Raw genomic sequence first — 72,089 nt, forward strand, 5'->3', positions numbered from 1 at the left:
TCCATTTATTGTATGGTTAGGGAAAATATCTAGATACACATATACTAAGAGAAGGGGGAAGATGCAATAAAAAAATGATTATACTACATTCATTTCTTATTAAAAGGTTAGCTTTTTATGTCAATTTGTGGGCAAATTTTATTTGTCAAGAATTATATCTAGTAAGTAACCCCAATATTTTTGGTAATAGCGTTAGTTTTTTTGTTTTTGAATAAACTAATTTGTGAGATGAGATATATTTGATAGCAAGATTTCTAAAATGTTCCCATGTAATTGGTGACATGACCTTCCAATTCTTTGTAATAAAGAATTTAATAAGGGCACACATCATAATAAAGACATGTTTTAATATTTTTGGAAGTTGATTGATATTAATGTGCAATATAGCTGTCTCCCATGTAAGGATTGATTTTTCATATCCCATCTTCTCTAACCTTACTCTCAAGGAACACCATAAGTTGTGTATCTTAATACAGCTCCACATGACATGTAAAATATCAGCTGTTTGATCTGGACAATAGGGACATATAGGTGAAAAGTTAGGATTGAATTTATTTAATTTACATAAGGTATAATATAGATTGTAATTTACCATGATTTGTGTATATAACAGTTTCTTGAAAGGAATGAATTTGATTGTATTTTCAATGCCTAGTTTCTTATTTTCTTCAGTCAGTGATTGATTTTTCGTTTGCCAATAGTTTGAAAATAATAAAGAATTCTGATGTTTTGCACTCATTACAATTTATAAGTCCTAGAAATTGTTTTCCCTTTAATCGTAAGATTTTCAAGTATTGATTTAACTAAATTTATGTTCTGTAAGTCAACGTGTATTTATGAGAATTTAGCATTTATAAGATGGTGAAGTTGGTTAAGGATAATACTATATTTCATAGGAAGTTTGAGTTCAAGTCACATTTGCCTCGTGTTAGAGTCTTTCTATTGGTATATATCCCATATTGTGTAGTCTTTTATCAAGGGGTAGTTTGTTAGATTTACGGGTTTATTATTTATTAGTAGATTAGGATTTAGGTGTAACGGTTGTATAAGGGCAAAAGTGTCAGCTAATTGCAATGATTTAAATAGTTTCTGTGTTGTGAGAATCATGTTTTTAATTAGTGGGTGTAGATTCTTCATGTATATGCTAGCCTGGTTTAAATTCAAGAATGGTAGGAATTTGATATTATAGCCAAGGGATTTCAGCTGTTCATACCAGATTTTGGTCCACTGGGGTGTCCAAGTATTTATATATGAGTCATAGTTTATTATTTGTATTAGTCTGTAGACAGTAATTATACTATAGTAAAGCTTAACATCAGGCAACCCCAATCCCCCCTTATCTTTGGCAAGTACAAGTTTTCCATATTTAATTCTGGTAGATTTGGGATACCATAAGAATCTTGATATAGCTTTTTCCATGGCAAGGAAGAAGTTTGGGGAATATTTGAAAAAGTAGCATTTAATTAAAAGAGTATTCTTGGTATAAAATTCATCTTGACAACACTAGCTTTTGACAGTAGAAACATATTGATGTTCTTCCATCTATCAATATCGTTTTGAATACTAGTCCAAGTACTTAGTAGGTTAGTGTTTATAATATCTTTGAAGTCCGAAGTAAATAGTATTCCTAGATATTTTATCTGATAGTTTATTTTGATCTCACTCATGGGAAAGTACAATTCTTTATGACCTATAGGATTGAGGGGAAATATGTGTGACTTGTTTAAATTTAAGTTATAGTTTGAAACTACCGAGAACTCATCAATAGCTTTAAGTATCTTTGGGAGGTCAGTAGTGGGGAGCTGGAAGTATATATTTAAAGTCATCGGCAAAGGGCGAGTATATAAGATTTGTATTGTGGATTCTGGGAATATGATGAAAGATTTTTTGTGAAATAAACAGAAGGAGGGGTTCTAAATAAAGATTAAATAGGTATGGCAAAAGAGGACATCCTTGTCTTGTACCACTGGATAAGAGTATAGGGTTAGTTATAAGTTTTGTTTACCTGTATAGTGGTAGAAGCTTTCTGATACAGAACCTGGATCATTTTTATGAATTCTTGAGGAAAACCATATAAAGGCAGTATATTAAAGAGAAAGTGTAAGTTTACTCTATCAAAAGCTTTGGTTGCATCTACTGTAAGGGCATATCTGGGGCATTTATCACTATTAAGTAGTCTTACAATGGTATCTAAGAGGAGGGTGTTGTCACTTGTTTGTCTGTTTGTCATAAAGCCCATTTGTTGTTGGGAAATAATATAGGGGAGTATATTTTTAAGTCTATTTGCTATAACATGGGCTAATATCTTAAGATCAGAGTTTATGAGGGCTATTGGTCTATAATTTGCTGGATCTGTTGGGTCAGAATGCAGTTTAGGAATCAACACTGTTTTGGAGTTATTTAAGTATTTGTCTGTTATACCATATTGTATTATATAGTTGAAAATTTTTAATAACACTTTGGAGATAGGTTCCATGACTAACTTATAAAAATCAGATGTGTATCCATCAGGCCCAGGGGATTTACCTAGTTTTAGTTTGTTTATTGCAGCTTTTATCTCTTTTAACTGTAACGGTGATTTTAAGAGTTTCCTTTGATCTTCTGTAATTTGTGGAAAGTGTATATTATGTATAAAATCCTCAAATCTGTCTCTAGATGGTGATAAGGGTATATTGTATAATTTCTTATAAATATCTTCAAAAGCGTCCACTATATCTTGGTCTTTATATTTCACCTGTCCTTCATATTTTATTTCTTTGATCCTAGGAGGTCCACTTTTTATGTTAATTAGTCTAGCTAGGAATTTTGATGGTGTTTGAGCCCATTCTGAATATTGATATATTGACCTTAATTCTAAGAAGGAGATATTTTCTAAATAGTGTTTGTGTAATTGTTTTTGCCAATCAGTTATTTTTTCCTCAAGTTCTTTAGAATATTTTTCCTGAAGTTCTAGTTCAGCAGTGTTTATTTGATACTCTAGTTCATTCTTAAGATTATTTTTTTTTGAGTCATGCAGATTTTTGAATAATAATACCCCTGATGGCCGCCTTGGTAGCCACCCATTGTATGGCATATGGAATTTGAGTGGATATAAGATCATTTTGGAGTTGGGCTAGGACATTCTGAATTTCTTATGTTGTTTCTTGGTTTTGTATAATTTTAGGATTTAATGTCCAGGTATTGAGATGGGAAATATTTTGTTTATGGGCTTGAAAGTTTATTAAAAGTCTAATTTTGGAATGTTCTGAAAGAGTTCTAGGTGATACAGCATAATTTAATTTGTTAGAAAAGAAAGCAAGGGAAATTAGAAAAGCATCTATCCTGGACCAAGTTTCATGAGTGGCTGAAAGGAAAGTGAATCTTGATATTGTTTTACCATACTGAAATTTAACATAAGGGTCAACTAGTTCAAATATATTTTGTAATTCTTCAGGTGCTGTAGTGGTAGATTGTGACTGTCTGTTTTTATTATATGATCTATTCTTATCAAAATTTAGTAAAGCATTCCAGTCCCCACCTACAATAAACAGATGATTTAGGTATTTGGCTAATATATTAAAGATTTCATAAATGAAGAGCTGTTGATTTGAGCAGGGGCTATATATATTAAGAAAGAGTAATGGTTTGTTCAAAGTATGATATTCAGTAGTAAATAATACCCATCTTCCCTTTGAGTCAGCTTCATAGGATGTAATCTCTCCTTAGAAGGATTTATTTACTATAATGGCCACTCCTCTGGACAAAGAACTATAATTTGCAGCAACTATTGTTTTAACCCATTTTCTTTTCCTTTCCCTAACCCAGAGTTGATCATCTAAGTGAGTTTCTTGCAAGAAAGTTATATCAGCCTTAGTTTGGTATGTGAGGTGCATGATTACATTTCTTTTCTTTTTATCTATCATCCCTTTAACATTCCAAGAGTCTATGGTTATCATTTTTTATTAATATTGTTGAAGTTTCTCATTAGTTGATACTCAAAAATACAGTTATAAACTTTGTCTGTTAGTGTATTTATCTTAAGAATAAATGTTGTGACTACTATACTCCTAAACTCTAAACAGGTGCCAAAGCACCCATCCCTCTGTATTACTAAATGTGCATGAGTTAAGAAACTAAAAGAAACTATTATTTTTAGCAACAAGGAGTAAATATTTATCAGGGGGATGTCAATAATACCCATTCTATTCCAAATGCGAACAGTCATCAGCTAACAGACTGTGACCATCCCACTTCATTTGTTATTTATGTACTGCATATTCATTTTCAAACTTCTTAAAATATTATGTTAATTGTACCCTTAGATATTATATAGATAAAAAGAGAAAAGTAGCTTTTATAAAAAGTTTTGTAGTAACAGCAACATATTATAGTTCATAACATTTCAAGAGTTATTAAAGAGTTTACAAAACAGTATTTTCAAAAAACAAGTACAATATATAAACATTTACAGAAGGCAGCACTTTAAAATTCAACAACATTTGCATTATTCTTGCTAACAGCAACTAACTGTGGTTCTTTAAAATGTATTGGAAACTTCGTTTAACACTGCACTGGCAAAAGCCATACAAGCACATCATTGTGAACTCATATATTATTAATTAACCAGTGCCATCTACTGGACAAACAGGGAAAAAAAGAGAAAAATGTTTTTGTACCTTGCTCATAGACACATTTAAAAGTAACTCAATGGTTATGCAGGTAGAATAATGATTATACATTTTAAACATTTAGAGAAGGCGGCAAATTAAAATTCAACATTTGTCTTATTCTTGCTAACAGTAACTAACTGTGGTTCTTTAAAATGTATTGGAAACTTCATTTAACACTGCAGTGGCAAAAGCCATATTTGTGAACTCATATATTAATAATTAAAGCAGTGTCATCTACTTGACAAACAGAGAGAAAAAAGAGAAATGTTTTTGTACCTTGCTCATAGGCACATTTAAAAGTAACTCAATGGTTATGCCAGTAGAATAATGATTATACATTTTAAACATTTAAAGAAGGCAGCACTTTAAAATTCAACATTTGCATTATTTTTTCTAACAACAACTAACTGTGGTTCTTTAAAATGTATTGGAAACTTCATTTAACACTGCACTGGCAAAAGCCATACAAGCACATCATTGTGAACTCATATATTAATAATTAACCAGTGTCATCTACTTGACAGAGAGAAAATAAAGCTAAATGTTTTTGTACCTTGCTCATAGACACACTTAAAAGCAACTCAATGATTATGCCAATAGAATAATGATTATACATTTTAACTGAAACTACTAATGCATATTATTTACACTATTTAAACTATTATATCAAAGGTTATATCCCATTATTTAAATGTAGCTTAACACTCCTTTTTTGTAAGCTGTAAATGCACTTTAAAGTCATTTCTCTATGCAGTCAGTGTTGGGTAGCTTTCCAGCTTTTAAATGTAATAGGCAGTTATTAAAAGACAGCACCTTAAGTATTACAGTGTAGCAAAAATGTTTTCTTTACAGGCAGGTAAGCAGAGTTATTTAGAACACATTCCAGATCCATTTGCTTGAAATTTCCCATAAGAGTGGTATATTCTGATGTCCTGTAGTTCTTTGGAGCTGTAGCACCTGTTTAGCCTTCCAAATGTTGTTTTTGGATCAAAAGATATGAAAAGAGTTGTCTCGGACAGGATTTACTTTGAAGAGATGCAGAAAGGTGGATTTTGCCTGGTCAGGTGTTTCCAGGGATATTTTTTCTTCTTTGTAATAAAATGTTAAAGTTGCAGGATATTTAATTTGGAAACAAATCTTATTTTCAATGAGGTAAGTGCAGTATTTACTGAGTTTCTGTCGATTTTGTTTAATTTCTAAAGGAAGATCTTGAGTAATCGTAATTTTATGTGCTCTCCATGTAACATTCTTTTTAACTTTATTAGCTGACCATAGCTGGCCTTAGGCATAGCCAACTAGGCAGCCGTCTAGGGCGTCACTCTAGTAGGGGCGCTTTTCCAGTATTTATTTGGTGTAGGCAGACCTGGATGGGGGCACCAGGTGGTGTTGTGGGGTGCACCTTGGAGGAGTTTTGCCTAGGGCACCAGTTGACCTAAGGCCGCTACTGAAGCTGACAGTATCTGTTGAACATGTGTTGAATTAAGAAGTCTGATGTAGATTTGTCTTGGAAGATCACTTATTTGTCTGTGCTTAATAGTTCTGTGGGCTCTTTCAATCACTATCTCATCCAGGAGATCTTTATTAATCAGAAGAGAGCTTAGTATTTCTTTTATTATTGGAATAAATTGTGGATTATCAAAGCTCTCTGGAATACCTCTTATGATAAAATTATTTCTCCAGCTTCTAGCGTCCAAGTCTAGCATTTTTTGCTGTAATTCTTTAATTATAGTGTCATTGGTTTGTGCTTTTTGTTGCAGTTCATTTATTTTTAGCTCATTGTCCATAACTTTAGCTTCATTTTGTTCTAGCCTAAGCACAATTTGGTCAAGAGTAGATTGAGAGAAACCCTGCACTTCTGTTAGTAAAGCTTGTAAAGCAGTTTTCAGATCCTCCAGTGTTAAAGGTTGTTCCTGTTTTAATTGTTGACACATTTTACCAGCTTCTTGTTGTTGCTTATTAATTTTTTGCCTTTCAGAAGTGTTTTTTTTTCTCAGGAGTAGTAATTGCAGACAGTATGGTTTTTGTGATTACAGTTTCCATTCAATCTGGCTGATTCTCCACTAATCTTGTATAGTTAGCTTCCTAGTAGTAGTGCAGAATTTTAAATGATAAGTCTTGTTATGAAAGTAGTTTTTCTTCTTACTTTCCTCTTATTAGGCCTGTTGGTCTTGAAGAAACCACACCATGTGGTTCAGGGCTCTGTTTTCAACAAGTAATTATTTTTCCTTCAGAATGAGAGAATTTTTGAAAAATAAAGATGAAACAAGTAAGTACTTATATTTCTACTTTAATCCATTGATGTTTGGTATACTTTTCCCAAGCAATGCGCTGGTTTGAAGTCAGATTATAGTATAGGAATGCAGGAGCTGCACTGTCAGTGTGCTTACAGGCTGTCCACCATTTTGGAATCCAACCTCATCTTTTTCTAAAGTATCACTACTGCATCTATGTAACCCATACTTCACCTTATTCAGAACTACTACTCTGACTCTATCACCCATACCACACCTTATTCTAAACTACTACTGCATTTATATCACCCATACTGCAACTTATTCTGAACTACTAGTGCGTGTATATAGCCCATACCGCACCATAATCTAAACTACTACTGCATCTAAATAACCCATACCGCACATTATTCAAAACTACTACCGCATCTATATCATTGATACACACCTTATTCTAAACTACTACAACTGTGTCTATGTAACCCACACGGCAACTTATTCTAAACTACTACTGCACCTATATAACCCATACCACACCTTATTCTAAACTAGATATGCATCTATATAACCCCTACCAAACTGGATTCTAAACTGCTATTGAATCTATATAACCCATACTGCAGCTTATTCTAAACTATTCTGCTCTATATTTCCAATACCGCACCTTATTCTAAACTTGTACTACATCTATATAATCCATACTGCACCTTATTCTAAACTACTACTGCATCTATAGTACCCATACCGTACCTTATTCTAAACTGCTACTGCATCTATATCACTCATACTACACCTTACTCTAAACTACTACTTCTGCGCCTATATAACAAATAATGCACCTTATTCTAAACTACCACTGCATCTACATAACCCATACTGGACCATATTCTAAACTACTAATGCATCTATATAACACATACCACACCTTATTTTAACTATTACTGCATCTATATCACCCATAGCACACCTTAATCTAAACTACTACTGCATCTATATCACCCATACAGCACCTTATTCTAAACTACAACTGCATCTATATAACCCATACCACACCTTATTCTAAAATACTACTGCATCTATATAACCCATACTGTGCCTTATTCTAAACTACTACTGCAGCTATACCACCCACATTGCACCCTATTCTAAACTACTACTGCATCTGTATAACCCATACTACACCTTATTCAAAATACTACTACTGCATCTATATCATCCGTATCGCACCTTAATCTAAACTACTTCTGCATCTATATAGACCATACCACAATCTATTCTAAAGTACCACAACTGCATGTATATCATCTATAGCTCATATTTTACTAAAGTATTACTACTGCATCTATATAACCCATACTACACCTTATTCAAAATACTACTACTGCATCTATATAACCCATACCACACCTTATTCTAAACTACTGCATCTATATAACCCATACCATACCTTATTCTAAACTACTACTGCATCTATATAACCCATACTGCACCTAATTCTAAACTAATACTGCATCGAATAAATCCACACTGCACCATATTCTAAACTACTACTGCATCTATATAACCCATACCACACCTTATTCTAAACTACTACTGCATCTACGTAACCCGTACCGCACCTTATTTTACACTACCACGACATCTACATAACCCATACAGGACCATATTCTAAACTACTACTACATCTATGTAACCCATACCGCATCTTATTCTAACTACTACTGCATCTATATCACCCATAGCACACCTTATTCTAAACTACTACTGCATCTATATCACCCATAAAAGTCTTTCATCTTTTCCCGGTTAGGGGTCGCCACAGCAGAATTCCGGTCTGCTCATGATTGGCAGTGGATTTTTACGGTGCCAGCCCAACGTCCAACCTTCAAAGAAGGCATGCTCATTCATGCTCGCACCTACCAGCATGTCTTTAGCGTCACTCGCACGCAGGGAGGACATGCAGACTCCACACAGAAGGCACTCCAGCTGAGAATCAAATGGGAGAACTCTTGCTGTGAGGTGACAACGCTAACGGCTGCACCACCGCAGCCTTTCATCTATATCACCCATACCGCACCTTATTCTAAACTAGTACTGCATCTGTATAACCCATACCACAACTTATTCTAAACTAATACTTCATCTATATAACCCATACCACACCTTATTCTAAACTTCAATTGCATCTATATAACCCATACCGCACCTTATTCTAAAATACTACTGCACCTATATAACCCATACTGCACCTTATTCTAAACTACTACGGCATCTATATAATCCATAATGTACCTTATTCTAAACTACTGCTGCAGCTATATCACCCACACCACACCCTATTCTAAACTACAACGGCATCTATATAACCCATACCACATCTTATTCTAAACTACTACGACTGCACCTACATAACCCATACCGGACCTTATTCTAAACTATTGCTGCATCTATACAACCAATACCGCACCGTATTCTAAACTACTACTGCATCTATATCAGCCATACCACACCATATTCCAAACAATTACTACTGCATCTATATAACACATACCGCACGTTATTCTAAACTAACCACTGTATCTATACAACCCATTCCAGACCATTTTTAAACTACTACTGCATCTATATAACCCATACCGCACCTTATTATAAACTACTACAGCATCTATATCATCCATATCACACTGTATTCTAAACTACTACTGCAGCTATATCACCCATAACGCACCTTATTCTAAACTACTTCTACATCTATATCACATATACTGCACCTTATTGTAAGCAACTACTGCATCTATATCACCCATACCGCACCATATCCTAAACTACTACTGCATCTATATAACCTATACCACAACTTATTCTAAACTACTACTGCATCTATATAACCCATACTGCACCTTATTCTAAACAAATACTGCATCCGTATTACCCATACTGGAACATATTATAAACTACTACTGCATCTATGTAACCCATACCGCACCTTATTATAAACTACTACAGCATCTACATCATCCATATCACACCATATTCTAAACTACTACTGCATCTATATCACCCATAAGGCACCTTATTCTAAAATACTATTGCTTGTATATATCCCAAACCATGCCTTAATCTAAACTACTACTACTGCTGCATCTATCTCATCCATATTGCACCTTATTCTAAACTACCACTGCATCTATATAACCCATATGGCACCTTATTCTAAACTACTACTGCATCTATATCACCCAATACAACATCTTACTCTAAACTACTACTGCATCTATATAACCTGTACTGCACCTTATTCTAAACTACCACTGCATCTTCATAAACCATACCGGACCATATGCTAAACTACTACTGCATCTATATTACCCATACTGCACCTTATTCTAAACTACTACAGCATCTATATCACCCATAACACACTATATTCTAAACTACTACTGCACCTATATAACCCATACCACACCTTATTCTAAACTAGATATGCATCCATATAACCCCTACCAAACTGGATTCTAAACTGCTATTGAATCTATATAACCCTACTGCACCTTATTCTAAACTATTCTGCTCTATATTTCCAATACCGCACCTTATTCTAAACTTGTACTACATCTATATAATCCATACTGCACCTTATTCTAAACTACTACTGCATCTATATTACCCATACCATACCTTATTCTAAACTACTACTGCATCTATATCACTCATACAACACCTTATTCTAAACTACTACTTCTGCGCCTATATAACAAATAACACACCTTATTCTAAACTACTACTGCATCTACATAACCCATACTGGACCATATTCTAAACTACTAATGCATCTATATAACACATACCGCACCTTATTTTAACTATTACTGCATCTATATAACCCATACCACACCTTATTCTAAACTACTACTGCATCTATATAACCCATACTGCACCTTATTCTAAACTACTACTGCATCTATATAACCCATACCACACCTTATTCAAAATCTACTACTGCATCTATATCACCCATACCGCACCTTAATCTAAACTACTACTGCATCTATATAGACCATACCACAATTTATTCTAAAGTACCACTACTGCATCTATATCATCTATAACTCATATTTTACTAAAGTATTACTACTGCATCTATATCTCCCATACCACACCTTATTCTAAACTACTACTACTGCATCTATATAACCCATACCATACCTTATTCTAAACTACTACTGCATCTATATCACCCATAAAAGTCTTTCATCTTTTCCTAGTTAGGGGTCGCCACAGCGAAACTCCAGTCCGCTCATAATTGGCAGTGGATTTTTATGGTGCCAGCCTGACGCCCAACCTTCAAAGAAGGCACGCCCATTCACGCTCGCACCTACCAGCATGTCTTTATCATCACTCGCATGCAGGGAGGACATGCAGACTCCACACAGAAGGGGCTCCAACTGAGAATCGAATGGGAGAACTCTTGATGTGAGGCGACAACGCTAACAGCTGCACCACCGCGGCCTTTCATCTATATCACCCATACCGCACCTTATTCTAAACTAGTACTGCATCTGTACAACCCATACCACAACTTATTCTAAACTATTACTTCATCTATATAACCCATACCACACCTTATTCTAAAATACTACTGCACCTATATAACCCATACTGCACCTTATTCTAAACTACTACGGCATCTATATAACCCATAGTGCACCTTATTTTAAACTACTACTGCAGCTATATCACCCACACTGCACCCTATTCTAAACTACAACTGCATCTATACAACCCATACCACACCTTATTCTAAACTACTACTACTGCACCTATATAACCCATACCGGACCTTATTCTAAACTATTGCTGCATCTATACAACCCATATCGCACCATATTCTAAACTACTACTGCATCTATATCAGCCATACCACACCATATTCCAAACAATTACTACTGCGTCTATATAACCCATACTGCACATTATTCTAAACTAACCACTGCATCTATACAACCCATTCCAGACCACATTTTAAACTACTACTGCATCTATATAACCCATACCGCACCTTATTATAAACTACTACAACATCTATATAATCCATATCACACCATATTCTAAACTACTACTGCATCTATATCACCCATAATGCACCTTATTCTAAACTACTTCTACATCTCTATCACCTATACCGCTCCTTATTGTAAGCAACTACTGCATCTATATCACCCATACCGCACCATATCCTAAACTACTACTGCAGCTATATAACCTATACCACAACTTATGCTAAACTACTACTGCGTCTATACAACCCATACCGCACCTTATTCTAAACAAATACTGCATCCGTATTACCCATACTGTACCATATTCTAAACTACTACTGCATCTATGTAACCCATACCGCACCTTATTATAAACTACTACAGCATCTATATCATCCGTATCACACCGTATTCTAAACTACTACTGCATCTATATCACACATAAGGCACCTTATTCTAAAATACTATTGCTTGCATATATCCCAAACCATGCCTTAATCTAAACTACTACTACTGCATCTATCTCATCCATATTGCACCTTATTCTAAACTACCACTGCATCTATATAACCCATACCGCACCTTATTCTAAACTACTACTGCATCTATATCACCCATACAACATCTTACTCTAAACTACTACTGCATCTATATAACCTGTACTGCACCTTATTCTAAACTACCACTGCATCTTCATAAACCATACCGGACCATATGCTAAACTACTATAGCATCTATATTACCCATACTGCACCTTATTCTAAACTACTACTGCATCTATATCACCCATACTGCACCTTATTCTAAACTACTACAGCATCTATATAACCTGTAACTCACCTTATTCTAATCTACTATTGCATCTACATAACCCATACTGGACCTTATTCTAAACTACTACGGCATATATATCACCCATACCGCACCAGTTCTATACCACTACTTCATCTATATAATCCATATCACACCGTATTCTAAACTACTACTGCATCTCTATAACACATACTGCATCTTAATCTAAACTACTATTGTATCTATATAACCCATTCTGAACCTTATTCTAAGCTACTGCTACTACTGCATCTATATAACCCATGCAGTACTTTATTCGAAACTACTACTGCATCTATATCACCCATACCGCACCTTATTCTAAACTGCTACAGCATCTATATCACCCATATTGCACCATATTCTAAACTACTACTACATCTATATAACACATACCACACCTTATTCTAAACTATTACTGCATCTATATCACCCATACTACACCTTACTCTAAACTACTACTACTACGCCTATATAACCCAAACCGCACCTTATTTTAAACTACCACTGCATCTACATAATCCTTGCAAGACCATATTTTAAACTACTACTGTATCTATATGCCACATACCACACCTTATTCTAAACTACTACTGCAACTATATCACCCATACCGCAACTTATTCTAAATTACTACTTCATCTATATAACCCATACCGCACCTTATTCTAAACTACTACAGCATCTATATCACCCATAATGCACCATATTCTAAACTACTACTGCATCTATATCACCCATACTGCACAGTATTCTAAACTACTACTGCATCTAAATAACCAATACCGCACCTTATTCTACACTGCTACTGCTTGGTCTATATAAACCATATCACAACTTATTCTATACTACTACTGTGAGTATGTAACTCATACCTAACTGTATTCTAAACTAGTACAGCATCTATATCACCCATACTGTATGTTATTCTAAACCAATAATGCAATTATATAATCCATACTGCACCTTATTCTAATCTACTACTGCATCTATATAACCCATACCACACCTTATTCTAAACTACTACTGCATCTATACCACCCATACCACAACTTACTCTAAACTACTACTATGGCATCTATATAACCCGTACCGCACCTTATTCTAAACTACCACTGCATCTACATAACCCATACCGGACCATATTCTAAACTATTACTGCATCTATATAACCCATACTGCACCTTATTCTAAACTACTACAGCATTTATATCACCCATACCGAACATTATTCTAAACTACTACTGCATCTATATATCCATACCGCACCTTATTCTAAACTTCTACTACTGTGTCTATATAGCCCATACAGGACTTTATTCTAAATTATTACTGCAGCTATATAACCCATACCGCAACTTATTCTAAATGACTACAGCATCTATTTCACCCCATACCACACCTTATTCTAAACTACTATCGCATCTATATCACCATACCGCACCTTATTCTAAACTAGTACTGCATCTATATAACCCATACTGCACCTTATTCTAACCTACTACTGCATCTATATAAGCCATACCGCACCTTATTCTAAACTACTACTGCATCTATATTACCCATACCGGACCTTATTCTAAACTACAACTGCATCTATATAACCCATACCTCACCTTATTGTAAACTACTACAGCATCTATATCACCCATACCACACCTTATTCTAAACTACTACTGCATCTACTTCACCAATACCGCACCTTACTCTAAACTAGTACTGCATCTATATGGCCAAAACCACACATTCTTCTAAATTAGTACTACATCTATATAATGCGTACCACACCATATTCTAAACTACTACTCCAGCTATATAACACATACCGCACATTATTCTAATTATTACTGCATCTATAATACCCATACCGGACCTTATTCTAAACTACTGCTGCACCTATACAACCCATGCCGCACCTTATTCTAAACTACCACTGCATCTATATAACCCATACAACACCTTATTCTAAACGACTACTGTCTTTCCAGGCTTGTTAGTTGTTGCTGAAGCACCTACCAAGGGGAGAAAATGCTGAGAGAAGAAAGGAGCCACTTTTGAGATTTTAAGTATTTTCTTCTGATTTTTTTGTTTAGAATTACTGCTTTGCCGCCTACTTTTTGGCATTTTTCGGCTTACTAAAGTTTATATCTGTATTAGAAACAGTATTTAGAACACATCTAGAACCTGTTTACTGCATTTCCTGTGTTGCACTTAATTTAAAATATTTTTTTTCTCTTAAAATTGCATTTTACCTGACTTTGGCCTAGCACTCAAGTGTGGGGTCATTTATTGCACTGTTGTGAATATTTTGCTACTTGTGTATCTCTGCTACCTTTAAACTAAAACAAGAAAAAGAAAAAAAAAAAAATCTTGCTTTTTTCCCACTTTCTAAAATTTAAGAAAGTTCAGTTACAGATTTGCTGTTCTGAACTGTTTGTAAGTTTCTTGGAGTCCAGTGCTTGCTTGGGCTAAAGGGAAGTCTCTGTGTTCACCAGTGGCAGTGGTTAACACTGAACAGCCTGCCTATCCCTGTAGGAGTGGTTACTGCCTAGAAGCTGTAGTTTTATTGGCCATTTTGGGTCAATTCTAAACTCCTTGATCTCTCTCTCTTAAAACCCTGCTGCCTCGTGGTTTTGGCATCTTTCCAGACTTGTTAGTTGTTGCTGAAGCACCTACCAAGGGGAGAAAATGCTGAGAGAAGAAAGGAGCCACTTTTGAGATTTTATGTATTAATTCTAATGATTTTTTGTTTAGAATTACTGCTTTGCCACCTACTTTTCGGCATTTTCCGGCTTGCTAAAGTTTATATCTGTATTAGAAACAGTATTTAGAGCACATCTAGAGCCTGTTTACTGCATTTCCTGTGTTACACTTAATTTAAAATAGTTTTTTTCTCTTAAAATTGCATTTTACCTGACTTTGGCCTAGTACTCAAGTGTGGGGTCATTTATTGCACTGTTGTGAATATTTTGCTACTTCTGTATCTCTGCTAACTTTAAACTAAAACAAAAAAAGAAAAAAACAAAAAAATCTTGCTTTTTACCCACTTTCTGAAATTTAAGAAAGTTCAGTTACAGATTTGCTGTTCTGAACTGTTTGTTATTTTCTTGGAGGCCAGTGCTTGCTTGGGCTAAAGGGAAGTCTCTGTGTTCACCAGTGGCAGTGGTTAACACTGAGCAGCCTGCCTGTCTCTGTAGGAGTGGTTACTGCCTAGAAGCTGTAGTTTTATTGGCCATTTTGTGTCAATTCTAAACTCCTTGATCTCTCTCTTAAAGCCCTGCAACTCTCTTTTTGCGCAGTCTTGAGCACAGAGCAGCTGGCAGCCCAGCTAAACAGGTTTAAACTATTCCCGGCTCCACAAAGTCTGCTCTTCACTTTTTCCCTTAAAACTGCTCTAAATCTCTAATTAAGCACTCTATTTTCATTCTAAAGCCCTGCACTTGCTCATATAAGTAATCTCATGGGTAAACACAAACTAAAGCACTACATCCTCTTATACTTCTTCTAAGCACTTGCTCCCTATTGGTTCTTTCTGATCAGTCAATAAGTAGTTCCCTATATTATTCAGGCATGTCCAAAGGTCAGTTTCGAGTTTACTCTCCAGTCCAGCTGGTGAATCTGGGAATCTTGAGGCAATGTTACAACTGCCTTATGTATACAGACCACCCTCTCCTCCCAACAAGCTCAAATATATGTGAGAGATGCAACTATATAACCAAACTGGAGGCTAAGCTCTCTCAACCCAGTACTGGCACCGCCTGTCAGGAGAAGAAGGTAACCACACACACCACAAATCCATTCTCACATAGACCTATTGCATCAGCAAACCAAACAACATACTCGGAGGCTCTAAATAAAAATCTGCCTAAGCAGCAGAGACCTCCAAAGCAGACATCCAAGCAACACCTAACACGAAACAATATCCACGTAGCACATAGCTCACAAAGTCAGTGTGCCACACAGTCACAGCCCTTAAGGTTAAACAACACACCTAATACACTTTTAATAGGTGACTCTATTGTCAGACTCACTGACATCCCACTCACCAGGCTGAACAAGTAGAAGGTCACTGTAAGCTGCCTGTCAGGTGCCAGGATCCGCCACATAACACAAGCACTCAGATCACTCCAAAGCAAGTACAAATATGACTCTGTCATTGTCCATGTTGATGTGAATGACCTGAGACGTACCTCCCTGGACTACATGAAAAAAGATGTACAGGAGTTCTTTGATCATGTAGCCCAGGCGCTGGTATGACCCTGACCTTGAGTAGCATCTTACCCTCACCAAGAATGATGCCACAGTATAAAGACAAAATGATAAGTTTTAACAATTGGCTAAAGTCTTGGTGTCATTCAAAGGGGATCCAGTGTCTGTCAGCCTTGGATGACATGCTCGACAAGCCACATTGCTTCGCTAGGGATGGCTTGCACCTGTCACCCCTGGGTTTTCGAATACTGGCAAAGGCTCTTGCCTCCCCCATAGTGCCTTTTTTAAGCAAGGCTCAAAAGACAAACCCACCCCATAGACAACACAAAGAAAAAAAAATAAGGGTAATGCTGCTCAACACCAGAAGTCTAAACCTTAAGATGCATGCACTCGAGACTCTCCTCAGTATGGAGAATATCGATATCTGTGCAGTAACAGAAACCTGGTTCAAGGCTCCTGAGAGCACCCCAGCACTAACAGGTTATACTTCATACCATGTTTTCCGGCCCCAAAACTCAGACCGAACCACAAACGTAGGGGGAGTATCCATATTTATCAAAGATACCCACACCTCCAGTTTATGGCACAGCACGAAGCATCGGAGACCATCCATGTGCAACTAACAGTGGGCAAAACTGCCTTTCAGTTTGTAACCTGCTACAGACCACCCTCCCAAACACAGGAACCTCACTCGGCTTTCCTGAGAACACTGGAGAATATGAAGGTCTCTCCAAGCACTATTATATTGGGTGACTTCAACTACCCAAACATCGATTGGGAAAACTACTCAAGCCCAAACACCCTCACCCAATGGTTCCTAGAATTTATAAACTCAAATGCTATAGAACAACTGGTCACCACTCCCACAAGAGGGGAAAACATATTGGATCTGGTCATCACCAACATGAGGTCTCTATGTTCCACACCAGAAGTATACCCCTCATTGGTAAGATCAGACCATAAACATATCTCACTGGACATCCATATTCCGTCCCCACCCCTAGCCAAGGAAACCACAGTGAAGAACTTCTCAAAAGCAAACTTCACACTTCTCAAAACTGAGGTGGAATCCTTCAAAGCCCCCGGGCCAGTGAAAAATATGGCCCAAAATGCAGAATCCTTTATAAAAGCATTTTATGGACACCTACAGGAATGCATGGAACATGCTATCCCAAATAAAACCAAGACTCACTCCTCCAAAGGCAGGAGACCTATCTGGTTGACCCCATCTATAAATAAGCTATACAACAGAAGGAGAAAGCTACTACATGACAGAGCAAAATCCCAAAAACGGAAGGCATCACTGATCAGTACTAGCAAGAAACTACAATCTCTCATAAAATCATCTAAGGCCAACTTCGAAAGAAAAATTGCACAAGACACTAAAGATAATCACAAGGCCTTCTTTAGTTATGTCAGAAACCTGGGAGGCAACTCCCAGATATGCTCTGAGTTAGTGCAAAATGACAAAAAATACACTGAACCCACAGACATTGCCAACATCCTGGCAGAAAGGTTCAGTGCAAACGTCTCCCCCACTTCCTCCCCAAAAGAGCAAATGTCTATCCCAACAGAGTGTAGCTTTCCAGAGATCACAGATGCACAGGTGAGGGCTGCCCTCTCCAAAGCAAAAACACAGCATCAATGGGATCAGACGGTGTCCCAGGCTGCGTCTTACACGAGCTCCAAGAAGAGCTAAACCCTCATATAAAGTCACTGTTCAATCTCAGCCTTACTACAGGATATGTACCCAAGGAATGGCATACAGCAACAGTGGTCCCACTCCACAAAGGTGGTGCCACAACAGACCCTGGAAACTATTGCCCTATAAGCCTGACTAGCCTGGTCTGCAAAGCTATGGAGTGTATCATCATGGAAATCATAAGCAAAGACATTGGGAACCTCCAGACACTGGATCCTACCCAATTTGGCTTTGTTAAGGACAGATCTTGCCTCTTGAACCTGGTTGACTTCTTTGAAACAGTTACCAAAGCCACAGATGAAGGGAAGGTAGTCCACACAGCCTACCTGGACCTCACAAAAGCCTTCAACACAATACCCCACTCGGGCATCATAAATAAGCTCACCAGCTTAAATATCAACCCCTATGTCACAAGATGGGTTGCAAACTGGCTCAGGGATAGAACTCACATGGTCAGAATAGCAGGTGCCATGTCAGACTCTAAACCAGTTACAAGTGGTGTCCCACAAGGCTCAGTCCTGGGACCTCTCTTGTTCGGTATATATTTCTCCGAGGTACAGGCCAACACAGGTGGACTATGGCTGACCAAGTTCGCAGATGACTGCAAACTGGGTGCTGTAATTGACTCTCCGGCTGATACAAGCATCCTCCAAAAGGTTCTCACAGCGACGGATAACTGGTGCCAGAGCCATGGCCTAAAGCTAAATGCCAAAAAGTGCATAGTCATCCCCTTTGGGGAAAACAAAGTGCCCACAAATTACCACATAGGTGGTAATCCATTAAGTACGGAAGAAGTAATTAGGGACTTGGGGACCCAAGTAGATAGCAATCTCTCCTTTGACAATCACGTTGCCAAAGTGGTTAGAAAGACCTTCTATATAGCCCCAAACTGTAAAAAAACCAAAGTTCCGTGCTGGCAAACAAAAATCAAGTCTTTTATTCCAAATAGTTCGTAAAATCCAACAACATGAGCGCTTTCGTCTGCTCCAAGCAGACTTCTTCAGAATAATAAATCAAAGGTGCCTCAGGTTTTTATACAATTCCTTATAATCGCAGTCTGTGCTCGACTTCTACAAAGGAACCTCCAACCACAAATTCCTCTTCTTGAACTTTTAACAAAACTGTTTTGTTAAAAGTTCAAGAAGAGGAATTCGTGGTTGGAGGTTCCTTTGTAGAAGTCGAGCAGAGACTGCGGTTTTTGTTTGCCAGCACGGAACTTTGTTTTTTTTACAGTTTGGTTCTTTACTTTTATATAGCCCACCTTATCACAAAAGGGTGCACATCTAGATCAAGAGAGGTCATTGTGCCCCTCTACTCATCACATCAGGCCCATAATTGAGTACAGTGCCCCGTTCGGGATGTACCTTACCCGACACCTTCAGCAACTGGAAAGACCCCAAAAGTATCTCACCAAGAGGATCAAGGGGCTCGAATAGATGCCCTATGCAGTTCGGCTAAAGAAACTCCAACTCTACTCAGTTGCGTACCGCCTACTCAGAGGCGATCTGTGTCTGACGTATAAAGCCATGTCCAACCAAGAGTTAATGGACATGCTTCACCTCAGGAAATCCAAATCTCTTAGAGCTACACGCTCCAGGGACTTGAACCTCAGCACAGAAATAAATAGGACATGCTGGAGGGACAGATTCATATCCCAGTGGCTCCCCTCACTCTGGAACAAAATCCCAATCCATGTTAGGCAGAGCCCCTCACTGACCCTCTTCAAGAGAAATCTTGACAAGTGGATGGGAGATCGTAAGTTTACCCCTGGGATCTCTTCTGTGCCCCTACTTGACAGAGGTACAGTAAACTAACCTTAAAAGGGCTACCTTCTGTGACCTACTATATAGAGGCACAGTCAACTAATCTAAAAGGGTGGCGAAAGCCAAACACACACTGGCTAGGCTTATAAATGCCCTAGGGCAGATAGCCTAGTATCAACCTATGAACCTATAACCTATACCGCACCCTAATCAAAACTACTACTGCATCTATATAACCCATACTTCACCTTATTCTAAACTACTACTGCATATATATATATATATATATATATATATATATATATATATATATATATATATATATATATATATATATATATATATGTCACCCATTCTACACCTTATTCAAAACTACTATTCCATCTATATCACCCATACCACACCTTATTCTAAACTACCACTGCATCTATATAACCCATACCTTATTCTAAACTACTACAGCATCTATATCACCCATACCACACCTTATTCTAAACTAGTACTGCATCTATATAGCCATACCGCACCTTATTCTAAACTACTACTGCATCTATATAACCCATACTACACCTTATTCTAAACTACTACCACTGCATCTATATAACCCATACCACACCTTATTCTAAACTACTACTGCATCTATATAACCCATACTGCACCTTATTCTAAACTACTACTGCATCTATATAACCCATACCACACCTTATTCTAAACTACTACTGCATCTATATAACCCATACTGCACCTTATTCTAAACTACTACTGCATCTATATAACCCATACCACACCTTATTCTAAACTACTACTGCATCTATATAACCCATACTGCACCTTATTCTAAACTACTACTGCATCTATATAACCCATACCACACCTTATTCTAAACTACTACTGCATATATAACCTATACTGCACCTTATTCTAAACTACTACTGCATCTATATAACCCATACCACACCTTATTCTAAACTACTACTGCATCTATATCACCCATACCACACCTTATTCTAAACTACTACTGCATCTATATAACCCATACCTCACCTTATTCTAAACTACTACTGCATCTATATACCCATACCACACCTTATTCTAAACTACTACTGCATCTATATAACCCATACCGCACCTTATTCTAAACTACTACTGCATCTATATAACCCATACCGCACCTTATTCTAAACTACTACTGCATCTATATAACCCATACCACACCTTATTCTAAACTACTACTGCATCTATATAACCCATACTGCACCTTATTCTAAACTACTACTGCATCTATATAACCCATACCACACCTTATTCTAAACTACTACTACTGCATCTATATAACCCATACCACACCTTATTCTAAACTACTACTGCATCTATATCACCCATACCACACCTTATTCTAAACTACTACTGCATCTATATCACCCATACTGCACCTTATTCTAAACTACTACTGCATCTATATAACCCATACTGCACCTTATTCTAAACTACTACTGCATCTATATAACCCATACCACACCTTATTCTAAACTACTACTGCATCTATATAACCCATACCACACCTTATTCTAAACTACTACTGCATCTATATAACCCATACCACACCTTATTCTAAACTACTACTGCATCTATATAACCCATACTGCACCTTATTCTAAACTACTACTGCATCTATATAACCCATACCACACCTTATTCTAAACTACTACTGCATCTATATAACCCATACTGCAGCTTATTCTAAACTACTACTGCATCTATATCACCCATACCACACCTTATTCTAAACTACTACTACTGTGTCTATATAACCCATACTGCAACTTATTCTAAACTACTACTGCATCTATATAACCCATACCGCACCTTATTCTAAACTACTACAGCATCTATATCACCCATACCACACCTTATTCTAAACTAGTACTACATCTATATTACCCATACCACACCATATTCTAAACTACTTTTGAATCTATATAACCCATACCGCACCTTATTCTAAACTACTACTGCATCAATATTACCAATACTGCACCTTATTCTAAACTTGTACTGCATCTATATAACCCATAAAACACCTTATTCTAAACTACTACTGCATCTATATTACCCATACCGCACCTTATTCTAAACTACTACTGCATCTATATAACCCATACCGCACCTTATTCTAAACTACTACTGCATCTACATAACCCATACCGGACCATATTCTAAACTACTACTGCATCTATATAACCCATACCACACCTTATTCTAAACTATTACAGCATCTATATCACCCATACCACACCTTATTTTAAACTGCTACTGCATCTATATCACCCACTCCGTACCTTTTTCTAAACTAGTATGCATCTATATAACCCATACCTCACCTTATTCTAAACTATTACTGCTCTATATAACCCATACCGCACCTTATTCTAAACTACAACTGCATCTATATAACCCATGCCGCACCTTATTCTAAACTACTACAGCATCTATATCACCCATACCACACCTTATTGTAAACTAGTACTGCATCTATATAGCCATACCGCACCTTATTCTAAACTACTACTGCATCTATATAACCCATACCACACCTTATTCTAAGCTAGTAGTGCAGCTATATAGCCATACCGCACCTTATTCTAAACTACTACTGCATCTATATTACTCATACCAGACTTTATTCTAAACTGCTACTGCATCTCTATCACCCATACTACACCTTATTCTAAACTACTACCACTGCATCTATATAACCCATACCACACCTTATTCTAAACTACTACTGCATCTATATAACCCACACTGCAACTTATTCTAAACTACTAGTGCGTCTATATAACCCATGTTGTTGTTGTTGTCTTTTGGCTTTTCCCAGTTAGGGGTCACCACAGCGGAACTCCGGTCTGCTAATGATTGGCAGTAGATTTTGACGAATGCTGAGGTGCCAGCTCAATGTTCAACCCTCAATGAAGGCACACCCATTTACACATGTCTTTCGAATGCCCACCCAACCACGGCGAGGCCATGCAGACTCCACACAGAAGGCACTCCCTGCACTCCAGCCGAGAATCGAACAGGAGAACCTCTTGCAGTGAGGCAACAACGCTACCGCTGCACCACTGTGGATGCATCTATATAACCCATACCATGCGTTATTCTAATCTACTACTGCAGCTATATCATTCATATTGCACCTTATTCTAAACTACTACTGCACCTATAAAACCCATACCGCACCTTATTCTAAACCACTACAGCATCTGTATCACCCATACCACACCTTATTCTAAATTAGTACTACATCTATATTACCCATACCGCACCTTACTCTAAACTACTACTGCATCTATATTACCCATACCGTACCTTATTCTTAACTACGTCTGCATCTATATAACCCATACCACACCTTTTTCTAAACTGCAACTGCATCTATATAACCCATACTGCACCTTATTCTAAATTACTACTGCATCTATATCACCCATACCACACCTTATTCTAAACTACTACAGCATCTCTATAACCCATAATGCACCTTATTCTAAACTACTACTGCATCTATATCACCCATACCGCACCCTATTCTAACCCACTACTGCAGTTATGTAACCCATACCGCACCTTATTCTAAACTACAAATACTGCATCTATATAACCCATACAGCACCTTATTCTAAATTACTACTGCATCTATATAACCCATACTGCACCTTATTCTAAACTACTACAGCATCTACATCACCCATAACTTACCCTATTCTAAACTAGAACTGCATCTATATAACTCATACCTTACTTTATTCTAAACTTCTACTGCATCTATATAACCCATACCGCACCTTATTCTATACTACTACTGGATCTATATAGACCATACCACAATTTATTTTAAAGCACCATTACTGCATCTATATCATTTATACCTTATCTTATTCTGAAGTTTCACTAATGAATCTATATAACCCATACTTCACCTTATTCTAAACTACTACTGCATATATATCACCCATTCCACGCCTTATTCTAAACTACTACTGTGTCTAAATCACCCATTCCACACCTTATTCTAAACTACTACTGCATCTGCTTTAAGATCCCTGCCCCTCTGTTCATTGCGCATACACAGCTATTGCATGGGTTTCTTTTATGCGTGACCCCCACCCCCCACTTGGGATTAACTACAATACACATTTTCCACTTCATCCACTGAAGCTGACTATCATAACTAAATAAAACTCCAGGAAGCAAGAACCTGACACCCTACAGCTTTTCTGTTGTAATAGTTGCATGGGTTTCTTTTATGCGTGACCCCCACCCCCCACTTGGGATTAACTACAATACACATTTTCCACTTCAACCACTGAAGCTGACTATCATAACTAAATAAAACTCCAGGAAGCAAGAACCTGACACCCTACAGCTTTTCTGCTGTAATAGTTGCATGGGTTTCTTTTATGAGTGACCCCCACTCGGGATTAACTACAATACACATTTCCCACTTCATCCACTGAAGCTGGCTATCATAACTAAATAAAACTCCAAGAAGCAAGAACCTGACACCCTATAGCTTTTCTGTTGTAATAGGGTAATTGCAACTTAGTTTTTGGTAGGTTTTAAGGCTTAAAAGGTGTATGCACAACTTCAATGAAGGGTTCCAGCCAATTGACAGTAGATTGGGCCAATACCTTGTATCAGCCTTACACAAGATTGGGCCAATACCTTGTATCAGCCTTACACAAGATTGGGCCAATACCTTGTATCAGCCTTACACAAGATTGGGCCAATACCTTGTACCAGCCTTACACAAGATTGGGCCAATACCTTGTATCAGCCTTACACAAGATTGGGCCAATACCTTGTATCAGCCTTACACAAGATTGGGCCAATACCTTGTATCAGCCTTACACAAGATTGGGCCAATACCTTGTATCAGCCTTACACAAGATTGGGCCAATACCTTGTATCAGACTTAAACACACACACGCACACACTCACACATATGCACACACACACACACACACACACACACACACACACACACACACACACACACAGTCCCAAGCCTTTACAGTTTGCATTAGTAAATGTTGCTTTTGCTTTCAGCATAGTCTCTAGACTAATCACAACTCTCTCTAATTTACACTGCAGGCACATAAACAGGGCTGTTTGGCAGTTTTAAAGTATTCCAGAGCTACTTCAGTTAAGCTTTTGTTAGATACTGATATTTTAAGCTCAATACTCACCTTAAAACTTTTAATTTTTTCAGGTCTTCTCCCTGTGGGGCTGAACCCACTCCGTTCGCTACGCTCACTTCGCTCTTCTCCCTATACCCATCCCCACCCTCCCCCCATAACATCAATCTTATACCTAGCCTGACCCCTCCCATACTTCTCTTTTACCTATCCCATAACCCCCTAATTATTCCCCTATCATACCTCCTCATTATTGTACTCTACCTCCCCACCCATTTCTAAATAAGCCCATATAGTACTCCATCCTCTAAACTACTTCAATCCTGCTCATATTCTTTATCACCCTGCACTCAACCACCATCATGTCCATCACAACTATTACTTTGATCTTGCTTCTCTCACTTACACTCTCTCTCCTAACAATAATCACAACTTTCCAGGCACCCAACATACCTCCTGCACATACCTTACAACCAGCACACACAACCCACATTTATCAAGTTACTCAGACATCCACCCTAGCTTATTCACAGCTAATACCTCTGTACTATGCAAAGTGAAAATTCTACCTCTTCAAAGACACTCCCCTTATCATACCACCAGCAGCAACTGCACCATTTTTAGAAAAAAACTGAGAAGTATAACCTACACAATTTGCCAAAGCACTATTTCCCAGTGTGGTGATGTACAACCCAACCCAGGCCTAGCCCCCCTCAGCTCCAGCAAACCTAGCAAATCTCTTATGCTATCAACCATAAATCTCCAAAGCCTTAGGAACAAGATACCAGAACTCCATGCCTGGATTTCTAAGTACACCCCAGATATTATAGCAGCTACTGAAACCTGGTTGCAATCATATATAAAAGACACTGAATTTCTCCCCCCAAGATACTCATGCCTGACAGCCGATCGACCCAACAAGAGAGGAGGAGTAGCAATACTTCCCTAGCAATTACACATTAATCCCCTACTCAAAACCAAAACCCAACTTCTCCCCAGCCGAAGTACTAATCTCTATATTAAAACTTAACAACCATAAAAACATTTGCATAATTGCTCTTTATATTCCCCCAGGAAACAACATACCAATATTAGAAAACATACTTGCCTGGACTTCCCAAAATGTAGATAATGAAACCATCATTCTAGGTGATGTAAATATCGATTGTCTAGATATAGGCCACAACAACCTCTCAAAAAACATAAATCTTTACAACTTTTCCCAACTAATTGACGACATCACTAGACCTCACAAAAATTACAGCTGGGGCTCCAAAATAGACTGGATGTTAGTGTCCCACCCTTTCAATGTCATCAGTGCAGGGATACTATCTAACACCATTAGTGACCACTACCCAGCATATATCATACGCAAAACTACTCCAACCACAGGCCAACACCAATACAAATCTACCAGAAATTTTACTAAGTTCCAATCATCTATATTTAATGAAACCTTAGCTAAAGTAAACTGGAAACCCCTCAAATCCCGACCACTTAATGAAGCTGTTGAATTCTTTAACTCAACGTTTCTAGACATCCTAAATAGGCAAGCACCCACCTGCCAAAAATGAATAAAACATAACCATGCATGCTGGCTCTCAAAATCCACCAAAGAAGTAATGTCCACAAGGGATAAAATCTGGAAATCATGGCAGAAAAACAAAGACCCCCTCAACTCTACTACATTACAAGCAAATCCGTAACCAGGCAAAATGTCTAATAACCACTGATAAAAAAGACCACTACTTCCACCTACAAAGTCAACATAAAAGTAATCCCCAAAAATTCTGGTCTTCCATCAGCCAACTATTACACCCAGGCTCTCAAAGCAATCCATCCCCTGACCCACAAAAATTTCCCACTGAACTTGCTACCCTGTTCACTTCCTACTTCATTGACACTATAGTTAACCTAACCGCCACCTTTCCTACAGTTAACAGCACCACCACCAAGACAGCTGATGACCAAATCATCTCAGAAAACAAGTCTACCCTTAACCCTAACCTAAAATTCTCCCCCATACCCACCAGCACAATAAAAAAACTTTTACTTAAACTAAAACCCTGTATTCTGGCCCCTGACAATCTACCCCCACATTTCCTGCAGCTAGCAGCAAACTCTATAGCTTATCCCATCAGCATACTCATTAACAGATCAGTTAAAGAATCCCTTGTCCAAGACATCTGGAAAAAAGCATTCATTCTTCCCTTACACAAAGGTGGCACCAACACAGACACCACAAACTTTCGACCCATAGCAATTCTCTCACCCCTCTCTAAAGTACTGGAAAAATGCATCCATGCCCAACCCCTCAACCACCTGCATGAAAATCAAATTTTATCACCCACTCAGTATGGTTTCAGACCAGGATACAGCACCACTACCGCACTCCTATCCTTCCTTGATAAAGTTAATCCGGCATGGGATTCTGGTAAAATAATTGCTTCACTTTTCCTTGACCTCTCCAAAGCTTTTGATACCATTTCCCACACTATCCTACTCTCTAAACTATCCACCCTCCACATTTCTCCCCCTGCCCTACAGTAGTACAACAGCTATCTCTCTATTAGGCAGCAATCCACCAAATGGCAACAGTCTTACTCTCCCTTCCTCAATACTTCCACAGGGGTACCCCACGGCTCCATACTTAGTCCTCTCTTATTTAGCATCTTTATTAACAACTTTCACACCACTCTCCCACAATGCTCCATAATGCTACATAATCCAGTATGCTGATGACTCTACAATAATATGTACTGCAAATTCCAGCTTTGAACTCCAGCAAAGTACCCACAATGCCCTCACATCTACCGAATCTTGGATGCTTAACAATCATCTTGCCCTAAATCCAAAAAAAAAGTAAACTAGTAATTTTTACTCCTAGGAAAACCACTCCATTTGAGAAAAAACTCTTCACTATACAAGCCTAAGACAATACCACTATAGAAGTTGTCCCACACACTAAATTACTAGGCATTATCATACATTAAAACTTAACTTTGACCTACACATAAACAATAACATCAAAAAAACACACCAAAAGCTTGGTATGCTCTACAGGCACCAACACTTTCTTAGCCTCTCTACTAGACAAACCCTTGCAACTACCTTTTTATTACACCCTCTCTTTTATGGTGCCCCTCTCCTCACTAATATCTGAAATTCTACAAAATCCAAACTTGCTATGTGTTACAACAGAATAGCAAAATTTGCCACCAAGGCCACATTCTCATACTACCACTGTAAGTCACTGAAACAATTAGGGTGGCTGGAACTCCCCCACCATCTCTAATTCACCCAACTAACTACTGTGCACAAAATAATCTACAGACCCACAGACTGTCCTGCTCTCTCAACTCTACTTGCCAAATACCATTCCAGCAGGCATCTAAGGTCTGAAAATCATCTACTTCTAAAAGTAAATAAGCCCACCTTACCTGTTGGTTAAATCCTCTATGCTTTCACTGTCGCCAAACTATGGAACTCCCTTCCGCCTTCTATAAGAAACACAGGCAGCACCATCACCTTCAAACAAATGCTGAAAAATCATCTCAACTCTTCCTGGCTATGTTCCTGCACTATAACCTAACCTCTTCACTCTCCTTATATGATTACTAAACTCTTATGTCTTTTGCTACTAGTGACTGATGGTATTTTCTCCATATTTATTTTTATCTTCACTTGTTGATACTGGTACAATAATACTGATCTCTGTTTATACCACTCTGATTGAATTAATTGAATTCTGCTTTAATGTATATTTTCTGTATATATTACTGTAATCAAACTAGATTCCTGCTTTTATGTATATATTCTGTATATATTACTATATTTACTATCTGTAACACTGTTTCTGCTTCTGTACTAATTCATATTTATATTTTTTCTGTATCTCGTTGGAGCTTTTCTCCCCAGGCCTCCACTGAAAATAGGCTCTTTTAGGCCCAGTGGACTTATCCTAGTAAACAAATGCAATAAATAAATAAAATCTATATAACCCATACAACACCGTATTCTAAACTACAACTGCATCTATATAACCCATGCAACACCTTATTCTAAACTATTACTGCATCTATATAACCCATACTGCACCTTATTCTAAACTACTACTGCATCTATATAACCAATACTGCACCTTATTCTAAACTACTGCATCTATATAACCCATACCACACCTTATCCTAAACTACTACCACTGCATCTATACAACCCATACTGCAGCTTATTCTAAACTACTACTGCATCTATATCACCCATTCATCCTCTTTTGGCTTTTCCCTTTAGGGGTTGCCACAGCGGATCATCTCTTTCCATTTCTTCCTATCCTCTGCATCATGCTCTGTCACACCAACCGCCTGCATGCCCTCTCTCACCACGTCCATAAACCTTATCTTAGGCCTTCCTCTTCTCCTCTTACCTGGCAGCTCCATCCTTAGCATCTTTTTCCCAATATACCCATCATCCCTCCTCAGCACATGTCCAAACCAATGCAATCTCATCTCTCTTGCTTTGTCTCCAAACTGTCCAACATGAGCTGACCCTCTAATATACTGATTCCTAATCCTATCCAGCCTAGTCACACTGAGTGCAAATCTTAACATCTTTAATTCTGCCACATCCAGCTCGGACTCCTGCCTTTTTGTCAATGCCACTGTCTCCAACCCATATAACATAGCTGGTCTCACTACCCTCTTGTAGACCTTCCCTTTCACTCTTACTGGTACCCGTCTGTCACAAATCACTCCTGACACTCTTCTCCACCCATTCCACCCTACCTGTACTCTCTTCTTCACCTCTCTTCCACATTCACCATTACTCTGAACTGTTGATCCCAAGTACTTAAACTCATCCACCTTTACCAACTCTACTCCCTGCATCCTCACCATTCCTCTACCCTCCCTCTCATTTACACACATATATTATGTCTTAGCCCTGCTGACCTTCATTCCTCTGCTCTCTAGAGCATATCTCCACCTCTCCAGCATCTCCTCAACCTGATTCCTACTCACTACAGATCACAATGTCATCTGCAAACATCATAGTCCACGGGGCCTCCTGTCTGATCTCATCTGTCAACCTGTCCATCACCACTGCAAATAAGAAAGGACTCAGAGCTGATCCTTGATGTAATCCCACCTCCACCTTAAACGGATCTGTCACTCCCACTGCAGTCCTCACCACTGTCACACTACCCTCGTACATATCCTGTACCACTCTTACATACTTCTCTGCCACTCCTGACTTCCTCATACAATACCACAACTCTTCTCTAGGCACCCTGTCATATGCTTTCTCCAAGTCTACAAAGACACAATGCAACTCCTTCTGACCTTCTCTGTATTTCTCCAATAACACTCTCAGAGCAAACATTGCATCTGTAGTGCTCTTTCCTGGCATGAAACCATACTGCTGATCACTAATCATCACCTCCCTTCTTAACCTAGCTTCTACTACTCTTTCCCATAACTTCAAGCTGTGACTGATCAGTTTTATCCCTCTGTAGTTACTGCAGCTCTGCACATCACCCTTATTCTTAAAGATAGGTACCAAAACACTTTTTCTCCACTCCTCAGGCATCCTCTGAATTTCCAAAATTTCATTAAACAATCTAGTTAGAAATTCCACTGCCATTTCTCCTAAGCACCTCCATGCTTCCATTGGTATGTCATCTGGGCCAACAGCCTTTCCATTCTTCATCCTCTTCATAGCTGCCCTTACTTCCTCCTTGCTAATCTGTTCCACTTCCTGATTCACTATCCCCACATCATCCAACCTTCTCTCTCTCTCATTCTCTTCATTCATCAGCCTCTCAAAATTCTCTTTCCATCTACTCAACACACTCTCCTCTCTTGTGAGTACCTTTCCCTCACTATCCTTTATCACCCTTACTTGCTGCACATCTTTCCCAGCTCTGTCCCTCTGTCTAGCTAATTGGTACAGGTCCTTGTCTCCCTCTTTAGTGTCCAACCTCTCATACAACTCTCCATATGCCTTATCCTTAGCTTTCGCCACCTCTCTCTTTGCCATGCGCCTCATCTCCTTATACTCATGTCTACTTTCTTCATCTCTTTGACAATCCCACTTCTTCTTCGCCAGCCTCTTCCTCTGCATACTCTCCTGTATTTCGTCATTCCACCACCAGGTCTCCTTGTCCTCCTTCCTCTGTCCAGATGTCACACCAAGCACCTTTCTAGCAGTCACCCTTACTAGTTCTGCTGTAGTTACCCAGCTATTCGGTAACTCTCCACTGTCTCCCAGTGCCTGTCTTAACTCTTCCCTAAACTCCACTTCACAATCACCTGTTTTTAACTTCCACCATTTAATCCTTGGCACAGCTTTCACACTCCTCCTCCTCTTCCTGATCACCAACGTCATTCTACAGACCACCATTCTATGCTGCTTAACTACACTTTCCCCTGCCACCACTTTATAGTCTCCAATCTCCTTCAGACTGGAACTACTAGTTGTTGTTGTGTCTTTCGGCTTTTCCCGGTTAGGGGTCGCCACAGCAGAACACCGGTCCGCTAATGATTGGTAGTTGTTTTTTACATGCCGAGTTACCAGCCCTGACACACAACCTTCAATGAAGGCACGCCCATTCACGCATGTCTCCACGCAGAACTACTAGTACTGCGTCTATATAACCCATACCGCAACTTATTCTAAACTACTAGTGCGTCTATATAACCCATACCACACATTATTCTAATCTACTACTGCAGCTATATCATTCATACTGCACCTTATTCTAAACTACTACTGCACCTATATAACCCATACTGCACCTTATTCTAAACAACTACAAAATATATATCACCCATACAACACCTTATTCTAAACTAGTACTGCATCTATATTACCCATACCACAATACCACACCGTATTCTAAACTACTTTTGAATCTATATAACCCATACCGCACCTTATTCTAAACTACTACTGCATCAATATTACCAATACAGCACCTTATTCTAAACTTGTACTGCATCTATATAACCCATACCACACCTTACTCTAAACTACTACTGCATCTATATTACCCATACCGTACCTTATTCTCAGCTACTACTGCATCTATATAACCCATGCCGCACCTTATTCTAAACTACCACTGCATCTACATAACCAATACAGGACTATATTCTAAACTACTACTACATCTATATAACCCATACCACACCTTATTCTAAACTATTACTACATCTATATCACCCATACCATACCTTATTCTAAACTGCTACTGCATCTATATCACCCAAACCACACCTTATTCTAAACTGGTACTGCATCTATATAACCCATACCTCACCTTATTCTAAGCTACTACTACTGCACCTGTATAACCCCATACCGCAACTTATTCTAAACTATTACTGCTCTATATAACCCATACCACACCTTATTCTAAACTACTACAGCATCTCTATAACCCATAATGCACCTTATTCTAAACTACTACTGCATCTATATCACCCATACCGCACCCTATTCTAACCCACTACTGCAGTTATGTAACCCATACCACACCTTATTCTAAACTACAAATATTGCATCTATATAACCCATACCGCACCTTATTCTAAACTACTACAGCATCTACATCACCCATACCTTACCCTATTCTAAACTACTACTGCCTCTATATAACCCATACCAGACCCTATTCTAAACTATCACTGCATCTACATAACCCATACCAGACCATGTTCTAAACTACTACTGCATCTATATAACCCATACCACACCTTATTCTAAACTACTACTGCATCTATATTACTCATACCACACCTTATTCTAAACTACTACTGCATCTATATAGACCATACCACAATTTATTCTAAAGTACCACTACTGCATCTATATCATCTATACCTCATCTTATTCTGAAGTATCACTACTGCATCTATATAACCCATACTTCACCTTATTCAAAACTAATTCTTCTTCTTCTTCCTTTGGCATTTCCCGGTTAGGGGTCGCCACAGCAGAACTCTGGTCCGTTAATGATTGGCAGTAGATTTTTATGGTGCCGTGGTGCCAGCTCGATGCCCAACCTTCAACGAAGGCACGCCCATTCACGCATGTCTTTCGAATGCCACTCGACCCCGGGGAGGACATGCAGACTACTGGGTCTAAATCACCCATACTACACTGTATTCTAAACTACTCCTGCATCTATATAACCCATACCACAACTTATTTTAAACTACTATTGCAACTATATCACTGGTACCACACCATATTTTAAACTACCACTGCAGCTATATAACCAGTACTGCAACTGATTCTAAACTACTACTGTGCCTATATAACCCATACTGGACCATATTCTAAACTACTACTGCATCTATATAACCCATAATGCACCTTATTCTAAAATACTACTGCCTCTATATATCCCAAACCATGCCTTATTCTAAACAACTACTGCTGCATCTAGAGTACCCATACCACACCTTATTCTAAACTACTATTGCATTTATATTACCCATAACGCACCTTATTCTAAAACACTGCTGCCTTTATATATCCCAAACCATGCCTTATTCTAAACTACTACTGCATCTTTATCACCCATAATGCACCTTATTCTTAGCTACTATGGCAACTATATAACCCATACTGCACCTTATTCTAAACTACTACTGCATCTATATTAGCCATACCGGACTTTATTGTAAACAACTGCTGCATCCATGTAACCCGTACTGCACCTTATTCTAAACTGCTACTGCATCTATATCTCCCATACCACATCTTATTTTAAACTACTACTACATCTATACCACCCATACCGCACCTTATTTTAAACTACTACTGCATCTATATCATCCATAATGCACCTTAGTCTAAACTACCACAGAATCTTTATAACCCATATCGCACATTATTCTAAACTACTACATCTATATAACACATACTGGACCACATTCTAAACTACTACTGCATCTATATAACCCATAATGCACCTTATTCTAAAATACTGCTGCCTCCATACATCTCAAACCATGCCATATTCTAAAATACTACTACCTCTATACATCTCAAACCATGCCTTATTCTAAACCACTACTGCATCTTCATAAACCATAATGCACCTTATTCTTAACTACTACGGCATCTATGTAACCACACCACACTTTATTCTAAACTACTACTGCATCCATATCACCCATACCACACCTTACTCTAAACTACTACTACATCTATATAATTCATAACGCACCTTATTCTAAACTACCACTGCATCTACATAACCCATACCGGACCACATTCTAAACTACACCTGCATCTATATAACCCATACCGAACCTTATTCTAAACTACTACAGCATCTGCATCACCCATACAACACCTTATTCTAAACTACTACTGCATCTATATAATCCATACCACACCTTAATCTAAACTACTTCTGCATCTATATAGACCATACCACAATCTATTCCAAAGTACCACTACTGCATCTATATTAGCTATACCTCATATTTTGCTAAAGTATTACTACTGCAGCTATATCTCCCATACCACACCTTATTCTAAACTACTACTGCATCTGTATAACCCATACCGTACCTTATTCTAAACTACAATTGTAACTATATAACCCATACGCACCTTATTCTAAACTACTACAGCATCTGCATCACCCATACAACACCTTATTCTAAACTACTACTGCATCTATATAATCCATACCGCACCTTAATATAAACTACTTCTGCATCTATATAGACCATACCACAATCTATTCTAAAGTACCACTACTGCATCTATATCAGCAATACCTAATATTTTGCTACAGTATTACTACTGCATATATATCCCCCATACCACACCTTATTCTAAACTACTACTGCATCTATATAACCCATACCATACCTTATTCTAAACTACTACTGCATCTATATAACCCATACCATACCTTATTCTAAATAAGTATTGTAACTATATAACCCATACCGCACCTTATTCTAAACTACTACTGCATCTATATCACCCATACCACATCTTATTCTAAACTACTACTGTATCTATATATCCCATACAACACCTTATTCTAAACTACTACTCCATCTGTATAACCCATACAATGCCTTATTCTAAACTACTACTGCATTTATATTGCAGATTATAGTGGTCAAGTACAGATTTTTGTTAAAGGTAGTAGACTGTAAGGAAATGTACCTTTGACATTAAAAGCAATGCTGTAGTAGCTAACCCTCTCTAACCCTTTCCCAGACACTCTGGTGCCACTCAATGCATCAAGTCACAGGAAGAATGTACATCCTATAACATTTTCTTCTACCAAAATATGAAGAATTTAGGAAATGAAATGAAAGATTGTGAGGGAGTAAGCAAAGCTGCCATTGCTGCTAGCAACTTGGTTTAGTTAAGCAAGGTCAAATGTATTACTCAGTTAATTAATGCATCCATTGTATCACATCTACTAAAAAAACAAAACAAAACTGTTTGTTGGAAACAAATGTATTCCACAGCTGTGCATGCAGGTATAGCATATGTAAACAACTATGCATTCCTTTTCTTTATATTTTACTGTTGAGGAGAACGTAATAAGGATCACTCTAACAGGAAGCTGAAACTTTTCATAGAAGTCATTCATGGGTATTATTGATTTCATTAAAGAAGTGTAAAAAAGACAGTTGTATATTATGTGTTCATTTCTATAGTCAAAATAAATAAATAAAATGGAAATCAGAAAAGAAGTGTGCAAGTAAATAAACAACCATAACTAAGCATTGTATCACAGTCAATAATAGTACCATTTGGCAGCATTATTAATGAATGTAAAATGTAGTACAAATTAATGCAGTAAACCTGTCTAATACATGTTTATTATGCACTGGCAATAAAATACTGCAACAGTAACTTATGAGCCTTCTTGTCTCTGTTTTGTGTCTCTTATTTTTTATTTATTTTTTTATGATGTTCCTTTTTTCCTATTTTATGTTCTCTTTCGGCATGTCCAGATATCCCATGGCCAGCCTAACCTTGTACCTCCCAAGTCAGTGACTTAGCAGCAGCCCTCAAAGTCAGGGAAGTGGCTCCTGTTTTGTGGACACCCCAGTGATTCATAGTCTGGAAAGCTGCAAGTTTCAGAACATGGTTGACAATGTGACTGAGCAGATGGCAGAGACTGTGCCTTCAACCCATGCAAGTCCACCTCCATCAGATTACAGACTTACTGAACAGGCCAGCTCCATTCTTCAGGCCACCGACAGCCTCTACCCACATATCTCTGGGGTCCCCAACTGCAGGTCCATTAGGCTGTGGAAATATCTGATGTCCTCTAGATGGAGGTGAGGCCTGTTCTAATACCTCCTGACCACCCACCTTTTGTGTCTGTTTGCCATCTGTATGTCTTGTGTCCCCCTAGTTTGCCATAGTGTGCCTGCCTGTCTTTTATGTTGCATGGTTTCCGTAACTCTTCCCTAATCCTCTCTCTAATACCCTCTTCCCTTATTCCATCCACAACTTTGTAAAATAGAGAATCTATCCACCAATAGTCATAGTACCCCTTCTCTCTCACTTTCTCCAGCAAAACCCTCTTAATATCTTTCTTTTTTGTGGATCTTGTCTTCTCTTTCCCACACTTCTCACTGTCCTAGATTTCCCTTTCCAACCTTATAAAGACCCTAGCAGGGTATCCACATAAAGACGGCCAAAAATTCAGTACATAACATCTTATATCTTTTTTTAAATTCACCTCAGCATAGCTACACTGTGCGCCGCTTTCCTTAATTGAGTGCTAGCAATACATGCAGGCTTGTGTAAGCCAACAATCAGCTCTAAATTCCCAAAAATAGCAGAACGTAATTGTCAATTTATACATTAAATGGTTGCATTCACATACAGCCAAACATTTTTTTAACTCCTTTGTTGAATTATCACTTCATTCATTCCCTCCAGTACAGCTCGTTTGAGTATGTACCTTTAACTCCCAGTGGGTGTGGCTTGCTTGAGCCTTTAAAAAAATGAAGTTATTACCTTACAGTTCTAACAAATAATACTCATTGACAGACATAAAACATCAATACAGTTGTGTTGGCCATCATGTATGCTTCAAGATAAAATATTCTGATACCTTGTATGTAGAATGGTTTTGGAATTGTTAATACAAATATGAACAAGCAATATTTGATGCCTAGAGACACAGTAGGAGGTAACTGCAGAAACGCCTGGAGACACACTCTGCTGGAATGAGTTAAAACAAAGGCAAACATACAACTGTATAAAAGAAAACAAACCATGTTAACATGTTCACAGTTACAAATATTATATATCAGGTGTATTCTTTTATACAATTATCATCAGAACATCATTATTCTTTTGGGAAAACTGGCTAGACTTAGAAAGCCCCCCCCCCCAGGTCATTAGCCTAGTAACAATCTATGAATCTATGAATCATCAATCCAATGTTAAACTGATAACAATAGTACTTCCCAGTTGTAGATTCTTCCAAGTTTGGTTTATTCCACTTTAAAGACCTATTGAGTCTCCTGGACAATTCGGTTAGTAGATCTAATAGGCATTTATATTTTGTTCCTGACAGCTAAAATAATGTTTTGCATATCCTGTTGATTCCAGATACTGTTATTTAATCACAAACTCCCAATATGATCCCCTCCAGGTCCATTGACGAACCCTTTAGAGGCAGATTTGACAAAGCTATTAGTGAAAATACAGCAGAAATACCCATAACGTTAACTGGTATTATTAGCAAAAAATATTTCCTGTGTGCTAAGAAATTTTTATATCTCAAGAACTATCTATGTTAAGAATAGAGCAACTGGATTATAATGAAATATGAGCTTGAAGTGTTATAGAAACATTCTTTGTAAGAGGTGGACCTCATGGTGAAGCCCTGAACACACCCCTTACACTCCCTCTTTCTCCCCCCCCAGAGACAGCACTCCCAGGAGTGAGCTAAACCAGAGGGATGTCCCATTTGCATGTATTAAAAATATCTGTAAAATTCTGTAATTAAATCAGACTAGCACAGCACTCATCTACCTCAACATCAATAAAGAACTTGATACAAAGAAATAGCCTTCTGAGCTTTTTTTTTTTCAATTGTTTTTAGCTTTTTCAACCTCCTACAGAGAGCAGGCACAACTAAACCTGGAGGTTCTACCCCATAGGGGCAAATGATATCAGATGACTGACAGCAGTTGTAGGTGCTGAAATGGCCTGACACTAGCTGCATTTCCTCTTGAGATTTCCATCCTAAAACTCAGACCACAGGGAACACATGGCGACTAGAAACTCCCCAAGAACAGATCCAGACCACTGATGGTTTGATAACACCTACAACTATCCTAAGTAACTGAAACCTGGTTCAAAGCTCCACAGAGTACCCCAGCACTACCGGGCTACAACTCGTACCACACATTTCGGCCACAGAACATGGACCGAAACACAAAAGGAGGGGGTGTATCCATATCCATCAAGGATACCTACACCTCCAGGTTAGTGGCGCAGCATGATACCTCCGAGATCATCCATGTGCAACTAACATCAGGCAAATCTGCAATGCAAATTGTGATCTGCTACAGATCACCCTCCATGACCCAGGACCACCACTGCACCTTTCTGGAGACACTGGAAAACATGAAGGTCCTACCGAACACCCTGATATTGGGCGATTTCAATTACCCTACCATTAACTGGGAAAACTACTCAAGTGCAAACTCCCAGGTCCAGCGCTTCCTGGAATTTATCAACTCAAATGCCCTGGATCAGCTGGTAATCTCCCCTACCAGAGGTGAAAACATATTGGATCTGGTCATCACCAAAATGGGCGACAGGTGTTCCACACCGGAGGTCAACCCGTCACTGGTTAGATCAGACCATAAACTAATCACTCTGGATGTCCACACCACACCACCACCTCCAACCAAGGAAACCACAGTGAAAAACTTTTCTATAGCAAACTTCACCTTACTTAAGACAGAGGTGGTAAGTTTCACAGCCCCCACGCTAAAGGATAACAGTGTCCAAGATGAAGGAACCTTTACAAATGCACTCTATGAGCACCTACAAGGATGCATGGATCATGCCATCCCTAGCAAAACCAAGACTCACTCCACTAAGAGAAGGAAACCAGTCTGGTGGACCCCTGCCATAAACAAGCTATACGACAGGAGGAGGAAACTAGTTCAGAAAAAAAGTAAATCCCAAGAAGGAAAGACATCCCTGATCAGTATCAGTAAGAAAATAAGGTCCCTCATAAAATCCTCCAATGCTAACTTCGAAAGAAAAATAGCCAAGGATTCGAAAGGTAACCACAAAGCCTTCTTTAGCTATGTCAAGAATCTAAGTGGCAACTCGCAGTTATGCTCTGAGCTAGTGCAAAATAGCACAAAATATACTGAACCCACTGATATTGCCAACATCCTGGAAGATAGATTCAGTGCAAACTTCACCCCCCACCCCCAAAAGGGCCCACAACAATACCGGAAAAGTGTAGTGTCCCGGAAATCACAGACACAGGTGAAAACAGCCCTTTCAAAAGCCAAAAGCACAGCGTCATTGGGGCCAGATGGTGTCCCAGGCTGCATCTTGCACGAATTACAGAACAAACTAATCCCCCACCTAAACACACTGTTCAACCTCAGCCTCTCCACAGGCTATGTGCCCATAGAATGGCGCACAGCAACAGTTATTCCACTGCACAAAGGAGAGGCCACAACTGACCCTGGTAGCTATCGCCCCATAAGCCTGACTAGCCTGGTCTGCAAGGCTATGGACCGCATCATCATGGAACTTATTAACAAAGACATTGGGAACCTCCAAACACTTTGCCTGACCCAGTTCGGCTTTGTTAAGGGCAGATCATGCCTACTAAACCTGGTTGACTTCTTTGAGACAGTCACCAAGGCCATAGATGAGGGGGAAGGTGGGTCACACAGCCTACCTTGACCTCGCCAAGGCTTTTGACACCATTCCCCACTCAGGAATTATAGAAAAACTCACCAGCCTGAACATAAACCCCTACGTCACAAGATGGGTTGCCAATAGGCTTACAGACAGAACTGACACGGTAAGAAGAGCGGGCTCCAGGTCTGACTCTAAACCAGTCGCATGTGGTTTCCCACAAGGCTCGGTTCTGGGACCCCTACTGTTTGGCATATACTTCTCAGAAGTACAAGCAAACACAGGAGGACTATGGCTAACCAAGTTCACCGATGACTGCAAACTGGGAGCTATAACTGATTCTCCGGCTGACACGGACATTCTCCAAAAGGGCCTTACTGAGACGGACACCTGGTGTCAAAGTCATGGTCTCAAGCTAAATGCCAAAAAATGCATAGTCATCCCATTTGGGAAAAACAAAACACCCACTAATTACTACATAGGTGGCAGCCCCCTTAATACAGAAGAGGTAATAAGAGATCTGGGGACCCAGGTAGATAGCAATCTCTCCTTTGACAATCATATTGCCAAAGTAGTTAGGATCCTTCTATGTAGCCCATCAAATTACTAAAGGGTTCACATCTAGAAATAAAGAGGTTATAGTGCCCCTCTACTCATAACTCATCAGACCCATCATAGAGTACAATGCCCCATTTGGGATGTACCTCACAAGGCACTTCCAACAGCTGGAAAGACCACAAAAGTACCTCACCATGAGGATTACTGGCCTCAAACATATGTCCTATGCAGCCGGACTGGAAAAACTCCAGCTGTATTCAGTCACATATCGCTTACTCAGAGGTGATCTCTGCCTGACTTACAAAGCCATGTCCAACTCAGAATTGATGGACATGCTCCACCTAAAGAAATCTAAGTCACTGCGAGCCACTCGCCCTAGTGAGCTAAACCTTGCCACAACAATAAGTAGAACACGCTGAAGGGAGAGATTCCTGTCACAGAGACTCCCCATGCTTTAAAATAAAATTCCTAACTACATTAGGCAGAGCCCCTCACTAACACTCTTCAAGAGAAACCTTGACGAGTGGATGGGTAACAAAAAATACACCCCTGGGATTACTTCATTGGCTCTTCTTGACAGAGGCTCAGTTGATTAATCAATGGGGCGGCGAAAGCTGACACACTCTGGCTAGGCTTATAAATGCCCTCTGGCAGATAGCCTAGTACCTACCTATAAATCTAAGAGTGGAGGCAATGCTTTAGTCTTTTACTTAATCAATCCAACATTACATAAATTGATAATTTCCTGCCTTCCCTTAAACATCATTCTTCTTCCAAAATATTAGTCTGCATATATTATTTGCATAACTTCCATTTTTTTCTATGTAGTTTGTTCCTACCCTTTTCTAAAGATCTCACTTCCATCTCTTTTATCTTGGTTACAATATTCAGTACTTCAAATACAGTTGGATTAGGCTTTGACTTCCATTTTCTAGTAATTGCTTTTTTTGGCAACAATCAGAATTAAACTTAACAAGGCTTTATTATCTCTAGAAAATTCAGATTATGTATCTCAGCTCAAAAGTCACTTTTAGTTAGATGCATTTGCTCACCCAGTATTTCTGACAGAGTACTCCATAAAAGTCTGCCAACACATTACACTCCCAAAACATTTGTTCACACTTACCTCTTTCTTCTCCATCACACTTCCATCATTGGACATCTACCTGAGGAAAATTATTTGGAGTCTGCTTGGGGTATAAAATACCTATGCAAACACTTACAATCAAAGACTTCCTAAATCTTCTAATGTTTGTTGCATATTTCAGAGCCATACATATGTCTTCTCATTGTTTCCTTGTGAATTGCTTATCCAATCTCTCTTACAAATCTTTTTTAACCTCCTCTGATTGGTTCCAATAGATATAATGCATCTCTTTTTTAACAGCAGCTTCTGTTCTAGATTCAACTAAAAGCTTTACCAGAGCAGGTCTTTTACTTAAGATTCCTCCACCTCTTTCTATTTGCTATTACTCTGAATATTCTCGTACTCTCTAATGTACAGTCAAAATGTCTTCTTTGCCCCTACACACTGTGTTAACTTTCCCTCTCTAGTTATTTGTTCCCAATACATTGGTTCCTTTGTCAGTTTACTCCAGTAAGTTCTAGCCCCCTCTTGCCTAATCTATGTACCCATAATTGTGGTCATCCCTACCTGCAGAATCTCCTTCTCCATTCTTGTGCTACTCAGCCAAACAGTTGTAATCCATTTTAAGAACTTACATACAACTCCAAAGCTTGTGGAGCACCTTTGGTTTCCTCAGGATTCTTTGTCAACCCTTAATAAAGTCTGACCGGCAGTTTGTGCAGAAGATTCAGTTTATGAGCTGTTAACAACCTACTTTCTGTGATTCAGGGTTTGATTCCCACATGTTCCAGTCACTTATTACATGACAGAGCAAATCACTTTAAAAGATAGTGCTTATGAGCTGAGTCTGAAAAAGGTCAACAAATACAAAATTAAAAGCTCGGAAATGTATCTATTCTTGGATGACTGAAAATTTAATTAAACTCAATATCTCTAAGCCTTGCTGTGATCATTCATCCTACAATAAGGATTCAATGACAACTTGTTCTGTCTCCAAAAATAACTTACTGAGGGAAGTGTTATGTATCAAAGGTGTGAGATCTTGAGGTACTTATTGACAACAAGATGATTATGAAGGGGACAAGATCTTAGCTGCTTTCATCCTTTCTTTCCATCTGAGCAATATTGCTCTCATCTTGAATCTCGTTCCTTCTGCTGACCTCCTGTTTTCTCTCATTTGGACAATGTAATGCGGTATACCTTGGGCTTCCTCACTCAAAAACAGATTAACATACTCATTACCAGAAAGTGAAAGCATTGCTGAAAGCCAAAACACTGCTCCAAAGTTCTCACAAACCAAGTGGAAAACATGATACAATAAAAGTGTTCTGTAAAAGAGATATTGTAGTGAAATTTCTGAAACAAATTAGGTAGTTGCAAGCTTACCAGTTTCCAGTGTATTTACTACCACATTTACACCAACAATCCTTTTCAGGTGTCTGGCATTCCTTTCACAAGACATTTATGAAGCAAATAATTTTTAAAAAAAATCTTGAAAACAAAAGAACATTCCAGTTGCATGAGAATGCTGGATTCATGCTTGCCTTGCTTCCAGCATGCTTCTTGAGTTGTTTTGAAGAAGATCTAGGTCAAAATTCATCACTCATGTCTCTGAAAACAGAAAGGAACTTTCTTTGTTTTTAAGCATATATCTCAGAAATCTACTCAAAATAACATATTTTTTAGAAGTGAAGAATTGGTAAAACAAAAGCTATAGTAATGTTTTATACTGAGCTGTTGCTGACATGTAATTTGCTTACATTTTGCTGAATGTTAATAGCTTTTGCTGTAGTGTTTTTAACTCTAACTGTATATACTAATGGAAAGAAGTAAAGTTTTTTGTTGCTGATTAGAGCAGTAAAAAGAATTGAGAAGAATGAGAAACTCACAGAAGAAATTAGCAGCTACTCTGTGCTGTGAGTTGTCATTTTCATATGATGTAATCAAATACTAATTTCAGGCTGTGAAGCAAAGATCAGAACAGCAGTTCCCAATTGCTAAAAACACACATTCAAATTAAACAAGAAGGAATTCTTATATATAGTCAAGACTGCTTGTAATACTAGAATTATTAAGGCAAACATCTTATGAATAATATGCATATGCACAAGAAATGAAATATCTACTATGAAAGATTAATAAAAGAGTGGTATCTCTAAGTTAAGAAATATATACACATACTGTAATCTCTAATATAGTGCTGATGATTAAATAGTTATTTGATGAGAGATTCTAAAAATACAAGTTAAATAGAATAAGATAGTATATTAGTGGACAAATAAGACAGAAAAATATATTTAAATAAAAAACTGATTATAAAGAAGGTGTGTACTATATATACCTGCATATGGCAGAAATGTGAATGTACAAGATCTCATATAATTTACAGAGAAATCATACAAAATATTTGAAAATATCCTGAAAGCTGAAATTTTAAATGTGGTCATGTGAACTTTGAAGCTTTTTGCATATTGCATGTTAGTAGTTTCACTAATACTACCTGAAAGAGCTCATTTCATAAGTCAGATTTGAATTTGAGTGTTATAGTGCAGAATTAGTATATCCATTTTGATAGAAAGTAAAGTAGATTTTTCAATATGTTTAAACCCAGGAAGGGAGAATGGAATTTGAATTAAGCACACTGTAACTTTTGAATACAATGTTTGAAGAATGTACTCCTCACTGGTACATGCTGAACATCTTTCTCTTTACTTACTTGTCCTTTTTTCTCTTTTGTGTTACCATTAAGAATTACTTTTTGTAGCTTAGTGACTTGTATTGAATTAGAATGTATTGCTGTACCTGATAAATGAAAATTACATTATTGTATTGCTGCATTCAGTATAACAGTTTAACTTTATTACCTTATTTGTGTCTTGACATCTGGGCTGATCCTGAAATAGATCCATGTGGATCAGTGCTCTACCCTGATCAATGAACATAATAAATAGCTAAATAAATAAAGTATGCTGGTGAAAATAACATAACCACTTCCTGGACTTACAACCAGCCATACTTACCTATACACCCATTGGGAGAAAAAAATATAACTATGCAGGATGAAGGTACAGGTTCAAAAGCTACCTATCAAGACGTCAACAAGCAGTGACTTGGCAGAATCAACTATCCTATCCCTTACCAGTAACTTTAGGTGTCCCGTAGGGCTCCATTCTTGGCCCACTACTCTTGTCTCTATTTTCCAATCAGCTCTCATCCTGAATACCCAATGCTTCAGTAGTACAATATGCTGATGACACCACCCTCGTATGCACAGCCCAAACATTAGATGAACTACAGTTCCAGACCCAACAAACCTTCTCTCTAGGTTAGACCTGGTTCACTAACTCCCAACTAATCCTAAATCCAAATAAAACAAAACATCATCTTTTCAGCACTTGTAGACCCCCTCACCCATATGACACCTTCACCATCATATCCAAAAACAAAACCTATATCACCCCTACCTCCCACACTAAACTCCTAGGTGTAGAAATAGATTTCAACCTTAAATATAACATTCACAGAGCCCAAACTATCAAGAAGGTTCACAAAAAGCTCAGGCTCCTCTATCGCAACAACTATTTCTCACTAAAAAAAACAAAGCCACCATAGCCAGGACACATCTGCTGTCTTACCCTTCTCTATGCATCCCAAATACTTACTAACTTCCCCAAAACTGACCTAAACAAATTAGAATCCTGTTACAACAAGATCTCTAGATTTGCTACTGAGACCTTTTATAGGACCCATCACTGTGTAGCTCTCAAGCAACTAGGCTGGCTTGAACTACCACAGCTACTGAAACTCAACCAATTGTCATTGGCTCACAAAATATACTACCAGCCAGCTAAACCTCCAGCACTACAGAACCTAATTATACCTTATTCCACTACTAGAACCTTAAGATCTAGCACCCAAAACCACCTAGATATCATCAAACATAATGAGTCAGTAAAATATCTCTCTTCAGCTATTCTATTTCTAAAGCTTGGAACTCCTTACCTGGCCACCTAACCTCCATGTGTTCCAACACTCAATTCAAAAAGCTCCTCAAAGCACACTATATGAATTTTTGGTTATGCTCCTGTGACTCCTCAGGATAAACACTACTGTACTACCTATTCCTCATCTAAACCTAATTTCAATGTATCCCATAGAGCAAATACTCTACTTAGTGTGTTTTCTATACCTGCATCATCTAAATGGATGTAAGAAAAATATGTTAATTTATTTAGTGCCATACAAAACATGTAAGATATCTAATATATTGGCACTACCTACATATGAAACTATATGCCAAGGTTCCTCATTGAGTTTTGATATATGTTATCTTATCCCATCTAGTATGTACTAGTAGATATCTATGCTGTATAACTGTATGGTTTCTACCTGTTGAACTATGTAATTTTATCTGTAGCTTTTCTCCCTGGGCCTCCGCTGAAAAAGAACTTGTATCCAGTCGGACTTTCCCAGTAAACAAATGTAAAATAAAATAAAAAATAAATGAATGAATCATATAGAAATTCTAGTTATGAAGACAGCAGGCTTTAATAGTAGGAAGGAAAGCTAGCGTCTTCATTCTAGTTTCATTGTAAAGTTTTGTCCATACTATACTCTGCTATATTTTGTATTATTTACTTTCCGTCAGGGACCAGATTGCTTTCAGAACTTTTTACTTCTGAATAAGTCTCAAGTCTGATTAATATTAGATGCACCATTCAGATTATTAAGTGCTGAGGAATAAGCAGCCTGTGTGCCCTTACTATCCCTACTTCTTCATGTGAGATATGCTTACTCTGTATTTTTTTCTCTTGTAGCCTACACAGTATGATCCCTCTTCAAACTCTGGGACCACAGCAAATCTTACGTTTTTTTTTCCTTCTCTTGTCTCTTGCATCAATTAGCCAGACTTCCAGCAAATTCCAATTCCTCTTCTGCTGCAGTAAACCTGTTTTAATACATTTAACCTCTACATCTATTACTGTCAGCTGTAATTGCAGTTTCCATTTCTGGCATCCATTTGTGTAAATATATATATAGATATATAACCCAACAAACTGGCATTCGTTTTCTGTAGTTTTTCCATTATTTTGTCTATTTGATTGTTTCTTTGGTCCAGGTCATACTATTTAGCTTCTTAGTTATGTTCTTACTTATCAAGCAATTGTCTCCACTCCAATTAATTCATGGCGTCCCCTAACATCTCCTGTACAGCTGCTGATGAATTATTTATGCTTTCTCCTTTAAATGAACCAATCATGCAAGAAACTTTTGTGTTTTTCAATCACTGCTTTCCAAATATGAGCAGTTTTAAGCTAGATGTCTCTCAATAATACTTTTTTTATTAACTGAAATGGAGGGGACTTCCTTAATCAGTATGTCACATGGCCTCTGTTTTGACTGGAATTCTAAAAGACATTCACTTTGTCTTGGACAGAGATTATTGTATTACACTGGATAGGATTTGTGCATTTCAGATGACAAAACAAAATGTGCATGTTCCTGCTAAACTTTAAGAAAAATATAGTGTGCAGTCACAGTATGCAAAGACATGAGGATGGAGCTTGTGGAACAGAGCTGTGAGAATGTACATGAGACAGTTCAAAGCAATCAGAATAACCTTCATCTTAGATGTCTATGCAGTATTAATATTATCACAATGGTATTACTGAATACAGAGTGTAGGGTACAGGGAAAGTGGTATATATTCAGAATTCATCTGGCAAACAACTCATTACAGCAAATGAATGCATTAAAACTGTGGGCAGGATTCATGATGGCTTGCACAGAGTCTAAGAGTAGTGTAAGACTCCATGCAGCTATCATGCGTGTAAGAGAGCTCCTAAAATGGCTCTTACACGGACATGGCTTGGATATGCAAATTACCTCACTTGCAGCCGAAAGGCATGCAAATGAGGTATTTAGTGATCCAGGAAGCACAAACCTGTCCGTGTAAGAGCCGTGTTATCTGCAGAAATGTACTCAGTTGACAACTGAGTACCGTTCTGCAAATAGCATAATGGAGCCTCGTCAGCTGCAAAGAAAGGTTGCATATGTTCCAGGAAGCATGCCAATGGCCAAATATGTGGCCACTGGCAACGTACCCCCATGCAAAATAAAATAAAAATGTTGGGTTTTTTTTTCGGCCGATGTTTAAACGTAGCGCCGCGCAAACGGGCTGCGCTGTAAAAAACAGAAAAATAAAAATTTAAAACCCACAAACATGGGTTTTATGTAAACCATGAATTTACAATGTAAGGGAATAGCAGGCTGAAAACAACATGGCCACCGACTAGGGGTTGCTAAGGGGGGAAGCTCAGTGTAAGACATGTAACTAAGCATTAGTAGGCAATCCTGTGTAAATGAGTGTTAGGATAGTGAATCGCACTTTTACATAGCAAATGAGCACAATCCCTGGAGTGTAGGAGTAGGATAAGGGGGAGTAACAGAGTAAGAGATAGATGACATCACAGGGGGGTATGTATGAAAAAAATGCAGCTCAGTGGAGCAGAGTGGCATATGAAAGCTGTCAGTCACACATCATGGAAAGAGGTGTGTCAAGAAGTAGACATGGGAAAACCAAGAAATGGAAGGTGTACACTGTGGATAACACCAAAGTTTCTTGCTGGACGTGCATGTGCGTGTGTGCACGCTCGGAGGCCTGAGTAAGATAGGGTGCGCGCGTGTAAGTGCGAGTGCACGCGTTTAAGGTGGAGTAAGCATGTAGGAGCTTGTTTAAAGACCTGTTAGCTCATTTGCGCTGGTGTACGCGTGTTTTAACCCGAATAAGCAAGTTTTAGTCCATCTAAGCATGTGCGCGCGCATGTTCGCTGCTGTGAGCGGTGTCTGGACACATTTGGTGGAGCCTTGCAGTACTCACCAACTACATGTACCCAAATTGTCATGGTATGTGCTATGCTACATAATATGATTCTGTGAAAACAGCCGCAGCAGGACCAGCATAGGCCCTGGCCAAACAGCCCCCCACCATTGCCAAGGCCATCACAGGCAGAGCGTGACTCGGAGGAACAACCTGAGCCTGCCCCAGTAGGCAGAAGGAGGCGTGCCCAGTATGCCTTGGCCTTGGCAAAGAGGCAACGCATAGCACATACACTGTCTCAGTAGGAACCCTGGAAATGATACCTCTCTCTGACTCACACATATAGTAAAAGGGATGCCTAAGTTGACACAACCTGCTTTCAAACATGTACAGGCAGTGTAGTATGTGCATCCAACATAGGCAGCCCTGCAGCACCACCTGAGGCATGATTGCCATGTGTTAAGCAATGTAACACCATGTAGTATATGCAAACTTGATGACCCTGACTAGCATCCTACCCTCACCAAGCATGATGCCACAATATGAAGACAAGATGATCAATTACAACAATTGGCTTAAGTATTGCTGTTAGTCAAAGGGGATCCAATGCCTGTCAGCCTGGGATGACATGCTGAGCAAGACACGATGCTCCACCCACTATGGATGGCTTGCACCTATCACCCCTGGCCTTTTGGATACTGGCAAAGCCTGTTGTCACCCCCATAGTGCCTTGAATAGGTAAGGCTCAAAACACAAACCCACCTCCATAGGTATCACAAGGGATAAGAAACTAGAAGTAATGCTACCCAATGCCAGAAGTCTAAACTGCAAGATGCATGCAGTCCAAACTCTCCTCAGCATGGAGAATGTTATCTGTGCAGTAACAGAAACCTGGTTCAAGGCTCAGAACCACAACAAACAGCAACAAGAACCAAGAAAAATCCAAATGTTCACAAGCGACAGAAACCAGGAACAGTGATGTTAAAACGTCAAATCTTTATTTCACCACCACGAAATAAAATCCACAATAAAATCAAGCGCTTTCACTTGGTTAATACCGAGCTTTCTCAAAATTAACACCTAAATGAAATAACATCATTAAATAGATAGTAATGAATCATGTGACTTGTTAGTTCATTAACATAATTAATAAATAGTCGTCGTATTAAATACAAACATGTTAATAAAATTCATTTTTTGAGTTCATACTGTTAAAAATAACATAATCGAAGTTGTTATAGTTGTACAGCACTCATAATCCTTATTGCATAAAACCAATAAAAAACATTAAAAAATTATTCCGTGTGTATGACTGACCATCCTTTAGGCATAAAAATACATGTCACTTCAAAGTTCTCGTCCCACTTTAAATCCTTTATAACACTTAAAAATACACAAATGTGTAAATTTGTACGAGTTGGACAAAATCTTACTAGCCAAAGTGCCGTGATATAATTACACTGAAAATTCTTTAAAAATAAGGTGAGTGTGCAAAGTGATATTTGCCAAATCTTATTAAAAACAATTATAAATTCAATAATGACAGTGAAAATAAATTGTGTGTATCATTTCAAACAAATAAATAAGGTTATTCATAATCAGGCCATCCTCAACTTCAAGACACTACTAATATTAATATTTTCATTAAGACCTGGGGGTTTACCAGCATCTAATCTGAGCTGCCAGAGGAGCTCCTTGTACTCCAGCCTGGTCTCCCAGTCCCCACCCCTAGCTTCTGGTGTTACTTGTTCCAGAACCATAAATTTGAGTTCCATGTTGGAATAAAGGATAGAATGCTTGTAAAAATCACTAGTCTCTTTACTCTTAGAGACATCTTATAGGTGCTCGTAGATCCTCCTTCTCAGGGACCTTTCCGTTTTCCCTACATAAAAACTAAAGCAGCATGTACATAAACCTAAATAAACTACGCCTTTCATTCCACAATTCGAGTAATGATCAGCGTGGAAAAGGAACTTCCTAGCTGGAATATAAAGTGTGCTGTCATTAATAATGGCTGTACATTGCTTGCAAGCCCCACACTTGTGAGTACCTAATCTGGGATTTCCTGCTGATGACTTAAAAAATTGCTTCCTTTCGAATAGTTCCTTTACATTAACATCCCTCCTTTTAACAAATCTAGGATGTTCTTGAACTAAATTTTTTAGTTCATCATGAAGAGTAAGGACTGGCCAGTGCCTCAAGACCACATCCTCAATTTCAAGAGAACTGTTTGAATAAGTGTAGATGAAATTGTTGTACAACTCAATTTGCTGTTCCTTTCCATCCCCTTCAGCCAAAGTGTCACCACTTCCTAATAATGGGGGATATTTAAATTCCCTGTTCTCTGTAACTTCTTGGGCTAAGGTGTTAACTAATAGAGTAGGGTAACCCCTTTCAGTAAACAACTTTTTCAAAAAATTATCTTCCTCCAAAAAATAATCAAGGGTACTGGACATCCTAGATGCCCGGATAAGTTGCCCTTTAACAATACCTTTCTTTTGATAGAAAGGGTGCCCACTTTCAAAATGTAAATATGAATTAGAGAATGAGGCCTTCCTGTAGAGTTTAGATAAAAACTTCTGGTTGTTGTAATCTTTGGAAAGGGTAACATCAAGGTAATTCAACTCATCACGACTAACATTGTGAGTGAAAGACAAGAAATGGGTGGTGGAATTAATATAATTAATAAAATCATAAAAATTCTCAACAGTTCCATTCCATAACAAACAAATGTCATCAAGGTACCTCCTGTAGTGTGTTATATATTGAGCCCAACTAGTTGAAAAGATAAAGGTTTGCTCCCATCTGTGGAGCACCACATTTGCATAAAAAGAGGCACAGGGGGCATCCATTGCCACCCCTTTCTTTTGTCTATAAATTTCTCCATTAAAATAAATGAAGTTATTTTCCAACACAATTTCCATAAACTCCACTAACAAGTTAGTAACCCTGTTACCAAGCCCAGCCTCTGTTACTAACACTTCATTGAACCATTCTAGGCCTGTGGAGTGTGGAATACTGGGAAACAACTCCACTATATCAATAGTGATCATCAAAAGGTCAGTTTGAAACAAGTGGGGCTTGATGCCTTTAAGGAAGTCCCACGAATCCTTACATACATGTTGTAAAGATTAAACAAATTTCTTTAAAACATAGTCAATAAATTTACCTAGGGGTTCAATTATACCCCCCGCACCAGATACTATAGGCCTAAACCTAAGTGGATCTAACCCCTTATGTGTTTTAGGGATCCCAAAAATAACTGGGATCCTGGGTTTGTCCACATGTAAATAGTTGAAGAGCCGCTCATTAATGGCCCCTTGTAGCAAGTGATCAGTCAATAAAAAATGAATCTTGGAGTAAGCAAGATTCACCTCATTCCTAGAAACTAAATCATATTACTCTGTGTCTTGCAACATATTGTAGAGATAAGTCTCATAGTCAGTGGTATACATTAAACCCACTCCACCCCCCTTGTCGGGTTTCATAACCCTACAACCTTCATTTTTGAGATAATCAATTAACTTAAACTCTTCTGTGCTTAAATTAGAAGGCAGTGTGTGTGATTTCTTGAAGTTTAACTTTCTAATATCCTTCTCTACAAGTTCTTCAAATACTTTGAGGGAGGGGTGCGTGGGGGGATTGAAAATGCTGGTTCTTGAAAGTCCCTCTCTGTTATATGACTGTCCATTGAAATAAAGTGCAAGATTGAGATGCCTAACAAACAATTTTAAATCCACAAGAGCATTGGCTCAATTAAAGGAGCGTAGAGGTACAAAATGGAAACCTCTAGTAAACAAATCAAAAAGATCTTGTTTTAACTCAATCTCCGTAAAATTGTAAATGACAAAATTGCTCTTCTTACTGACCTTGTATTTATTACCAAAAACTTGCATAAAGGCCTCTAGGGAACCATTGTCTACTAATTCATTACCCTGCTCTACCTGTATCCATTGTTCCATCCTTGTTGCTGTGATCTCACTCCCCTCCCCCCGGGTCTGCCGGGGGGGGGGGTGCTGAAAATCCTGATGGGAATTTTTTCTCCCATTCTCAGCCAATCTCTCACTCCTTCTAAGTGGTTCTACAGGTGGTCTAGAATAATTGTTAGGAGTGTTCACCTGATTGGTCCTGTTAGTGACCTGATTATTGTTCCATCTACCCTTAATAGGTGGTGGGTAGGCTGTTCCCTCTCTGTATTCAATGAGATCCCTTTCCAATTTATTAATCTTACGGTTAAGAATTTTCACACAGTATTGATCAACTTCATAAAACACATTATCATAATTTTTCTTTACACTTAAAAAATTACTGTCATTCACGAGAGTTTCATTTAAAACATTCAACTCTTTTAGCAGAATATCGGCTTTTGCCTCATATTCTGCTATCATAACCTCCAAAATCTCTAAGCCAGCTCCATCAAAAATATCACAAAGTTTATTGTAGTAAGTGGTTCCCGCTTGGACGTTGTTTGGGAACCTATAACAACGGAGACCCTTTGGGACCCATTTAACACTCACACATTCTTTCAGGTAATCAATTTCCAATTGGTTACTCTTATATGCATAAAGCTTGTCTCTTAAATCATTAAAGTCCTGTTCAATGTCAACTTTTTCATTAACAAACACAGTATCTTGCTTAAATCGAAATTGCTGTCCTGTCCGAACATTAAAATAAAAATCCTTGTGTCAACCATCTGGCTTATTAGTGTACCGCGACTGTATTCTGGCAGTCTGCTCGTGATTAGTAACACTACCCGATGGCATTTCATCAAAGAGCTCACTCTGTGTGCCATTAATCAAACCCGGCGTCGCATTGGCCACGTACTTTCTCCTTTGCTCCAGGCCTTGTTGTTAGTTACCTGGCAACGTAGGGCAAGAATTACCCTTACTCATATTCAAACTATTAGTTAATTGCGTTAGCAAAACCAGGACTTGTTTGAATTCAGAACGAGTTACCGGACCCTCATCATTATCGTCTCTCAAAAGTTGAGGGGTGTCCACATAATTAGCTTGGTCTGCTTCCTCCGCCATGGACATGTGTGACTCAGAACCACAACAAACAGCAACAAGAACCAAGAAAAATCCAAATGTCCACAAGCGACAGAAACCAGGAACAGCGATGTTAAAATGTCAAATCTTTATTTCACCACCACGAAACAAAATCCACAATAAAATCAAGCGCTTTCGCTCGGTTAATACCGAACTTTCTCAAGATGAACACCTAAATGAAATAACATCATTAAATAGATAGTAATGAATCATGTGACTTGTTAGTTCATTAACATAATTAATAAATAGTTGTCGTATTAAATACAAACATGTTAATAAAATTCATTTTTTGAGTTCATACTGTTAAAAATAACATAATAGAAGTTGTTATAGTTGTACAGCACTCATAATCCTTATTGCATAAAACCAATAAAAAACATTAAAAAATTATTCCGTGAGTCTGGTGAGAGGGGGGTTGATAGGTACCCCACCACCTGTGGCAAGCTGTTGTCTGTGGATATCAGACGCACACTGATGGACATTTCTAATTAAATCACTGCAGTGATGGCGTACCTGCTCATATGTCCTGTTATGCATGCCTATGTCATTTACCAGATGGACAAGGTCTTGCCACAGTGCAGCCCTCTCCTGCTGGTTCTGGCTGGTCCAGGAAAACAGTGTGGAAAAATCCCGTACCAGGCTCTGGTGTATCTCCTCATCCTCTGCAGCTAAATAACAGGGGTTGCGCTGATGCACCATCGCCCTGGAAGGAAAAGAAAAATATGTGAGCAAGTAATATGGCACACATAATACTCTACTGTACTGATATCACTGAACTGCCATATATAGCATCTGTCTGTCTATCATGGGATACACATGTAAATTACATATCAGTGCTCATCCAACAACTGTGTGACAGTGCCTGCCATACTCCATACAACAAACTAATATACACCAGCACTCGGCACACTGTTTGAGGTCCAATGCACAACCTCACACTGGGGGTATGTATCAAGCTAATGGATGGGGAATATTGTCATCCCATGCAATGCACAGTTACAATTTCAATGGTAATCCACCCTAGTCTTTGCTGCCATACCCCTACCTACACCGCAGTCATATACAGGGAACCACAGCACAACATATGGCAATGTAGTATGTTTGTATCCCAATAACTGACACATCTTTCTCTGGCCTCACACCGAGGACACACACTACCATGACAGACACAAAGTCATGCTGAGCAATCACACCATTACAGACCTTGCACACAGTCAGTGGCACACTCATTCCACCTCACATAGTTGGTATTGCAATGACTACATGTGTGTGTGCATTGTGTCATAGGTAGGTACTATGCTATTGGCCCTGAGCCTACAGCAGCATAGTGTTATGCTACCCTGCCCCATGGGACACATGTAATGTGATTGTACTTGCTCTTGTCACACAGTTACACAGAGGTTACTCATACGGCATATTACCTATCTGCATAACATTCATCACGGGTATGTCTGACATCTACTAATAAGGAGCCTTGCTTGTTAATGCTGGGTGGTTTAGTCCAGGGTATGGCTTATTTGTGGATAGGAACCTGTACCTCCAGCATGTGCTCTTTACTGCGGTGACAAGGATGAGGGCCATAGGTCATTTAGGCTGGACAGATTGTGAGGTGTTACCATGGCGGTTGGACAACTGGTATGGGTGTGACATAACTCTGTATATCCAGCAGTGGTAACCTCTGTGTAGGTAGTATGAAAGGCACTCTGTGGTTTTGTCAGTCACTCTGCATAGGGAATGTGTTTGAGGGCATTATCACTTTTTGTTAGGTATGTCTGTGTCCTTTTCCCTTGCTGTAGTTGTCATGGGAGGTACATACCATGTAGGACATTGTGAGGTGTAGAGGGGTACAGGGACCTAAATTTCCCTAGCTGACATACCATTTGTGATGACACGTACCATGTACAGGGATTACAAGACTAGTGTGCCACTGTGAATATCAAAGGGGAGGCTATTGTACACTTGTTTCCCATGTTCCCTTCTGACACATCCAGTAGTAGGCAGGCAACCACCTATGTGGTGGTTAGTGGTTAAAGTGTTTTGGAATGGGGTATGGTACTCCAGTATCCACACTGGTGTTCAGTCCATGCCTTTGTCACCAGGCACCTGTTGCAATACATCTGCCCACATGTGCCTCTCTCAGTCTATATATATATATATATATATATAGAGAGAGAGAGAGAGAGAGAGAGAGAGAGATATTCATATACATACATATCTATAGACATTCATATCTGTCTGTATATGTGTATGTATCTATAGATATCTATATATGTATGTGTCTATTACATATATATGTATATACATATTCTATCTATCTATATATGTCTATCTATTTATACATACCTCTCTATCTATGTGTATATATATATATATATATATATATATATATACAGATATATATATATATATATATATATATATATATATATATATATATACACATACACACACTAACATACTTCTAAACATCCATTGCTGTACAACCTACATTGTACATTGTACGTTGTACTACAACCTACATTGATATGTGCACATAGCAACCTTCAACTACATATGTATGTCCAGCTTTCACTAACAGTTGCAGTATGTCCCTTGCCCTATGCACATCTTCATATACATATAGATACAGACTGCTAACACATATGGAGGGTTCACAGTATGCAGATTATTAGATTATGTAGTTTACATTACCTTTGTTTCTGACAGCTTTTTTGGATGGCTTGCTGCTGGCTGCTGCCCGGCTGGCTTGCTGCTGGCTGAATTGCTGCTGGCTGGCTGGCTTGCTGCTGGCTGGCTGGCTGCTGGCTGGCTTGCTGCTGGCTGGCTGGCTTGCTGCTGTCTTGATGGCTTTTTTTTTTTTTTTGGTCTCTCTCTCTCTCTCTCTGTCTCTCTCTCTCTCACTCCAATTGCTGCAATGATATTATTGCATGTGTGGACTGGGAGTACAGGCTGCTTTTGTAGGTATCTGCACATGTGCATGTGATGGCCTCTGCACCAATTGTTGGCCAGCATTTACTAATTGCATGCAGCCTACTGTGTGGTAATTGCAGTTCTCACTGTGATTTCAGGACAGTGCTATAAAATGTTAGGTTAGGTAGGCGTAGGCCTTTCAGTTTTTCAAGGTGGGGACCATGCTGTTTGCTGTGGACACTGTTGTGTGAGTCAAAAGGTTGGTATGTCTCTCATATCTAAGGCTGTGTTGTAGCCACTGAAATGCATGTTGTACTGAAACCTGACTGTTGCTTCTTCCAGTTCATTCTTCTCAGTGTGTATGTTAACTCACACCTAATAATGCTAATACTGTTTACATGGGAGTATGTACTTTCCTGTGGGACTTGTGGATTAACTGGTATACAACAGTAGCTCTTGCTATTTCTTTCTATGGCTTCACTATTTAGCCTTTACATTCACTCCTTGAAGGCCTGCTATTTGTCTTTACTGGAATGTGTTGCTATGGCTTTCCTATTTTCCATTTACATTCACTCCTTGTAATGCATGATATATTTCTTTCAGCAGCAATTTCTTATATGTTTGGTGTGGTTTGGTGGCACTGCATGCAGTCTGGTGAGGCCAAGGTGTGGCATTTGACACTTACAAGGATATCTTATTTTGCTGCTGAGCAGTAGTGGGCCCTTGTACTTTGTACTAACAGTTATGAATATCAGGCACATGCAGTGCTTGTAAACTGCTATACTGTCCTTAGTTTATTAGATGGCTACATCCTTTGATATTTCTAGGTTGTACTCCTACATGAGGGTGTGCTTGTGGAAGCAGTTCTACAGCTATTCGCAGAGTGTCTAACAGCAGACAGGCTGATATGCCTGTGTGTTTCTGACACTTGCAGGCCTCAGATACTCTCAGGTATATATTTGAGCAGTCCCAGGGAATGGTACATATCAGTGGGATACACCCGTGATATATTTCAGATATTCTGCAGTTGTGACTGTGGGGTATTTTGAGCATATGTATTACTACACCATTTCTGACATACAAGTAGTGTCTACTTTAACTTATTGACAGTTACCATTACGTGGGATTCCCCACCTTTCTGCTTACTGTTAGTACATTTCACAGGGAGTCAGTGGGGCACAGTTAACATTTGTTTGCAAATCAGGGACATCCCTGTAAATCAGTCACAGTTGGGAGGTCTGGCCTCTTACCTATTCAAATATGGCGGTGTTTATCCTGCTGTGATACTCTGTGGGGTTTGCAAGGTGCTACTGTAACATTATTACCTACTAGCATGGCTGTTTCTCTTATCACATTCATGTAATGCAATTCCACAAGAATTGCCAGTAAAGATACAAGAAACAAGCTTTGTGTAATAGCCTTCCTATATTCCCTTTACATTCAGTCCTTCTATTTCATGATATATTGCTTTCAGCACAAGGTTCTTGTATATCGGTCATGGCTTAGTGATAAGTCATGCAGACTAGTGTTTCCAAGGTCCTGGGTTCGAGACTGACAGGGGAATTTTATTTTTCTGCTGAGCAGACTACAGGCCTTGTCATTCAGAGTGACTAAGGCACTTTTAAGCAGTTGTAACCGGGTTTGCGCTGGTTTGCACAATGCTCACGCATGCGCACAGTCGCTTAGCTATGTGCACACTCGCTTAGCTAAGCGCACACCCGCTGACTACTGCTTAAAAGTGCTTACTCTCGTTAACACCCGCGCTAATTTCTTTTAAAGAAAAGAAAATAGGGAGCTAGGACAGTGGTGAAAAAGGGGGCACAAAGAGGGTAGGACAGTACGAAAACAAGCTCAGGATTTGCAGGAAGGATGTAGGGAAGGCCCATAGCTGCCCATTTCTTTATCAGCAACAGCTGTGCATATGTGTGTAATTTGGTGTGAAATGTTAAACCTTCCATCCCTGAGAGAGGGGTGAGGACAACAAAATATGTTGTACAGCCAATTTTAATTATCAGATGACATGTCCAGCAGACATGTCTGCAAAATGGGCAGCTATGTATGGGGCGTAATTTTTTTGTGGGAACAGAGTGCCCTTTTTTTATTTTTTTTTCAGGTGAGAGTAGAATGTGAAATACAGGAAGTAGGTATATTTGGGGAGGTAGGTTGGGAAGGTTAACAGACAAGACAAACAAGATGCATACAGGGGTGGAGTATGACACTTGGGGGGGAACACAATTGACGGGGATGGATGTTTGGATATCGCGAGCCCATGAGCCCACAGATGGCAACAGTGGAACTGAGATCCCCACCCATGGGCAGTTACCAATGCGCCTTCACTGCCCAGGACGGGGCTGTGCTGGGGGCTGTATAGGATGGGCAGGCACACCCATGAGTTGTGCCACCTGTGCCTCAAGCTGACGTAGGGGTTCAAGCACAGAATGCCTGATCTTGCTACGCACCACAGACCGGACACTTTGGAGGGTGAGTGGACGTTCTCCTCTGGCCACGCTTGCAGAGGGAGGACAAGCCCCATCCCCTGCAGCGCTTCCACCTGAAGGTGGCACATGGCCACCGGAGGAGGTTCCGGCCTGGGCACTAGTGCCAGGTGCACTCGCCAGCTGAGATGGGAGAGGTGGGTCCGCTGGAACCCGCCTTCCCTGTTGTCCTATGTTTAGCAGTATTTTATGACATTTTGGGTTAGTAACAAACAACACCATTCAAAATTAGTTGTAACAGCATGCATCAGTATTCCCATTAACCAAACACCCATGAATTCCAAACATTGAACAGCAAGCATAACACATGCATATTTAGAACAACAGTACACAATCCAACAGCATGCAGGGTTGATTTAGAGCAACAGGCCATCAGGTTTGGATATGTGAACAGGGCACATGCATCAACGTACATGCAAATATGTATGAACCAACAGGACAAATGTCCATGGGAATTAATTGTGAATACACATACCCAGTTTGGTGTGGAATGGCATTATTTGTAAAATAGGGTAGGGTGAAGAAACATTACATTAACAACTTAAACTACCTATACATATGCTGTACATTTCTAGTAGCTGCAGATATATATACCCTACATGTCTTAGTACAGTTTCCTATATGTAACCTTAGGAATGTTGGTGGTGAGAATGTTACTGCTACATTAATATACATTCCATTTTTATTCATACATGTTCATATCTGGTTGTGTTCAGGTACAGCATCCTGCTACATTTGATTTATATGGCTCTAGACAACTGTGGATGTTCAGTATTTCGTACAACCATACTATCTCCATATTGCAAGGGTACAGCAACATATCCAAATTGTAGGACAGACACATTCCAGGTTCAGTACTTTATTAAACCCATTTCACTCTTTGGTTGTGGCTGTCTCATTCATTTCATAATGTACTGACTGCAGTATAACTTTATTCCAGACTTATTACAGCTTTCTTGGTCGTTTCATACCTCTTTCTCACACTCTCACTTGTTTTATTTTTACAATTCATGATGGTACTGAATTCTAGGCGTTATTAACATTTCTTACTTGTTACAACAATCCTTTCCAACAGACTCACTTATGTCATATGGCAGATTTTAAAAGGGGATGTATTTGACACATGTCTATCCTTTGTAGATTGTTCACCAGTCACTTCCAGGTTGAAGCAGTTATCTGATATTACAATACAGGTGGAAAATCTCTATTTCACACTTGTTTAATGTTTATTTCTGGATTACAGGCTGCATCACTTATCTAATCATACAGTACTAGCAGAATCTTTCTTCTAGGCTTATTTGAACTTTATTAATATGTGACAACACTGAACTCTTTTACAAGCTGTCTCACTTATATTCTATAACAATTCCAGCAAAATAATTACTAACCTTCCTGGTGGCGCAACCGCACCAGCCTATCAGCATAGGCTTGCTGATTCATAGAACGGACACCTACAGCTGTGATATAAATGAAGTAATATTGGAACATACATCTCCATAATATAGGCTAAGATAATTTCTTACATACTTAATTACATGGATACTTACTCAGTAGTGGGGCGTTGGGCATTTGCCGGGCCTCCTGATCCAACGGTTCAGTTGGTCCTGCTTACGTCTCTTCAGGTCCGCATGGTGGTGATGGACCTGTTCACCAGTCCTTGGTATGCCTGTGGCACTGGTGAGATCATGTGCCAACCAGTTTCACGCCTCTGCCTTGTATGCGCCCCAGTGAACCTGGCCCTGCATGAGTTGAGCCTCATGATCGTGGACTAGGAGCCAAACCATATATTTGGACTCCTCAACACCCCACCTCTGTGCTCAGAAGCAACTGCCCTCTCCTACACCTGCCATCCTGACTGCAAATGGGTTCCACAATCAGTTATGCTGTGTATTCCCACCTATGGGGCTTATATATGCCGGTTTTCCCACACTTATCTGTGATTGGCCATTTTGGACATGTATGAGCTTATAAAAACCTGCTTTGTCATGCTTCTATTTCTATATATATGCTAATACTGCATTTCTCAGTACAACTGTCATGGCTTAGTGGTTTAGTACTTTGACTATGGTGCACAGTATCCTGGGTTCGAGCCTGGCCATTGCTTTTTTTAATTTTACTACTGTCTAGACAGGCTAGGAGGTGTGTCTGTGTAAAGGCGATTTTGATACAGCTTGCTCAACGTTGCCCGTTGGTAAGCCGATTGGCGCACTGCGCAGCTCAGCGCAAACGGCTTATGCTGGGTAACGCGTTATTTGGCTATGAGCACGCATATTACACTGTGTGAAGTGTTGCTCAGCTACGGGAACCCATTTTAAGCATGTTAAACCACTGCTCACCTGCGGGCAGTCATACTCAGCTTGTTAGAGTGCTGCTCAGCTATGAGCACTTATAAAATTTTTTTTTATTTTATTGTGTCGGATTTCTTCAAAAATACATGGCCCATTTCATTACATTTTACTTAAATTATAGTTTTATATATATATATATATATATATATATATATATATATATATATATATATACATACATATACATATATGTCAGGGGATTGTTTCATGCTTATTTAACTAATAATAGAAAATGATGTTGTGAGGGCTCAAACCGTGACTACCTTCTCTTTGGCCAACGTCTCTACTGCTACGCTATTGCTACTTGGCTTAATTTGCATATTTAGATCTTATATGCTTTTCAATGACTGCTAACTGTGGCTGAGTGGTGGGCATACCCGCGCAAACGAGCGCAACTATGGGCAAACATTTTTGAAATTATAAAAAAAATTAAACTGTTATTTTTACGTTTTACATTACAGTTGGGTTTATAGTCTGTGGGGGCATGTGTGGTGGTGTGCTTCTTTACATTTCCGCGGACTCGCTCATGGGAGTTTACTTTCAGGACTCTGACTCTTCTGGGGGTGTGTCCCTTTGCAGAACTCGCCATTCGGACATGCCCCCTACTTTCCTACATGGACCGTGTTAGCCTAGGGTGTGATTCAGCATGCCCTCATGAATATGCATGGCATGCTGACGTCATACCGTTTAACTGCAGCCTCCATGTAAGACATGTTAACTCTTACATGGAGGTTTTGTGAATCCTGCCCTGTATCTGTGATTAATGCTTCACCAGAAGTACAGAAGAATAAGTTACATAGTACAGAAGATGTAGTGTAGAATACAAATGATATTCTGAAAGGTAAGCTGATCTGTTTGAAGTCTTAGGATGTATTCAGGCTGAACACCATACAAAGAAACCATCCGAGGCAGTTCTTTTTATTTATGCTCCGTGTAAAGTAACTATTGCAGTTAAAGATAAAACTGAGCAAGAATTAAATCATATGCAGTCAGTAGGCATAGCAATCCAGCAAACATACCAAAAAGAATTGGTAAATAGCATGGTGGCTGTGGTCAAACAGGAAAAGTTCAATGTTTATACAGATCCATAAGTGCACAATAAATGGATCCAGACGCAATATTATCCATGTCAAATTACTGAAGAAGTGTCTACAGCTATGCCTAATACCATATTCTTTTCAATGTTTGATGCAAAAAAAAGAGATTTGGCTGACTAAGTTGGATGAAACTAGCTCAAAATATTACATTTAATCCATTTATAGACAGAGTTTAATGAAGTTACACTTTGGGATTTCATCAGTACCAGAAGTGTTCCAGAAAGCTGTAGTAAAAATGACCTAGGGACCAAATGGAATAATCAGTATTACTTATGGCATTCTTTTCTGGATACTACAAAATAGTATCATGAAAGATAGCTAATCAAGTTGTTGGACAGAGTAAGACTGCCTAGTTTGAAATTCAACAAAGCCAAATGACCAATATGCGTCACTTACTTAAAGTATATAGTACATCTGTTGTCTGTAAGTGTTCTTCAATCAGATACTGACAAATATCATGTAATTCTAAGAATGCTGAAGCCTACTCCAAATAACTTCTGGTGATGTTCTTGGGATCTGTAAAGTTTATTCCACATGTTTGAGAACTCACATTGCCATTAAGAAACCTGTAGAGCATGATGCAGTATTTCTGTCAACAGACGAAGGAAATACTTTTGAGTTGTAGAGAGGTCTGTGACCATAGCATCAGCTCAAGTACAATGACATGATGCCGTCCACATAACTGCAAGTTAATGCAAGCCAGCAAAAGTTAGGAGCAGTTCTGTTACAGTATAGAAGACATGCTGCATATGCATCAAGAACACTGACTGAGGCACAAACATACTATGCACAAACTTTGAAAGAAATGTTAAAAATATTTCCATGACTGCAGTTGTGTGTGTGTGTGTGTGTGTGTGTGTGTGTGTGTGTGTGTGTGTGTGTATGTGTATATATATATATATATATATATATATATATATATATACACACACACACACACACACACACACACATATATATATATATATATATATATATATATATATATATATATCACTGTGTGATATGATGACCACAAGCCACTTCAAAGTATCTAGGTATCATTAAGAAGTCTTTACACAAAGTGCCCACATATTTTAATGAATGTTACTGTCACTGTAGAAGTATGATCAGCAAGTTAATTATAAGCTAAGAAAGCTTACATACATTTCAGAGACCATCAGTGGAGCATACTTAAATGAATGCAAAGGGAACCTTTCAGTGAATAGCCCAGAAATATTATTAATCATGTATGAGAAGTTTGACCACTGGGGAATTCCAAGGTCTGAAGACTGATACAAGAGATGATTCATAGTTGAAATTGCTATAAGATGTAATTATGACAGGTTGGCCATGGAAGGTCAAGTAGTTAGATTTGTTACTCAAACCATACTTTCCAGCTAGTGATGACTTATCATAAATATAAGGTCTGATGTTCAAGGATGATAAGCTGTTAATTTGTACCCAGCTTATGATGCCAAATGCTGATGAAACCACAAGAGTCAAGCATAGGCATAACCGAATGCAAATAAAGTGCATGTAACATCATGTATTAGACAATCCTGTCTGAGCAAGGTTAGTAAATGATTCATAGCTATGAAATATACTGCAATGTTTAGAAACTAGAATCTAAAAAGAATTTAATTCTGCACAAAATGTCTTCATTGCCATAGTTAAGGTTATACAGTGATCTGCCTCATTACAGCAATCTTAATTACTTGAAGTGTGTGGATTACTATTCTAAGAATCCTGAAGTTACTCAGTTGAGGAATACCACAACACAGTCAGTGAAGTCCATATTCTGCAAAGGTAGATTATCTGAGCAAATAATATTTGACAATAGTCTGCAATTTCTGAGTCAATAATTTCAATTCTTTGCCAAATTATGGGAATTCACACATATAACTCTGAGTCCACTATCTCTTCACTCAAGTGATCAAGCAGAAAACAATAATCTAAACTGTAAAGAATATCCCAAAAAGTTGACTTCTCATGTGAGACAGACTATTGCATGCCCTTGCTTGAATGTGAACATGTGTTTCTCCAGTCAATAGGACTTTTGCCAGCTCAACAACTGAGAATGAATCTTCTCACTTTATTGCCATTTCTAGTACTGGAAAGAGTACACCTAGAATTAAAATTGTTGCAAAGTAGATAAATAAAACAAAATAATATTTATGTGTCAGGCTGGTCCACAGTTCTGATATTGGACATTAAAATGCCAGTTACAACAACAGTTATTGTTAACAGTGATCAACTATGTGAATACAGCATTCAGAATGATGTTGTACTGTTCTACAGGGGAAATTAACATCATCTTCAGAAAATGTTAGGTATGTGTGACATCAAGAATCACGTGAGACAAATCGATGCTCAGCAGGAGATTTAGTAGAGTTGTCTGAAAAGACTTGATTATTATCCAGTACTACATCAGATTCCAATAGTCTGCATTTTACAATATAACTACCTTAGACTTTGGACTTGAATGCTGCCAGTCTGAGTTGTGATAGTCAAACTCAGGACAGTACCAAGTCATTTAGTGACTGCAAATATTCAAGCTCTGGATACTTTATTAAAACAATTTAAAATTTATTCCAAATGTACATATTGCATAAAAGTTTCAGTTCATGAAATCATGATCTTTGGGGGAAAAAAACTCACGACTAGTAGCTATAGTTACAGTTGAGCTATTAATTAAGTATAGGTATGAGTAGTATGTCCAAAAGGAGATCTTCCTTCCATAAAAGGGGATGTCACAAAATGAGTCTGTGACAAGCAGTATAGTTTTAAGACAGCTAACAGACTGAGGTGTGACTTATGTGTTCTGGGCTGCCTGTTCAGTCTTCAGTAAAGCTTTCAAATTAAAGCATCTCAGTTTGTGTCTCTGTGTGTCTCTTTTCAACTCTCATGAACCATATTGCTAGCCAGGCTTTCACTGGCAGATCTGACACACTGCTTAACAAATTGTACTATTGGAGTAATGATTTTGCAGGAAGGCAAACTAGATGCTTAAGGATCAAACACATGAACGGAATGCAACAGTTTGTTTTATACTTAGAAATTAAAACCATTACTTGTCATGAGAATGAATGTGAAAAGTTCCATTAATATATTTATGAGGACTTCTGTGTTACTGGAAACAGACCATAAACCACAGCATAATGTTTATTAAGTCCTTAAGCAAATAATTGCCAAGACTAAACAAATTTATCAAGAGTTCAATAAAATTAATTGTGAACTATCACAAAGGAAAGGAAATTATTGCAGATGTAGTGTGTCTTTTATAGCTCCCACAGCAACAGATGGGTTTGTTTGGAGAAGAAGTGAATATGGCTTAGATAATTCCACTATTCCTTGTACCAGAAAAAGTTTCAGCTCTCATTTAAACTTTTTAAAAAAGTGAACATAAAGTCAGAGGTCAGAATGCTTTCTACAGCAAAAATATGCTAGAAAAAAATAAATGCAAGCCTGATGTTTAGCACAGAAAAAACAATGCTGTCAGTGGGTGTTATGGTATCTGACTTGAGGTTTAATGAACATTTAGTGGGTATTATGAGAAGGTGCTGCAGCCCTTAAGTAATAAAAGATGCTAATTCTCAATCTTTAATACTACGGTTTTGCTTTCACTATATAAATCTGCTGTAAGGTGGATTATTGAGCATCATGTGCCCTTTTGTGCATACAACTCTTCTCAGGTTGTCTGAATAGAAAGGGTACAGAAGTCCCTCACAAGATTGATCATGCGAGTCTATAATTGCTCTTACAGGGAAAGATTGAAACATCTTTCACTTTACTTTGCTAGACATAGGATAATATGGGGGGATTGTTTTTAAATCACTCTTTTAAAAAAAAGTGTGGGCTCCTCGTCTCATTGTCTAAGTCCATTTCACACCTTCTGTCTTCCTTCTTTCACTTCAGAGATGGTAGATTATGGAATGCGTGTGGAAGACAGGTGAAGAAGAGAGTACAGGCAGGATGGAGTGGGTGGAGAAGAGTGTCAGGAGTGATTTGTGACAGACGAGTACCAGTAAGAGTGAAAGGGAAGGTCTACAAGAGGGTAGTGAGACCAGCTATGTTGTATGGGTTGGAGACAGTGGCAGTGACAAAAAGGCAGGAGTCAGAGCTGGAGGTGGCAGAGTTAAAGATGTTAGGATTTGCACAGGGTGTGACGTGGGTGGACAGGATTAGGAATAAGTATATTAGAGGGTCAGCCCAGGTTGGAAGGTTTGGAGACAAAGCCAGAGAGGCAAGATTACATTGGTTTGAACATGTGCTGAGGAGGGATGCAGAGTATATTGGGAAAAAGATGCTAAGGATGAAGCTGCCAGGTAACAGGAAAAGAGGAAGGCCTAAGATAAGGTTTATGGATGTGGTGAGAGAGGACATGCAGGTGGTTGGTGTGACAGAACAAGATGCAGAGGACAGGAAGAAATGGAAACAGATGATCTGCTGTGGCGACCCCTAACGGGAGCAGCTGAAAGAAGAAGAAGATTATGGAATGCCCTTCTACTGCATGTCAGACATGCATGGAATATAGATTATGTACACTGGAAGAGAAAACTTTGTACATCCACTTCCTTACATCAGTTTACGAATATGATTTTATTACAAAAGTGACCAAAAGCAAACCAGTCTTTTTAACACAGAAAAAGAAAAAGCCACATGAAAAAGCCAAAACAATTTAAAAACTTTGTAAAATTAAATAAAAAACAGTTTGGCAAATGCTTTCATTCACAACGAATGTATGAACTTTATGAGACAAACTAAAAATGCAAAGTCATGTTATCATATGCAAAACCAACCTCTCTTTCATCATTAAAGTACCTGCCTGAAGTACATCCATTATGTTCTCGTAAATGTGCCAATAACAGTGAATAGGCTTTAATTTTAAAAAGTTGCAATATTTATACTCTCATACAAACCTGCAGCATGGAGAGAATTCATTCCAAACTGCCAAACCAATTTCAATTTTTCTGGTAGGCCATTATTATCACCTGCTCTATTGTCTTCAGTGATGTTTTCAAGAGGAAAACACACAAATCTCTTAAAATGATGACATTTGTTTCTGTGTTTTTACACACACACACACACATATATTTACTTAAATTTTGAGACACCACAACACTGACAGTCAAAATACAGACAGAATACTGAAAAAATATCAACAAAAAAATTAAATATTACCTTGGAGGATGAAAACAACGCACACTGCTAATTAAATTTACCAACTCTGAGACTGCAGAATAACAGGGAAGGGGCATAGTTCCCAACATCATTATTACTGACATTTTGCGTAAATATCAACCATCCTTATGTCAACAAAACAGCGGTCAACAACATTATGAAAGTTGAGTACATTAAGAAGTTTTATATATATATATATATATATATATATATATATATATATATATATAAGGTCCCTATCAGTTCAGCGAACTTCAGCGAATCACACACACATACTCACAATACATATATTTATACACACACACACACACACACACACACACACACACATATATATATATATATATATATATATATACATATATATATATATATATATATATATATATATATATATATATATGAGTGACTTACCTTCAATTGGTCGACTAACACGAATGTTGACATTCTAAAGATAAACCATTGTTCTTCAAAAACAGAAACCTCCCTCAACTTCCTAGTATACATTCACCAAGGAAGACTCTTAGCACATGCAACTATAAAACATTTTTTTTGCAGAGCCGCAAGGTTCCCTCTCAACTAATTATATATACTAACTCCAAGATTGCAGAATCCACAATGAAAGAGAGTATTCCCATGCCTGAGGGTTGTCAATCTCACACAGCTCTCAACTATCTGTATAGTCAGCCAAATGGGGTTGATTAAACAGATGTCAACCAAATTCTCTGTTGACCAAATCAACAGAACCCATATATATAAAGAGAAAGAGAGAGAGATTCCTTCACTTTGTTGAATTTTCAGCCGGTTGAAAGAATAAAGTTTATGCTCAGTTGGTGAAGTGCACCTTTGATCAAGTGCGCATATGGCTGAATAGCGCATACGTCAAAAAGAGGAAGATCAGTTGCAGAAGGGATGTGTATACTTGGGGTCTTAATGCAAATATTTTTAGATATACTGAAACTTTCAGTCTTTTTAATGTCTCCAAATCTTTTGGGTTTCTAATACTATGACAGGAATGGACTCAATTCCTAAGTCAAATTATGATTAAAGTTCATGAAATTAGTATTGTTTCAGTCTTTGATGTCAGCCAAAAGTGCACTTCCCAGCACTCACAATGTGCTCAGTAATGACTCCTGCAATTCGTTTGTGGTTACATGGATTGGTAACATACCTAACTACGATTGTAGATTATTTTTTATAAGACCCGTTGCTCCAACTACTATTGGAACTGTCTGGGTATCTTTCTTCTACATTCCTCTCGTTTCTGCCTGCAAATCCTGATATTTTATGATTTTGTGTCTCTCTCTATGCACGACACTGTAGTCACTGGGTATAGCAATTTCAATGATCAATGCTACTTTTGACTTCTTTTCTTGGACCACTATATCCAGTTTTCTAGCATCTATCTTTTGAACTGTTGGTAATGGGATATCCCATGTGATATAAACTTCATCATTTTCTATGATGCTTTGTGGCTCATGTTTCCAATATTTTTCAGCAACTTCGATGATCTCTACAGTTTTAAATAATTGACAAAGAGAAGATGTTAAGAAGGAGCATTGTTCTGCCTGTTCTTAGCCAGGTTGTTGTCTGTTCGGGGTGTGCATATAAGTAGTTCTTACTCATGGCTAAATCCTCATGCAAAGATGTTAATACGTTTAACCAAAACTTAAGTACTGCATCTGGGTCTGGGGTTTTCCAGTTAGAGGCTTTTCTTAACTTTGTCTCAATCTCTCTGGCTCTTACTTCATCCCATTTTCTATCCTGCACCTTTAAACTTGTTATTCTTCCTTTTACTTCTTCTATCCATTTAGCATCTTTGTTATGTTCCACATGATCTTCACAGATACTTCTCCAAAATGTATCTAGTTCCTCATTTTTTGGCGGTCTTTCAATTCCTTTTACCTTATTTCCCAGTTCTCTGTAAAACATTTTTGGGTCATCAATACATTGCTTATTTTGTACTTTTCCTTTATATTTATTTGTGTATCTTCTAAGTTTTTCCACTTGCGCTGAAGTTTTTAGTTTGTTATTTGCAATAGTGCATGATAGATCCTGTTCTGTTCTAATACCATGCATTGCTTTAATCATATCTATCTTTCTTAGTATTTTTGTTGATCTATTCCCTCTTCTATAGTCTAAAAGTGATACTTCTTGTCTTAATTGCTTTATAGTTTTCTCTATTCGATACTTCCATGATGGTATTCGATTTCTCTCCTTCCTTTCCCTCACTACCCTATGTTCTTGTGGTTGAATTTTATCATTTATTAATTTAGCAGCACAATAATATAGCCTGTTTTCTTCTGTAATATCACATGGATCTCTATGGACAGTTCTAATTACTGCATTCAATTGTTTTATCAGACGTCTGACTTTTTGGGTTTTATTGACCTTCTGCAGTCCATTTCTCTCATTGATCTTAATATATCTATCCATGTCTATTAAATCAAGCAACTCTTCTCTTAGCTCATTTTCTTCCATACTGAGGGCACATGCCTTGTTTTCCGTTTCCTGCAGGTATTCTATAGAAAGTTCCATACCATCTTCCTGTGGCATATTCTCTTCAGTTTCATCCTGTGTCATCTGTTGCTCTGTCATATGGGAGCTCACTGGCCTATCACTCCTCAACACTGACTGCATCAGAATTTCCACAGTTTCCTGTTCCTTTCCTTGCTGGCTAGCTTCAAGTGAATGCTTGCACTGATTTCCTGTGGAAGGCCCAAATTATCTCAATATGGCACCTGAGCAATTGCTTTCTGTTCCACTGATTTCCCCTTAATTTGGATATCTATTGCTTTATCCTGTTGTGGTGCTTTCTGCATTCGATTTTTTACACTGAATCATTCACTTTGTAGGTACTCCATAACCTCAGTTTCTATTTCTTTAAATTCTAAATTATTAATCTCTTTTTTTTACTTTTCCTCTTTGTCTTCTTATTTTTTGTACTGTAAAGTTTTCCAATGTCCGGATTCCTTTGCCTGTATTTCTCTTCAAATATCTTTGGTGCTGTTCTTTTTGTATTGGTTAGTTTTGCTTTCTCCTTTTCATAAATATTACAGCATATTAAATCTCTTTTTCTTTCCCATGTTCATATTTCTTCTTCAGATGTTTCCTGATCTTCCTGTTTCTCCGTACTTTGGGGACTCACTCCATCATGCTGTGATGTAACCAGTATTAGACCTTCTACACCAAATCCTTCACTTTGCAGGCACTCCATAACTTCAACTTCCATTTTTTTAACTTCTACTTTACTAATCTTCTTTTCTATGTTTCATCTTTGTGATGATATTTTTTTAATTGTAAAATTGTCTATATCCATAAGCCTTTGCCTGTATTTCTCTTCGAATTTCTTTATGGCTGCCTTCATCTTATTGATTAATTTGGCTTTCTCCTTTGCATAAATATTGCACCATATCAAATCTCTTTTTCTTTCCCATGTCCATATTTCTTTTTTATATTATTCAAATATCTCTAGTTTTTGTTGTTTATATTTTCGCACTTCCTCAGAAGCTTATTTTTCCAAACAGATCAGAATTTCTTGATCTATATACTGTTTTTCACAAATCTGTTGTATTAATGAATGCAAATTTTCATTTGAAGCTTCTGACAGTGTTTCTTGTGGAAGTATTTTTCTCTCCTCTAATTTCTCACTTAATTGTTTTGTATATCTTGTATCTGGAAATTCTTGGCTTTTTTTGCATAATAGTAGCAATACATAATTTTCTTCTTTTCCTCAATAGTCTACTCTATCGTCTTTATGGCTCTTCTTTGGCCTATCAGTTTTTGTGATTTTTGAGGACTGCTACTTCCTTCTACAACAAAGGGCCATCCTCTCCCTGGGCCTGGCCTGGCCCTGTTGCAGGAATGTTTCCATATTTTGAGGATTCTACTCTGTCATCTTTTCCAGTCCTGGCACCAGTGCGCCTACCAGGATTGGGCACTTTTTTATCCTGGGTTGTATGCACCCAGCTATCGCTTTTAATTTTGGACCTACTTCTGCCCATGATATATGCTATATAAATACAGTCTATATATCA

The sequence above is a fragment of the Protopterus annectens genome, chromosome 12.part0 (assembly GCF_019279795.1).
Source record: "Protopterus annectens isolate FY-2018-M chromosome 12.part0, PAN1.0, whole genome shotgun sequence".
Taxonomy (NCBI): Eukaryota; Metazoa; Chordata; order Ceratodontiformes; family Protopteridae; genus Protopterus; species Protopterus annectens.